This window comes from Pinus tabuliformis, chromosome 5_2 (assembly GCF_031772625.1).
Source record: "Pinus tabuliformis cultivar Carrire ecotype Pingquan chromosome 5_2, CPIR1, whole genome shotgun sequence".
Classification (NCBI taxonomy): Eukaryota; Viridiplantae; Streptophyta; class Pinopsida; order Pinales; family Pinaceae; genus Pinus; species Pinus tabuliformis.
In genome coordinates, this window is record NC_142306.1 from 677275532 (window position 1) to 677347620 (window position 72089).

The following is a 72089-nucleotide window of genomic DNA, read 5'->3' on the forward strand; positions in this document are numbered from 1 at the left end:
TTTAGTTGAGGCATATGAAGATTGCGCATTGTATACCTCATTGATGGCAGTGCTCTTGAGCTCATGGCGAGCTGGTAAAATGATTTTTTTCTGCTGGAAAATCTCCAAATATCAGCAAGATTTCCATCGAAAATTTCTCCAAGAAAAACAAGTGCGTGGATTGCACTAATATGGCGGCATTGATTGATGGTTCCCCAGCCAGGCCTGACAGCACCTGGATTATTGTTTTGTATCGAGTTAATTCTTGGGGAAGCACTTCCTATTGGGTCATTAGCAGATCCGTTGTTGACAGTAGTAGTGTCGGATCTGGTTGAGTACACAGTGGAGGTATTTCATGGTTGCCAGATCCGACTCCTTTAATTTACCATGTTGGCCAACGACCGATTCGATCTCTTCCTGCAATTTCTTCATTGCATGGGGATGCCTGAGCAGATCACTCATTGCCCACTCTGTTGCGTTTGCCGATGTCTCCATGGCGGCGGAGAACAACTCAAATAAAAGGGCCTTGATCGTTTCCCTTGTGATTTGTGTATCTGTGGCACTGCTCTCAGCTACATCAAGGAGTACATCGACTATGTCTTTAACATGAGGCTCTGTGTCTTCCTCTGCTGTGTCAAATGTCCCGAGCCATACACAGGTTTTCTTCATTGGATCTCTGATTCCTGCAGCAAACCTTCCCCATGGCCTCTTTCTGACACCCCTGAAATGGACTTCTTTGTATGCAGATCCAACATCTTTCGGCGCCACCTTTGGCTGTGTCAACATTCTTAAAGAATGTTGACACAGCCAAAAATGTGATATTTGTATGACATTTTAGTTGCGGAAATGAAGGGGAATGGTAATGACATGGAAAATGACAATAAGCTTGTAAGGAATGGATGTAAGGAAATGCATGGTGTATGAATAAGAACTCTTGCTGTGAAAAATGGATATGGAAATATGGTTTGACAATTGGTGGAATTCAAAATCTTTTGCAAAAAGGGAGTTGCAAAGGAGTGGTTGTAGAGTTGGATTTGTCTTTAGAATTTTTCATGAATTTAGCCTTTGGAAGACCAATTGTCGTCACAATGTAATCTCCTTATGATCACTTGATTATCCTGTAACCTATAAAAAACTTGGCACAAAGAAAACATAAGTGTGCTCATGAAGAAATGGCCAGTTTCTTCATGATTCTTACGCAAAAATTTCATACCAAATAAAACAAATTAAAGACAGAAAAAGTGTTAAAATTGACTTAATCATGATATTAATATCAATCCATTTTTTAAAATAACCATGAAAAGTAATACTCCCTGTTTGTGTCAGATGACTTTTGTGCATGGCGAAAAGTTTGGCATTTGTTGTGTCCTGCAGATTAGTACGTTATAAAAGCATACAACAATATCAAATTGCCAACTCTAAGCAAGTTAATCAGCATTTAAATAATCCACCAAATGTTCTTTTAAATTATTCTTCCAAATGTTCCATTATTTATTTTCAAACCTGCATGAATTTTGTGGAAATTTTTTAAATTTTTTAAATTTTTGTACTTGTACCAACTCTTGCAGTTTCATCCAATTTTTGTAATTCTCATGATTCTCTCAATTTACATGCCACCAAAGTTTTGTTTTATGCCAAAAACAATCACAAAACACTTAACAATTCTTTTAATTTTTTTTAACAATGTATTAAGACAATCATATATTATAACAACATAATAAAAAAATCAATAACCAACATAACAATAATCAAATGACAAGAAATTATAACTATATTAATTAATGCAATTATAAAACATATTAATATATTAATATAATTAATATATTAATACAATTTTTATATTAAACATTAATTAATAATTAAATAAAATAATTAACAAATATATACAACTTATAAAAAATATAACAAATTACAATTAACAAATATTAATATATACAATGAATTTAAAAATATAAATAACAACAAAATACAATTATAATAATATATTAATATATTAATACAATTAATATATCAATATATTAATTATAATAACAAACATTAATAAATTACAACAAACATGAAGAAATTATGTATAACGAAATCAAAACAAATAAATACAATAACAAAATTAAGCTAAAAATACAAAACGCACAATAAAAAGTGGGATTTGGTGGACTCTTACATTTCAACTCAGGGAAGAATATGTTCCAGAAATAAATTTGGATGTTCTCAAATCCAAAATCTGCGAGCTCTTCAAATTAAACCCTAACGTAGACATTTCCATCACATACACAGATGAAGACGGTGACGTGGTCACCATGGCAGACGATGGGGATTTCTTAGGCACTGCCCGTCAGGGTTCTTTACTGTTGCAAGCACAGATGAATGTTCATAGTGTGAATGTGGAGTAGGCCCATTTGGTTCATGGATGACTGTTCCTTTTTCAATCCAAGGAGATATCAAAAAGGTTAGCACGCGAACTCCGAGCCGATCGAAGGTAAAGTAGTAAGGCTCAGGACCAATTATACCATCCGGATTGGGCACATGGGTAACTGGAGTCGGTACATGATCAAAGAATCCTCCATGCTCATCATAAGTGATGAGAAACATCATTTCATTCCATTGAGGACTGGCTCTTAGCGTTTCATACACTTCTTTCACAAATTTCTGTCCCTCGGCCACATCATGAGAAGGGTGATCGTCATTGGCAGGTAAAAGGTGGACATCAAAGTATCTTTGCTCAATCACAACATAGTTGGGCAGAATGCCCAGCTTGGCATGCAATTTGAATGAGGCCATATAATCATGAAACTTTAACACATGTTTCAGCCTTCTAAGGGACTTGAAAAACAGAGTTGCAGGGATGTTCTGATAATAAATACCAAACGATAGTCCTGCTTCTTTAAGAGAATCAAAAATGGTATCCTGTGGGAATCCTTTCATCAAAGCCTTCTTGACATTGCTGCACGCACCATGAGAAGTTGCAGAATGGACATAAAATCTATTGGGCTGTGTTGAAGTGGGCACAGAAGCAAACCACCTATCAAATAACGCAAATTCGGTGGCAAGGGTGGAATAGACAGGCAGATCCTCCGGCCTAAACCCCCTCATCACATGCGTTGACATGCCCTCACTCATGTTTTCCGCTTGTTGGGAAAATCCATTCATGGGGGCTGGCCTTGTTGAGGTATCCTCTGACCCAAAAATCTGCTCCCTTATGGCCTGAAAGCTGTGGCCTGGATCACAATGAATGTAAAAAAAACCATTTTTATTCACGTAGTTATCAAAATAGGGTCTCGAAGAACCATGATTTACTCTTAGACGGTTAGGAATTTAAGCAAACGATTTCTAAGTTATATAATTCACTCTATTATGGAAAAAACCCATGCCTTCGTTTGTCCAGATTTGCCCTGGTTGGATCACAAACTGCCTTTCAAAACTGACATTTTTAAGGGGTTGCGTTTTGAAGATGATCTTTTTCTCATTCACAAAATTCTTTATTGTCGCATTGCAGATTAGTTCTCCAGCGAGAGTATTTTTATTTGGAATAAATCAATAGATTTTCTGATCTTCCCGATCACACGAAGTCCAAGAAGAGAGCATACTAATCGTTTGATTTGTTTTTATTTATGCAGGGGGGTTTTAAAAAAACTGAATTTAAAACTAGCTAAATACTAAAACATCAGAAAACTCAAACTTGAACTCCTTTATGAAGATCCTGTTGTCACCAGGTTTCACAAGTTAGTTTTTCTAAAGAAAAATACTAGTACTGAATTAAATTCCTAATGCCTAATCCCTTAGCACCATCCCCGGCAACGACGCCAAAATGTTGGGCAATTTAATTGCTTAAATTGCTTTCATTAAATTATCAACCAGGGAAACTCGTAAGCTTGTGATGGTGCCAGCAAAATATATGCAGGAGTAGGCAACTAACTCTATGTCTAACTAAATTATTTACGATTCAATATAATATGCAAGGGAAGAGGCTCCTAATTAAGGAGGTCCTAGTTGTCCTTCCCTACAGTATCATAGAGAAATCATTGATTACATAAAACAAGAAACTTGAAATAAAGACAAGAGAATGAACTTTAATTATTGTTCAGATTCAAATAGAGAGAAAGACTAACTTAGTCCCTTGATTGTCCCCTCATATACTAATCCAAACTAAACTAAGATTCATTCATAAGCATAAGAAATGAAATACTTGAAACATAAAAGCAAAAGAATGAATTTCAATTATCATGCAAATCAAATGGAGAGAGAGCCTAACTTAGACCCTTGGTTATCCCCTCATATGTTGATAAGATTTAAAACTCATTCATCAATCACAAACAAATCCTCAAACATCTAAGCAATTAAATGAAATAAGATCTATTATGAAATAAAATGTTTCTTTCATCCTTTTAGAGTGAGCTCAATTCTCTTAAGAACAAAGTGACAAATTATTCCATTTACTACACTAAGACAACTTATATCTAAAACTATATAATGGAAATTTATGTAAAATGAAGCTTTATTATATTCCATCATAAGTTGGATACATGCTCCAAGAGTCCTCTCTTTGGAATGGAGGAAGTACTCCTATTTATACAATGGGATGAGATAACAAACTCATAATGATAATCCACTAATCTCTCTTTAGTTCCATACATTTCTCAACCATCTAGACACATAACCCCCTTTTGTCCTTGATCTTCTCTATGAGATCATGATCTTTTCCATGAGGCTTATTTTATCAAATTCGAATTTGATTATTCAAGGCCACATAAAGATGTCTTGGAAGCTTCCTTGGAACCTACACATGTCACAAAAACAACCCACTTTCCATATATAAAGTAAAATATATTATTTTCTAATATTTAATCAAGAATTTCTCTCAAAAATGCTTAAAAATAAACAATATTTGGAAAATATAAATGAGACCCATTAATGGTGAATAGTAGGGAAAATGGAGTGACAAGGTGGTGAATAGTGAGTGATATAATGGAAGCATAGGTGAAAAATGTATGGTAATGAGTGATATTTGTATGACATTTTTGGATCCCCGGCAACGGCGCCAAAATGTTGGGCAATTTAATTGCTTAAATTGCTTTCATTAAATTATCGACCAGGGAAACTCGTAAGCTTGTGATGGTGCCAGCAAAATATATGCAGGAGTAGGCAACTAACTTTATGTCTAACTAAATTATTTACGATTCAATATAATATGCAAGGGAAGAGGCTCCTAATTAAGGACGTCCTAGTTGTCCTTCCCTACAGTATCATAGAGAAATCATTGATTAGATAAAACCATAAACTTGAAATAAAGACAAGAGAATGAACTTTAATTATTGTTCAGATTCAAATAGAGAGAAAGACTAACTTAGTCCCTTGATTGTCCCCTCATATACTAAGAAATAATTGTAGGTACGAATAAATTTTTCGTATTCGAGTCACCTACAAGATCCAACGAACAAGGGATATTAATGTACTCCCATTGTTCATTGGCAAGAGTACTTGCCATTAAGGCATGCAAGCCTCTAGGTATTTTTACAAAGTTAATTGGACTCTAGGACTTTGACTCAATGATATCCATAGAAGCAGGGTTTTATTTGCAGAAATGAAGGGGAATGGTAATGACATGGAAAATGACAATAAGCTTGTAAAGAATGGATGTAAGGAAATGCATGGTGTATGAATAAGAACTCTTGCTGTGAAAAATGGATATGGAAAGGTCATGCTTTATGATTTTACAATTGGTGGAATTTATTAATATATTAAGGCATTAGTTCTCCAGCAAGAGTATTTTTATTTGAAATATATCAATAATTTTTTTTATGTTGGGCTCCAAAAATGTCATACAAATATCACTCATTACCATACATTTTTGATCTATACTTCAATTATATTGATATATTATATTGATATAATATATCAATATATTAATTATAATAACAAACATTAATAAATTACAACAAACATGAAGAAATTATGTATAATGAAATCAAAACAAATAAATACAATAACAAAATTAAGCTAAAAATACCAAACACACAATAAAAAGGTCAGGTTAGTTCTCCAGCAAGAGTATTTTTATTTGAAATAAATCAATAATTTTTTTTATGTTGGGCTCCAAAAATGTCATACAAATATCACTCATTACCATACGTTTTTGATCTATGCTTCCATTATATCACTCACTATTCACCACCTTGTCACTCCATTTTCCCTACTATATTAATAATATATTAATATATTAATACAATTTATATATCAATATGTTAATTATAATAACAAACATAAATAAATTACAACAAACATGAAGAAATTATGTATAACGAAAACAAAACAAATAAATACAATAAGAAAATTAAGCTAAAAATACCAAACGCACAATAAAAAGGTCAATTTAATTGCTTAAATTGCTTTCATTAAATTATCAACCAAGGAAACTCGTAAGCTTGTGATGGTGCCAGCAAAATATATGCAGGAGTAGGCAACTAACTTTATGTCTAACTAAATTATTTACGATTAGTTGTCCTTCCCTACAGTATTATAGAGAAATCATTGATTACATAAAACCAGAAACTTGAAATAAAGACAAGAGAATGAACTTTAATTATTGTTCAGATTCAAATAGAGAGAAAGACTAACTTAGTCCCTTGATTGTCCCCTCATATACTAATCCAAACTAAACTAAGATTCATTCATAAGCATAAGAAATGAAATACTTGAAACATAAAAGCAAAAGAATGAATTTCAATTATCATGCAAATCAAATGGAGAGAGAGCCTAACTTAGACCCTTGGTTATCCCCTCATATGATACTTGAAACATAAAAGCAAAAGAATGAATTTCAATTATCATGCAAATCAAATGGAGAGAGAGCCTAACTTAGACCCTTGGTTATCCCCTCATATGCTGATAAGATTTAAAACTCATTCATCAATCACAAACAAATCCTCAAACATCTAAGCAATTAAATGAAATAAGATCTATTATGAAATAAAATGTTTCTTTCATCCTTTTAGAGTGAGCTCAATTCTCTTAAGAACAAAGTGACAAATTATTCCATTTACTACACTAAGACAACTTATATCTAAAACTATATAATGGAAATTTATGTAAAATGAAGCTTTATTCTATTCCATCATAAGTTGGATACATTCTCCAAGAGTCCTCTCTTTGGAATGGAGGAGGTACTCCTATTTATACAATGGGATGAGATAACAAACTCATAATGATGATACACTAATCTCTCTTTAGTTCCATACATTTCTCAACCATCTAGACACATAACACCCTTTTGTCCTTGATCTTCTCCATGAGATCATGATCTTCTCCATGAGGTTTATCTTCTCAAATTCGAATTTGATCCTTCAACGCCACATAAAGGTGTCTTGGAAGCTTCCTTGGAACCTACACATGTCACAAAAACAACCCACTTTCCATATATAAAGTAAAATATATTATGTTCTAATATTTAATCAAGAATTTCTCTCAAAAATGCTTAAAAATAAACAATATTTGGAAAATGTAAATGAGACCCATTAATGGTGAATAGTAGGGAAAATGGAGTGACAAGGTGGTGAATAGTGAGTGATATAACGGAAGCATAGGTCAAAAATGTATGGTAATGAGTGATATTTGTATGACATTTTTGGAGCCCAACACACCCCATATGCCACATTGTCTCTTCCAGGATTGACAATCGGCTTGCTCGTATGGCTCTTCTCAATTTCTGTCGTTCAGAATACCGTGATTCCTGAACAGTCAAGTCAGCAACTAAACGATATTGGAGTTACCCCCCAACCCTCTACTTCGTCCAATTCTTCCTCTACTCCTTCCTCTTCGCTTGATGAAGCTGGTAAAGCCCAAAATCAAGTAACTGAGAAGAAGAAAGAGAAGAAGAAGAAGGAGCCAAAGGTGAAAAGGGGCAACCAAGCATCGTCTAGCAAAAATCCACACACTGCACCGACCAGGCCTAAATCATCATGTGTCATTTGTAAAGGAGACCATTATCATTGAGATTGTCCTTGCATCCCTCGGATCTTAAGGGACTGGTCTCCTCATTTGCACAATCCGGTGTCATCAACCTCTGACGATCATGTTGAGCATACATCGTCAACTAGTGAAAGTGAAGCCCCTAGACAAAAAGGAAAATATAAATTTCCTTGTAAATTGTGTGAAGGCGATCACGCCATCCACCGTTGTCCCTTCTTAGACAAAGCTAAAAGATTTTTGGACAACCGTCCAGTTTCACCGTTACGTCTTCCTCCTGGATACAAGAAACTCTTGCCGAGTCCGTCATTAGTTGAAAATCGGCTGACACACCCTTGTGGTCGGCCGAAGCGTCTATCATTGAAGATAAGCCATCTGAATCCATACCAAACGAAATTCAAAAGGTCGAGGCGGTGGTTGACCCGGTCGTGCCTTCAGAGGATCAATCTTCAGATGATACAGTCACCGAAGAGAACAAGAACGACACCATTCAAATTCTCTTCGTAAACACAGACTCCGATGAACATGGGGGAAGTCTACCCGTTCCTTTACCACAGGAATGAAGTTCGTCAGAGTCGTACCTGGCCGTCTATTCGGTCCCACCTCCAAGCAACCTAGTTGTTTCCTTTGACTAGAATCTACTAGGCAGACCCTGTTTACCGGCTAGTGTACCATTCTGAATCATTGCTCAAGTATATGGAATGGTTATGGCCGATACCATCATAGATGAAGGGGCTTCTCTGAGTATCCTTTCCTCAACTGCTTGGAAAGCGCTTGGTTCGCCATTGCTTTTGCCTGAGATGAGAAATCTAACAGGCTTTGACAAAGGAACCAGTCGACTTTTACGGATCCTTCCCGATGTGCCGATAACATTGAGAAGGAAAACCGTTCACATGAACGTAATGGTAGTCCAAGGACCCCTGGATTATAATCTACTCCTTGGACGAGACTATATTTATTGCATGGGAGCCATTGTCTCCTCACTCTTTAGAGTAATGTGTTTTCTGCACGAAGGAAGAGCGGTCAAGCTCGTAGACCAGCTTCCATTTCTTGGTTCACACATAGCAAATAGTCATATACCAACCCTGAATGGTATTTTCACGCAAGGAATGTCTCATCAATCCCAATCCGTCCTCCTGATGAGCGCGAGTGATTCGGAGGATATGACTGAAACCCAGGGGGCATGCACCCTGGCCTGTTTCGACAGGAAAACCTTGGGTATAGGGTAGGTTTCAGCGGAGAGTATATGACTGGCCTGACACACCCATCCATTTTGGAAAATGGGATTAGACCGGAATAAGATACCTCTGTTGAGGTAGGCCTTTCCCGATAAAACAAATGTTTTGTCTGCAAATTGAGGGGTAACTTGAAAAGGTAGGCCTTTCCCGATAAAACGAATGTTTTGTCTACAAATTGAGGGGTAACCTGGAAACTCTACTTCGCTATACCTGGGGGGCATGAAAACCTTTTGGTGTGCAAGTGAAGAGCGTTTATTTTTTAAATTTATAGGTCCTCTAACCCTTTAAACTCGTAGGATTGGTCATTTCCTAACTTGCATAAAGAAAGGATGCAGGGCAAAGCTTTGAAATAATGTCGTTTTTATATATGAGACATCCTTATTATGTGACTGGATTAATTGAGCAGTTTTAACGCAGAATTCAAGCTCGTTAAAAAATAAACATAAGCAATGAGCAAGTGTTTCCACCAACGTTTAAGCTCATTAAAAAATGAACCAATTTCCGGTAAATAACCATCGTGAATGTATTACTTCAGCCTTTGAAGCCTTGGTCATGTTCTCATCATCACCTCCACTTTGTATTGGCTGATCATTCACCTCCACTTGATTGTTTACCCCTTTTGAGGAACAGCTGCGAAGAGTGATCTTGTTAGCCATCCTTGTGACACTGCTGTGATTTGAAAATCCCAAACCTTACCTGGAATCAGCTGCTACCCGAATCTATCACTCGTTCCTCAAAAAACGAGTCTCCTTTAAGCTCTTTTCAACTGACTCGTAAAATATGAAAAGATTGCCGAGCCATTGGCCTCTCCAGCTCGTTAAAGTGACCGAAAGCGCTATCCCTCCTTTAGATTTTAATCTTTTTGGACCTGAGTGATTATTACACAAAAAGATCGAGCGCTTGTTTTGTTCGGCTCGTTAAAATTACCGAAAATTCATCCCTTTTGTATTATTTTATACTTTTTCGGACTTAACGGATTAGATGACGAAAAAGGATTTTTGGAGTTTCCTTTACGTCCCTTTTCAGACTCTCTAAAATTGAAAAGGACCGAGTTATCTTTGTCGTTAAACTCGTTAAAACCTAATAGCGACAAACTTGTCCATAACAGACAAGAACGAGTTTCACTATCGCTAAGGCTCGTTAAAACATAGCGATGGGTTTGTCCGAAGGGCAAATTATAGAACAAGCATATGTTATCCTCCTCAAGCTTGACAAAAATAAAGAGGTACTGGTCAGCAATGACTGGGGAAAAATTGGGAAGAAAACTTGAAGAAACTTTGTTGGTAGCAAGTCGCTCTTGAACATGACACTTTCACTCCGCATCCGAGTTGGGTTGGGTTGTTCCATTCACTAGTCACATCACCATGGTTCCATCACAGCATCCACATTTGGGGTTAATGCTACCAATCCATCATGTCAATGTTGCCAATATGTTCAAGAGAAGTCGGTCAGAGAATTCACCTGTGTCTCACCCACTATAATACATTTTCGCTCCATTCTTTCATGACCGCCACCCTGAACTGTATATCACCAGATCATTTTCACCTCCATTAAAATCATTTGCTCCGTTCCGTGTCATTGATGTGGGATTCACTAAGGCCCTCCTATGACAGATCGCTTCTTGTCGACATCAACTCATTATCCAAGAAGTCAATCTAGGAACAACCCTTTCAGTACTTTGAAGCTTGCATGCCTCAATGGCAAGTTTCTCACTTCCGGCGACAGGTTTACATCAATGGCCTTCGACAGAAAGATTTTTCATGGTGTTCGACGCCAAGTCCCTTATTCACACCACGTGAATTGTATTGCAGTACCTTGAGGGTCATTATCATTATCGGTGATTCCTCTCGCGCCTGTTAACAGCTTACATCATTGGCTAGTAATCAGGCGATGTCTTTCCATGTTCGACTCCAGAACATCTCTCACATGGATCGACTTGTACTTTGAGTGAAGATCAAACAAGATTGAAGGCCCAGGATCTAGTTTCATCCATCCGGGCCACGATATATATTCAGGAAATAAAGACATCAAATGTACATCATTGATGCACAGATAATCATCCAATCTAAGGGATGATGGCTCTACCAGAATCATTAGTCTACACTCAGATGATTGTCTGTCATATGTACATGAAAATGAATTTATAAAGCTGAGCATGGGAATTCCCACCTCAGCTAGATCATGAAAATAATATGAAGATAATATATTGTATTGTATCTTATTACAGGTCGCCTTCCAGCTCGAAAAAACTTCGAATCCTCATGATAAAGCATTTCACCCGACATCAAAAGATTAACGACCTCATGCTTTAGGGGGCAATTGTTATAGACATTTTTGGGCACTGCAACCCCAAGCATAAATGTCCATAAACCAAGGGCTCCTAAGTCCCTAAAGGTGTTGTTCCAACCCCTAAAAGAACAAGGTCAACTGATTACAGCATCTCCCAGAAGTTCTCCATGAAAAACTACTCAGAACTGGTCAAAACTAGACCATTTCACCTGCTCCATAGGCAAAGTGCGTTCCATCCCACCTGAATACACACAGTAGGTGCGATGCATGTCAAAAAACCCTTCTATGGGGTGTGATGGGCGAGAGTGGACAAATGGCAGGGTCAATCCGCAAGGTGGAGGAGCATGGAATCTTCCAGAAACTTCTCTTGTGACACTTGCCTCTCTGAATTCGACCAGGGATGAGTAAGAGATCATCAATCTCCAAGTGGAATCAAGAACTATAAGAGAGAAGAGACTAATCAAATCTCAAAATCTGACTCATCTCCCTTGCAGACATTTATATATGGATCCCTCATCCGAGAGATCCAGGGGCTGGAATTTTGTAGCTTGTAAGGAAGTGTTGTTGGTTTCTGGGTTCAATATCATAGTATTGGGTGATCTAAGCTTTTCATGAGGTGAAGAAGGGCTTTCTTGCTGAGAGGATGATGTTGGGTCAAAACAATTGGTTGTAATCCTCTTTGCTCTTTCTTGATTATCAATAAATCTATTCAAGTTTTTCTCCACATTTTTGTATGATTGATGATTTATGCATTTGTGTGGTCAATATACATCTGATCCTATATTGTTTATGATAATAGATCTATGTTCTTGGATAGTGTTATGCTGCTTTGATTCTACAGGTACTCTTTGAAGCTGGGTAGACAAGGAAGCGAGTGGCAAGGACCTACCAGAAGAGAGAGGAATCAAGCAAGGAACCAAGTGCAAGACAGAGGTTGGTCTCCTTATTCTTCTCTTATCTATTTCTCATAAAGGAAAATGAAAGTAGTTTTTAGTGTGTTTGTTTCTAAGGTAGCTACCAGCCTTAGTGGGACTAGCAGCTCTGTATAGACACTAGTTTTCCCGATAACAACGGTGAACATATTACTCACGAATTCCCTCATATGGATGAAGTTCATAGGTTCCTTACACCACCAAAATCTACCCAAAAACCTGTTGTTTTAACTCATGCATTTCCTTCACAAACTCAATGAAAAATGGTTGCACAACCTCCTCCACCTCCACAAGGGGGAAACAAGGGGCCATTATTCAACCCCACCAATAGTTCATATGTCATCATGTGCAAAGAAGACGTTAATGTGACCATAGGATCCAAGTCATATGATGTTCCTGAGTTGAGTTATTCTCCTAAGGACTCCCTCACTCCACCTACTTCCACTAGACCTCTCACATTAGATAGGTCTGTGGAACGTGTTTATCGACCCCTCAAGGGTGTCTTCCATAAGGAAACACACAATCCCTCTGTTTGGACCGCTCAACATTATAGTATTGTTGAATATCTTTCCCATTATCCTTATGACATGTCTTCCCTAGAGGTTTTGCAAAATTGTCCCCAACAACGCAAGATATTTTTGTCTATGATTGGTGGAGTAGATCCTTCTAACTCGAACCTCATCATATTCAATGTTGACAAGGCTTTGTTTCGGCTTTCCCACCAGATCACCTTTCAAATTATTGTGAATATCTTACATAAGAATATTAATCTCACTTTGTTGGATGAAGTTTTTTCTACTTGTGTCATGTCAACATCATGCTGGAAGGCTCTCAGCTCTTCAATGCTTGCTAATTCTAACACCACTCTTCAAACCTTTGATGGATATAGTTTTCTACCTAAGGGGGTTCTTCCCAAGTGTTCCATTGATCTAGGAGGTAAAACTATTTATGTCAATGTTGAATTCATTGATGCCACTTTGGATTATAACCTACTCCTTGGTCGTGGGTGGTTCTATGCCATGAACACAATTGTCTCATATGTCTTTTGTATACTTTTCTTCCCTCGTGAAGGTAAGATTGTCACTATTGACCATCTTGACTATTACGTTCCATCGGCCCAAATCTCCACTATGAGGAATCCAGTACCACTTGTGGGAGATAACCCTAGTCAGTTTGAAAGCGTTGGTGTGGGGTTGTTCAAAAGTTCATCCCTTATGGGTGTTTTTCCTCAATTACCCTCACCTGACATTCCTTCATCTTCCTCTAAATATTATATTCATGCGATCTCTTCTAACACCTGTGGACCCCAAATACCTCCTAATCCTTGGGTGGTTTCACCTTCTCTTATGGAAGTTGATCAAGGTAGTGAGCATTCTCAGCCACCTTTTGTGGAAGAAATTGCCCCTCCGACAGCCCCATCAGTACCTCTTAACGCTGGTAGGAAACTCCATCCTAATATGGAATATCACCAGGTTCCTTACCCCACATGGGCCATCACTCCACATGTTCAACATGACTCCCTCAATGATAAACACCCACAGCTAGTCATCTTGGAGTTCATGGATCTATCCATTGATAATCCTAGGGAGGTCACGACTCTTTTTTCCTCTAGTATCCTCGATTCGGAACAAGTAGAGCTTGGAAACATAAATCTTGGAATGATTCAGGGGGAATCTCCTCGACCCTCCTTGTAAGTGCCAACCTTGGACTGAGTCAAGTCTTGGGCTTCTACTACCGAACTTGCCAATGAATTGTCCAACTCCTTACTACTTGTTAATGAGCATCTTGTACCCCCTTTATGTCTTGATCCTCCCTTATGTCCTTAGGTTAATGTTGAGAGTGTGACTATGTCAGAATGTCCCTCGCATGGTCAACCTTTCCGGATTGGGCAGTTTGATTTTCTTTGGCATGTTCTGACATTAGTGAGCCATATGGTCCCCTTACCCTCCATGAGTTTGTGTATAGAAACCCTTGTCATGTGCCTAGTTGTGGGCACCCTTTAGCATGACCTATTGGATTGTGATGTGATTGTATATATTGTACATAGGAGTGTGATGATTTATCTCTTTTTTGGTTTGGTGTGTGATGAGTGTTTGTCATGCCTTATTTACAAAAAAAATCCATTTTTTTTTATAGAACTCAAAATATATATATATATATATATCATCTTGTTTTTACCTCATCCATTTTTTGTTTCTTTCCTTATGTGATTTAACCATAGGTCTAGTCTTTCTGGATGGTTTTTAAAGAATAGGATGACATTTTTATTGTGGTATCCATTGGGTCTAATGTATGTTTCCTTTCTTGGCATATAAGGGTACGTAATTTTTTCCATCTCTATTTCTTTTTTACTGTCAGTGCCATTTTTATGCCTTAGGTCTGACCCCACCAAGTTGAAAATTTAGCCACTCCTTTTTATGCATGTCGTCACTTGATGGTAGAGCTTACCTGGTCATGGATACCCTAGCTAGCATCTTTCTCATATTGGTGTCCATGTAATCATTTTTATTCCTTTTTGGAATCCCTCCTTCTGACTAGCCATGACCTAGAATTTGAGCCTCATGTCCTCTTCTCCATCATATTTTTGGTCATACCCCTAGAGGATTCCACACTTTATCCCTTATGATTGTCCTTTTTTATCATCCTATTTTTATGTCATGAGCATTGGTTTCTTCATTCCATTGCCATTATCTGCTTGGCCTATCATCTGCTTTCACTTGTTTTTTTAACCCTTTCTTGGAGGAACCACTGTGATGAGTGGTCTTATTAGCCAACCTCTTGTCATCATTATCTCATGAGTAGTTCCATCATTACTGGAACTATTTTCTATCCTCTATACCACTCATTCCTCCAAGAGGAGTTTTTTTTAAGCTCTTTTTAGACTCCTTAATTTAGAAAATATTGCTAAGTGAACTTGTCTCCTTCATGCTCATAAAAGTACCTGAAGGGTCATCTACCCAATATCAGTTTAGGGCCTTTTCTGGACTAGGATAGATTAGTTACGAAAAATGAATACTCTAGTCTACTATGGCTAGAAGGTTCTCCCTTGTATCCTTTTATCTCATTTTTAGGCTTGGGAGACAAAGTTACAAAAAACGAACTTTTAAAAAGAAAAAGGGACAGGAACATTCATCACCATTAGTCATCAAAATGGAAGCATCAATCGTGTTTCCCTTGAATATGAAACTTGTCTGTTTCATTATCTCATAGTTGGGTTTTAGCTTTCCTAGGAGTCATAACATACATATTAGTCTTTCTACTCCTCCGGTTGATTACTCTTCTAGTCATATGGAGCATGCCTCTATTCCTCCTTCATCATTGCATAATATCACATGGTGCTCATTAGTCATACTTCCAATTCTCTCTTATGTCATACCGTTATGTGATCAAGGGAAGTCTCAACCTGTCATGGCCATCTACAGTAGCCTGTTGACCTTTTTGAGTTGGCCATCCCTGTGTCAGTTGTCCTTCATTGCTTCATGACTTCATCCATACATTACATCATCCTGGTTTGTTTCGTGTCAATTGATGGGGGATACATCAAAGCCCTCCTTTGACGAATCTTATCCTATCAACCTCATATCATTATCCAAGAGCTTGATCTAGGAACCAATAGTACCTTGGAGCTTGTAGATCTCAGTGACGGGCTTCCTCGCGATCGACAATGGGTTTACATCATTGGCTTATAATTATTCAAGTTCACTAGTGTTTGACATCATCTCATCTATTCACCTTCGTGGACTATACTAGGTACCTTGGGGTCCATATTCCTCATTGGTGGATTCCCTCGCATCTTACTGGTTTACCCTATTGACTGGTAATCATGTAGTTTCTACCATGTTTGACTTCAACTCATTTATTCGCATGATTTAGATTGTACCATCAAGATTACGTTGAAGACCCTGGCTTAGGAACATCTCACCCTTATATGGCATCCTTCCGAGGTTGCGTTGGAGTTATGTATCATATATGTACTTTGAGGGGTATCTGAGACACTTCTCTCTCTGTCATGTGTCCATAGTCCTACTAATGTATACTATGACATATATCCACATTATGTCTACCGGTGGTTATGCTCTATCTATTAAGTCACATGGATCCACTATGTATGTGTTCATGGCCATGATCTAGCATTTCATGTCATGAATCTGCAGTGTATTTTTTGGTAGCCATGTTTAGTATCTTCTTGTGACCGAGCATGGGTATGCTTGCCTTGGGGATGTTATCAGCACATATAAGACTTCAGCTCCAATTTCTTCTGATACGAGTCTTTGTCTTTGTCTCCTCACTCCTTTTTTGACCTTTGAGCTCTATCATAATGTATTTTGGTCATCAAGTTATATTTTGTTATTAGCCTACTTTTCTCCCTAGGGTTAGTGCCTCTAAGACATAATGTTGATTGACCTTTTTCTGGGCCTCAAACCTTCTTTTTTCCAGTCATGACACCCAGGTGCATGGATGATGGCTTATCAGAGTGTCTGGAACCTTTCAGTCCCTTGTATATTGACTTATCAGTGCGACTGCAGTATTTTTATTCATGTTTTGTGCCTGCGACTGGGAAATCTTTCTAGAGTCTTGTGGTTCCTAGGAGATTAGTTCAATTCATCACATATTCAAGCTAGCCAAGGCTTATCATTGAGAATCTTCCATAACTTCTTGTCATCTTGAGTATATACATTCATCATCTTAGGAGCTCTCTTTATCGTATTTATACTGGACCACTTGAGAGTGTGAGGCTAGCTACAGATTTTGGGATCTAGAGTTTATGCTTTAGCATCATATTTCTGTCGTTAGAGATAGATTTTGTTAGTTTTATGCTACTAGAGCCCTTGTTTTCCATGTATCTTTTCTCATTATAGTGGGAAGACTCTACCAGATCTTGGAGAGGAGACCTAGAGTGAAGGTATATTTGTATCTTGATTTTCAATTAATATAAATACATGTTCCTTCCCTTTATTTACATGTTTGCAACATTTACATGTATTGTTTCTATGGTGTTTTGAGTTGACGATCTTTTGAGGAAGATCACTTTTCATCCTTGAGTGTTGATGGTTGTTTGTAGGTGTTGAGATCGACTATGGATGAAACACACCTTTCCAAGTGAGCGTTGGGATTCTACAAAGAACTCAAAACCCTTCACTGAACTGTGAGGAGGCTAGGTGCATGCTATTTTATTTATAACATCTAGAACTTATAGTATGATACATGTGCGAGCATTATATTGGAGATGTATCTATCTATCTATTAGCCATTTTTCCTTTTATTGTATGGTGATCCTTTTCAGATAGAGGATCGTGGAGCAATATCTCCTTGCATGTAAAATTCATAGCTCCTTTTCCTCTCCTTGGAAGCATCACTTCTATTGAAATGAATTTTACATGCAAGGATCTATTGCTCTGCCATCCTCAGTCTGAAAAGGATCACCAGACAAAAAAAGGAAAAATGGCTAATATATAGACAAATCAATCTCCAACCCAATGCTCACACATGAAACATAAAAGTAGTTCTAGATGTTATAATTAAAAGAGGTTTCACCATGCCTCCTCGTAGGTCGGTGAAGGGTTTTGATTTCATTACAGAGTCCCAATGCTCCACTCGAACGATATTATTCACTCACACTCAATCTCAATGTCTGCACATAACCATAAACACTCAAGGATGACAAGTGATCTTCCTTAGAAGATCGTCAACTCAAAATACCATAGAAACAATATATGTAAATGTTGCAAACATGTAAATACAAGGAAGGAACATGTATTTCTATTAATCGAAAATTAAGATACAAATATACCTTCACTCCAGGTAACCTCTCCAAGATCTGACAAACTCTCCCCACTATAATGAAATATCCATGGAAAACAAAGGCTCTAGTAACATAAACCTCACAAACTCTATCTCTCACAACAAAAATCTAATGCTAAACCATAAAATTTGGATCCCAAAATCTCCAGCTAGCCTCACCGTCTCAAGTGGTCTAGTATAAACATGATGAAGATAGCTTCTAAGAGGATGAATGTAGACACTCAGAAGGACAAGAAGTTATGGACGATTCTCAATTATAAGCCCTGGCCAGCTTGAATAGGTGATGAATCGAATTGAACTCCTAGGAACCACGTGACTCTAGAAAGATTCCACAGTCACAGGCACAAAACCAGAATAAAAAGACTGCAGATGCACTAATAATGTTTGCCTCATACTCACATAAACAATCAATAAGTCCAAGTATTCACAAAATAATGAAATTATGAAATTATTAATCATAAAAGTAGACTTACTCTAGAAGTCTACATATGACCACAAATAAGGATAATGAGAGAAGTTAGGGATGGAGATCAGACAAAATTAGCTAAGATATTTGTGGAGATATTCATGGAGATATTGTGGAGAAATTTATGGAGAAGATTCAACCAATTGGCCAAAGGGAACCTCATTTCTATATTACTAGGCCTCATGTATTGGGTGAATAATGTATCATTATTATTTCTGAATATATAATTAGGCTTAAATTTTTTAATCCAAATTAGTATCAAAGCATTGATTATTCTATGGGCCTGATTTTTTGTGCATAATTTCTTATGAAAGCATTGTGCCCTAGAGTGTTGATGTTCATAGAACATTGTAACAAGAGATTGAGAGTGTGGTTTGAATTGGTTGGAATATACCAAATTAATGCCTTCGATCTAAAGAAAGAGTTGCATGTGGATGATGTTGTTAGGCCCCTATACTACTAGTGTAACCCCTTATTATTATTAGTGCAACCCCATTATTATATTGTTGTGCCCATGTAGTCCCCATATTGTTATTACTGTGCCCCATAGAAGCCCACTATTGTTATTATTGTGCCCTTACATTATTATTGTTATGTCAACTCTATAGAAAGGAGGTCTTGTCATTTGTATCATCAAAGAATTGTTCATTTGTGTAATGTAAACGAGGTTGCCCCATCGAAGAGGCTAAATTCTAAGGCATTGATCTTTCTTTTCTATCTTTTTGTGAGTTGGTTTCATAACATTTGGTATTAGAGCTTTGGATTCTAGGGTTTCGTTGCTCCAAATAGGCCATCGTGGAATTTTGCTATAACTGTTGTTATGCGATGTTGGAGAAGCTAAAAAAGAAAACCATTTGAGCTATGATATTAATGAACCTTGGGTCCAAATTTCAGATCTTGTTTCACCATAGTTTCAAAGACATGATCTGAGGAAGTTATGGTTTTTGCAAGATCCATAATTCCATCTCAAACAGGTCATCGTGCCATTTTTTCTATAATTTTTTTTATACAAAGTTTTAGATTCTGAAATTAAAACCCCTTTGCTCCACAATATTGGTGAATCTAAGGCCCGAATTTCAAATTTTTCTTCTCTATATTTTTGGCGATATGGTCCAAGATAGTTAGGGTTTTTGCAGCCCCCCAAATTACATTCCAAACAGGTGACCTTGGGAAAATCGTTACAATTTTCCTTCTGAGCATTAGATTGAAGTTTTGTAAGAAGTTATAGATAGAGGACGGCCTGTATATTTCTGTGTATCAGTTTTAGGTCCTAAGGTTGAAACAATTGTTGGCATTATGATACAGGTGTTGTCCTTGATAGCAACTCACTTAGATGAAAGATCACAGTGTGGCATGTCAACGACAAAGAATTATAGATCAGACTACAAAGGATGAAGAAAGAGAGGTATACGCAGGTTCACCTTGACCAAGTTGCATATACACGCAGGTTTACTGAACAAAAGGAGTGTATACGTACACACGCACTTTCACAGAAGGAAAAGTGTGTATATCTTGGGAAAACAAAGTTTTTGGTCCAAGGTAGTTGGTCCGAGGCATTGGATCCAAGTTATTGGTCCTAATTAGTTTTTGGTCCATGGTATTGAGAAAGGCCTAAAACTATATAAGGAGGAGAAGATCAGTAGGCCAAGGTGTGCAAGGATGTGAATATCTTATGAAGTGTTAAATCATATATGCAGGTTAATGAGCTTCTGATGATTTGCTTGATCTGATCTAAGGATGCACCTATAAGGTTGATGAAGATTGATGGACCGAGATCATAAAGGCTTAAGAGTATTATCATTATGTGGTTTGATCTTGAACAGTCTAGATCTGAATACTGACACATGTTTTATTCTGTAAATGTGATGATCTGGGTATGACTGAAGTCTGGAATAGTTGTGATGTTTAAGTTATCATTTACAGATCTGTACGCAGGTTCACTTTAGTAAAAGAGTGTATACACACTGGTTCTACATATCAAAGTAGCGTATACATCATAAATTTGAATTTGCAGATCTGTACGCTAGTTCCCTTTGGCAAAAGATCGTATACATGCTGGTTCGACACATGGAAGTAGCGTATACCTTATGAAGTATGATGTTTAAAGTTTCAGTTGTTTCTGTTCGTTGTTGCAGAGCTCTGGGTTCTAATTTGTGTTCTGGTGACTATATCCTGGTGATAGTGTTCTGAATGATCAGATTGATTGATTGTGATTTGCTTCAGTGATGATGGGTTGTCAAGTGATTGATTGATTCAGTTATGGTTGATTCAGAAAGTGATGATTGGGTTTCAGTGATTGGTTGATGCAGATGTATTTGATGATTGTATTGCAGATATGATTTTCTGAGTTTCAATGTTGTTGATGGGTCCAGTATGAAAATTGAATGAAACATGGCCTTCAGATTGTGGTGTTGTGTTTCAGAAGTATCCAGTCTGAAAAATTCATGAAACGTGGTCCCTGGAGGAAGAAAGAAGGTCGTAGCCTTCTGTAGGTGCCTACATACTAGTAAACATATCGGCTAGTATAAGAGCTAGGGGGTTTTAGCTCCCTTCCAGTAAAAGCTGGAGAACGAGAGAAGGTTGTAACCTTCTGCAGGTAGAAGCATGCGTACTGGTATGAGTCTACACCAGTACAAGAATGTAAACAGATTTTCTTATTATTAAAAAGAAGACAGAGACGACAACAGCAAGTGGTTTTTACCCACATTGGGTTTCCACCTTATATCTTGATGTTCATGTGTGTTTCTTATGTGTGATGCTTTATTCTGCTTTTACTGCATTGTCTAATAAATCTCTGATACACTGCTTTAAGCTCAATACATGATAAATTGTGTAAATCAAAAGTTCTCTGCATATACGCTGGTTGCTTTAAGTACAGTTGCGTGTACACGCTACTTCACTTCACTGAAGTAGCGTATATAAATCTGTTTGGGAAATAAAATTATAGATCTGATAATACTGATTCACCCCCCTCTAAGTATTATTTCAACAATTGGTATCAGAGCAGGTCCTTAAGAAGAAGCTTAATCGCTTGAAGGGATATCCATCATCATGAGTAATCAAGAAAGCATGGGATCCATGAGACTGCTAATCTTTGATGGGAGAAATTTTGTTTATTGGAAAATAAGAACCACAATCTATCTACAATCACTTGGAATGGATGTCTAGGAAATTGTGGAAGGAGGATATACATTTCCAATAGCAATTCCTACAGATACGGCAGGTAAAAAGCAATATGAAACCAATGCCAGAGCAGTCAATACTTTATTGGGAAGTCTGTCACAATCAAATTTGTCAAAGTCATGCAGCTCAAATTAGCCAAAGAAATATGGGACAAAATCGTTTTGAGCTACGAAGGAGACTCTTAGGTAAAACATGCTAAGCTTCAAACTCTCAGAATTTAGTACGAAACTCTTAAGATGCACAGTGATGAAAGTATAGCTAGTTACTTCTTACATATAGATGAGGTTATTAATTGTATGAAGAATCTAGGTGAAGAAATAAAGGAAGTTACCTTAGTTGAGAAAGTTTTGAGATCCTTGTTTGCTAAATTTGAATCAGAAGTGTCTGCCATAGAAGAAAAATAGGATCTGCAGACTATCACTATGACACAGCTTCACGGAATCTTAACTGCCTTTAAGATGAGAAAAGAAGGACCATCAGATATGAGAGAAGTTGCATTTAAAGCTTCATCAAAAGGAAGGGAATAACATAATGAATCAGGACATATTTCAGAAGAAGAAGATGAGGTAAACTTTGTCAAGAAGCTTCAACAGGGTTCTGGAAGATTTAGAGGTAAGCTACCCTTCAAATGCTTTGCTTGTGGCAGAGTCAGTCATTATGCTGCCAAATGTCCTCATAAAGATAAATATGAAAAAGGGAAGGAATATGCAAAATGGAATAGAAAACAAGTTGTAAATAAAAGGAGTTACTATACTCATGAAGATAGCGATGGTTTATCAAATAGTGATGAAGATGAAAACAGTAATGATTATAGACTTCTAATGGCTTATGACGATGATAATTTTTGGCATGATTTAGAAGAGGATGACCTTCATGAAGAAATCTCCAAAATCAAAATCTATTTAGAAGAAAAGAATATGATTGTAGATACCTTGACATACCAACTTGCTGAAAAAGAAAAACACAATGAAAAACTAGAATGTGAAATTGTGGGTCTAAGAAAGGATCTTGAGAAAACGAAATCTCTCAATCTTAGATTTGCTAAAGGATCAGAAACTTTAAATGAAATTATCAAAGCACATTGTTCTCCTCTGATAAAGACAGGTCTTGGATATACTGAAGAAGTATCTCAATCACAGAAGCTGTCAACCTCCACTAAAAGCTATCTTGATGCAGCAAAGAACAGTGAACAGTATGAAAATCATCAGCAAAGGCATAAAGCAAATCACTAGGTAAATTAGACTCAATTTACTCCAAGGATGAATAGAAGCCACAACCAACCTTAGGTAAATCATACTCATTTTTCTCCAAAGATGAATATCAATAGAAACTACAATCACCAGGTCAATAGATTCGATAACCACATGAACTTCTTTAATGAGCAATGTTTTTCATGTCATAATTTTGGACACAAAGCTACTCAATGTGTTTCTTACAAAACCATCATGACTAGAGAAGCATGAAATCAAAGGAATGTGACAGGGATTAAGAAAAGTTCCTATAATAACTTTTCTCTTCTTGAAAATGAAATAGAATGCTCAATCTGTAACAACTTTGGTCATGAAGAATCTGAATGCAGGAGAAAATTTCGGCAAACATCTCAAAAAGAGCAAAGTCCTTTAAATACTAAGATATGGAGAAGGAAAGAATCTCAAACGGAAAGATGTGGTATAGCCTTGTATGCATAAGGACACGAAAATCAGTGGTACATCGATAGTGGATGCTCAAAACACATGACAGATGACAAAGAAAAACTTCACTCATATGATGCCTTAGAAAAGGAAAAGAATGTCTCATTTGGAAACGACACTCCTGTTGTCATAAAATGTAAAGGCTCTTTCTTCTTAAAAGAAAAGGTTAAAGTTGGAAATGTTATGTATGTAGACGGTTTAAAGCATAACCTGTTGAGTGTCAGTCAAATGTGTGATCAAGGAAATGAAGTGGTGTTTCGATCAAATGGATGTGTTGTTCATGAGCTTGATACAGGAGAGACCGTGATCAAAGGTACAAGAACTCCAAACAACGTATACATACTCAAGGGAGGACAACAACAGTGCTATCTAAGAAAAATGATGAAAACTGGCTGTGGCATAGAATATTGGGACATCTAAGCTTTTCTCGAATAAGAAAAGCATGCATATTCAAGGTTGTTCGTGATCTTCCAGATATCAACATCCCAGAAAATACAATATGCAAACCATGTCAAATTGTTAAGCAAACTAGAGCTCACTTCATTGAAAAAGAAGGGTCAGCTAGTAAGCCTCTTGAACTTGTCCATACTGATTTATGTGGACCATCAAGGAAAAAGTCACCTTGTGGAGAAGAATACTTTATTTTGTTCATTGATGATTTTTCTAGAATGTGTTGGATAGGTCTTCTAAAGCATAAAGATGAAGCATTTGAAAAGTTCCAAGCCTTCAAAGCTTTGGTTGAAAATGAATCAGATCGAAAAATCAAATGCCTCAGATCTGATCGAGGGGAATTTACTTTAGATGAATTCTTTGACTTTTGTGAACAACATGGAATAAAAAGGCAATTCTCCACTGCAAGGACTCCTCAGCAAAATGGAGCGGTAGAAAGAATGAACAGAACTGTTCAACAAATAACTCAAGCTATGCTAGATGAATTTGGAACTCCTGCAACCTTCTGGGGTGAAGTTGCATTCGCCGCCGTAACTATGCTCAACCAAGCAAATGTTTGGGTAAATAGCACTCAAACTCCACATGAACTTTGGTATGGTAAGACTCCTATTATAAAATACTTCAAAAGTTTTCGAAAGCAAATGTTATATCAAAAGGACTAATGATAAACTTGGTAAGTTTGAGCCCAGAGCAGATGAAGGTATTCTTCTTGGTTACTCTTCCCAAAGTAAATGATATAAACGTTATAATAAAAGACTTGGGAAAATTGTTTAAAGTATTGATGTTGTAGTTGATGAAGCATGCAAAAATCCAAAAGAGATAAAAATAGAAGATTATGAAAATGAAGAAGATGGAGATTATTTTCCCACATCAAATCACAATGATATTGAAGAAGAAACCAATGAAGCACCAAAAGAAGAGATAATGGTAGAAGAAAAGACTTCGTCCAGGTATGTTCAAAAAAATCATCCAAAAACTCAAATTTTAGGGGAAAAAGAGGTAGGTGTACAAACAAGAAGAACTATTACAGAAACCTCAAGCTATTGAGCATTACTATCCTCCACTGAACCTCAAAATGTAAATGAATCATGCAAAGATGAATGTTGGGTCAAGGCCATGAATGAAGAACTTGAGCAAATTGAAAAGAATAATACTTGGGAATTAGTTCCTAGACCTCATGATAAAAATATTATAGGAACTAAATGGATATTCAAAAACAAGTTGAATGAAAATGGAGAAGTCATTAGAAACAAGGCCAGACTTGTTTGTAAAGGGTATGCTCAACAAGAAGGTATAGATTTTGAAGAAACCTTTGTTCTTGTTGCTAGACTTGAAGCCATAGGGATGTTTCTTGCTCTTTCTAGCTTTCATAAATTCAAAGTATACCAAATGGATGTCAAATCTGCTTTCCTTAATGGAGATTTAGAAGAAAAAGTCTATATTGAACAACCAGAAGGATTCATTCTTGGAAATGATGAAAAACTTGTATGCTAACTCAAAAAGGCTCTCTATAGTCTGAAACGGGCTCCAAGGGCCTGGTATTACCTCCTTGACAAATATCTACACCAACAAGGTTTTACAAAAGGTTTAGCAGATAGCAACCTATATACAAATATTGAAACTGATAAATTGCTAATTATTGTTGTTTATGTTGATGATATCATTTTTGGTAGCAATAAATAATTCATGAATTAGAATTTTGCTTCAGTAATGTAGCAAGAATTTGAAATGTCCTTGCTTGGTGAACTTACCCATTTTCTTGGTCTACAAGTTCAACAAAATAAAGATGGTATTTTTCTTTCACAAACCAAATATCTCAAACAGATCTTGAAAAGGTATAGCATGGAAGATTCTAAACCTGTATGTACCCCAATGGTAATAGGGTGCAGTCTCAGCTCAAATGATGAATCAACAACAGTACATCAACCAACTTACAGATCCATGATTAGCAGTCTGCTTTATCTAACAGGTACCCGACCTAACATCATGCATGCAGTAGGAATAGTTGGAAGATTCTAGGGAAATTCAAAGGAATCACACCTTTAGGCAGTCAAAATAATTTTCAAATATCTTCAAGGAACTCAAAATTTTGGTTTATGGTATCCTAGAGATACAGATCTTACTCTTCATGCATATACAGATGCAAATTGGGCAGGAAGTGTTGATGATAGAAAAAGCACTAGTGGTGGTGCATTCTATATGGGTTCCAGGTTAGTGTCTTGGTTCAGCAAGAAACAAAGTTCAATTGCTTTATCTACAACTGAAGCAGAAGATGTGGCAGCTGCATCTTGTTGCACACAACTACTTTGGATGATGCAAAACTTGCAAGACATTCAGATCACATGTACTCCACCCATCTCCATTCTATGTGATAATACAAGTGCCATCGGTGTTTCAAAAAATCCAGTCATGCACTCCCAGACCAAGCACATACCCATCAAATACCATTTTCTACATGAACAAGTGCTTGAACAAAAAGTCAAATTGGAGTATGTTCCCTCCAAAGAACAGGTCGCTGATATATTCACTAAACCACTGCCCAGAGAGACATTTGAATATCTTAGACAAAAGCTGGGAGTAGTTGTTGCATCATTCTACTGTTAAATTCAATTTTTCAGAGAAAGGTTATTATACGCGTGTTTCATGGAGAATAGTCGCGTACACACTCGGTTTTTTGTGGGTCAAGGAGCGTATATGTTTCTTCAGACAAGAAAAATAGTGGGGCAACCTCTGATATGGGTGCTCTGACTGATATTGATGATTTATGTCTATCGATATGCTTCATTCATTAATTTTTATCTCACTGACTAAGATGCCTTGATCATTGACCTGTTAACAAAGCACAGGTAGCATATGTTCAAGGGGAGCGTTAGCCTTCACGTACATTCAACATTGTTGGCATTATGGTTGTTGAGTCCAGCTATGGCTTCAGATATCTATACCATTTGTTGCTTAAATCATGTAAAAGTCTAGGGTGTGATATGTCTTCTCATACATTTGAATGAGTCCTCTTGGACAAATGATGTAATTTGTATCCCCATTTGGTTGGGCGATGGATGTATGTATGAGTCATTGGTGATAGGAAGGTCATTTTCACATAGTTGAGTTATAGAGTTATTCTTTTAAAAAATATTTTTTTGCAGACGCTGCTTGTGCTCAGGGAGAGCATGGATGGTTTCAGTGCATCTCAGCATGTACAAAAGGGGAGCTTAATCAAAGAATTCAGCATGTACTCAGGGGGAGCATGAACAGCATAATGTATGTCAAAGGGAGAAAATATCTTGGTCCACCCTTTTCCCTTGATGTGATAGGGGGAGAGTGACTTTGTGTTGTTGTTGCCATCAAGTCCAAAGGGGGAGATTATTGGCATTATGATACAGGTGTTGTCCTTGATGGAAACTCACTGAGATGAAAGATTACAGTGCGGCATGTCAACAACAAAGAATTACAGATCAAACTACAAAGAATGAAGAAAGAGAGGTATACGCAAGTTCACCTTGACCAAGTTGTGTATACACACAGGTTTACTGAACAAAAGGAGCATATACATACACACGCACTTTCACATAAGGAAAAGCGCATATATCTTGGGAAAACAAAGTTTTTGGTCCAAGGTATTTCTTGGTCCAAGGTATTTGACCCAAGGTAATTGGTCTGAGGTATTTGATCCAAGGTATTGGTCCTAATTAGTTTTTGGTCCATGGTATTGAGAAAGGCCTAAAACTATATAAGGAGGAGAAGATCATTAGGCCAAGGTGTGCAAGGATGTGAATATCTTATGAAGTGTTAAATCATATATGCAGGTTAATGAGCTTCTGATGGTTTGCTTGATCTAATCTAAGGATGAACCTATAAGGTTGATGAAGGTTGATGGACCGGGATCATAAAGGTTTAAGAGTATTATCATTATGTGGTTTGATCTTGAATAGTCTAGATCTGAATATTGACGCATGTTTTATTCTGTAAATGTGATGATCTGGGTATGACTGAAGCCTAGAATAGTTGTGATGTTTAAGTTATCATTTACAGATCTGTACGTAGGTTCGCTTTAGTAAAAGAGCGTATACACGCTAGTTCTACATATCAAAGTAGTGTATACATCATAAATTTGAATTTGCAGATCTGTACGCTGGTTCGCTTTGGCAAAAGAGCGTATACACGTTGGTTCGACACATGGAAGTAGCGTATACCTTATGAAGTATGATGTTTAAAGTTTTTGTTGTTTCTATTTGCTGTTGCAGAGCTCTGGGTTCTGCTTTGTGTTCTGGTGACTGTATTCTGGTGACAGTGTTCTGAATGATCAAATTGATTGATTTTGATTTGCTTCAATGATGATGGGTTGTCAAGTGATTGATTGATTCAGTTGTGGTTGATTCAGAAAGTGATGATTGGGTTTCAGTGATTAGTTGATGCAGATGTATTTGATGATTGTATTGTAGTTATGATTTTCTCAGTTTCAATGTTGTTGATGGGTCTAATATGAAAATTGAATGAAATGTTGCCTTCAGATTGTGGTGTTGTGTTTTAGGAGTATTCAGTCTGAAAAAGTCATGAAACGTGGTCCTTGGAGGAAGAAAGAAGGTCGTAGCCTTCCGTAGGTCGGCGCCTACGTACTAGTGAACATATCGGCTAGTACAAGAGCTAGGGGGTTGTAGCTCCCTTCCAGTAGAAGCTGGAGAATGAGAGAAGGTTGTAACCTTCTACAGGTAGAAGCCTGCGCACTGGTATGAGTCTGCACCAGTACAGCAATGTAAACAGATTTTCTTATTATTAAAAAGAAGACAGAGACGACAACAGCAGGTGGTTTTTACCCACATTAGGTTTCCACCTTATATCTTTGTGTTCATGTGTGTTGCTTATGTGTGATGCTTTATTCTGCTCTTACTGCACTGTCTAATAAATCTCTAATATACTGGTTTAATCTCAATACATGATAAATTGTCTAAATCAAAAGTTCTCTGCATATACACTGGTTACTTTAAGTACAGTTGCATGTACATGCTAGTTCACTTCACTGAAGTAGCGTATATAAATCTATTTGGGAAATAAAATTATAGATCTTATAATACTGATTCACCCCCCTCTCAGTATTATTTATAACAACAATGACATGTGGCACTTCATACAAGTTCGCTCTTCTAAAAAGTTATATAATCAGGTCATCTTGGGAGATTGTGCATAAATCTTTATTGGAGAATCCAATTTCGATCAGACTGGTGACATTGGAAAGCGCACGTAAAAGACTACCATAGGTAGTAATTTGAGAACTTGAAGATCTGAAATTACAGAGTTACAGTCATTTCAAGATCGAGATCCTAAAATCGGGAAAAAGCGATATGAGGAAGTTTGATGGCAAAGATCCGGTAAATTGGATACTACAGATGGAGCAATATTTTGATCTACATGAGGTGCGACTATTACAAAAGGTATGTATTGCATCTTTATATTTTGAACCGAATCAATTTTTATGGTATTAAGGGCTTTGTTCTCGTAAACCACTTCTCACGTGGTCAATTTTCACGGAGGAAATGATAGCACATTATGAGGATACAAAGAGAAACACCCTCTTCATCCAATTGATAAATCTCAAACAAAAGGGTTCAATGGCAGAGCACATTGAGAACTTTCAAAAATTGAATATAAGGATGAATGATATTCCAAAGAAGCAAAGGATTGATGTCTTCGTAGGGAATTTAAAGGATAACATTCAACATGAGGTTAGTCTTTGGGAACTTGATTCATTGGAGAAGGCATTTGGGTTGGCAAGAAAAATTGAAAGTGAAATTATGGAAACAAGGAAGTCTACAAAGATGGAAGTGTTGTTTTTCCTAGCCTTCCACAACCTACAAGGTTGACACCACAACAATTGGAAGAAAAAATAGAAAAAGGGCTCTGTTACAATTGTGATAGAAAATACATTAAAGGTCATAAGTGTGTTGAGAAGAAATTATTTTACATAGATTGTGAAGAGGGGGAAGAAAATGATAAAAAAAACGTCAAAAGAAGAGGATATACACTGGGAAGCTACCCTAGAGAAAGAAGAAATGAATCTGACCATATCTTGTAATGCATTGGCAAGAATTACCATTCCTCAAACTCTCAAGATAGAAGGGCATATCAAGAAGAAAAAGGTAACAGTGTTGATTGATTCGGGTAGTACCCATAATTTTATTCATTGTAATATAGCCAAGGAATTGAATTGCTTCCTATATCTATCACCAGAGTGTCAAGTAATGGTTGCAAATGGAGGAACCATAAAATTGCTATGGAAAGTACCATAATATCAAGCTATCCATGGGAGAATATGTCTTCAATAGTCCAATGCTTTCCATTCCAATGGGTGGTGCAAATGTTGTACTAGGAGTCCAATGGTTACAATCTTTGGGTACAATAACTTTTAATTTTCAAGAACTTTTCTTGAAATATTTTTGGGGAGTAAAGGAAGTTGAATTGAGGGGTATCAAAGGGAAATCAAGAAAGATAATCAACTCTAACAACATGACAAAACTTCTAAATAAATAACATCAAGACGTAATTGCATAATTATGTTCACTAGAGATTCCCACATCGAAATCATCTATTTCTCCAAATCTCCAAAACTTTTTCGATAATCATTCCAAGGTACTTGAGACTCACAAAGGCCTCCCACCTATTTGTGATCATGATCATGCTATTCATTTGATTCCAGGAAGTGTTCCTCCAAACATCAGGCCTTACAGATATCCCTATGCCCAAAAGAGTGAAATTGAACGTATGGTTGCAGAAATGCTAGAGGCTGGTATAATTCAACCTAGTCAAAGTTCTTTCTCTACTCCAGTGTATTGGTGCACAAGAAGGAAGGGTCATGCTGCATGTGTCCAGATTGTAGGGAGCTCAACAAGCTCACTATTAAAGATAACTTTCCCATTCTTGTCATTGATGAATTATTGGATGAATTGCATGGATTAATTTACTTCACCAAGTTGGATCTTCATTTAGGATATCATCAAATTAGAATGAAGACTGAAGGCACTTTGAAAACAACATTATTTAAGAAAGATGCATTTCCATGGACTCGAGAAGAAATGAAGGCCTTTGAAGGCACATTGACCCTTTAAGATGTTCAAACCTTACCTAATTAGAAGATCCCAGTTCAAACAATATTCCTAGAACTTGAATAGGAAGGAAAAATCATATTGGAACCTGAAGCAGTCATAGAAGAAAGAACCTGACAGCTATGAAATCAATCAATTTCAGAGTATCTCATTAAGTGGAATAACTTACCCGCTGAAGATTCCACATGAGAGGACAAGAATTTTATATAGAAGCATCCAAAACTACTCAAGCGTTGAGAACAACACTTTTCGAAGGAGAGGGGCATGTTAGGCCCCTATACTACTAGTGTAACCCCTTATTGTTATTAGTGCAACCCCATTATTATATTGTTGTGCCCATGTAGTCCCCATATTGTTATTATTGTGCCCTTACATTATTATTGTTATGTCGGCTTTGATTATATTATGACCCCTTAGACTCCTATATACAGAAATGAGATCTTGTCATTTGTATCAACGAAGAATTGTTCATTTCGTAATGTAAAGGAGGTTGCCCCCTCGAAGAGGCTGAATTCTAAGGCATTGATATTTCTTTTCTCTCTTTTTGTGAGCTGGTTTCATAACAGATGCAATGTGGGGCTCTATGTGTGCATAAGAATAATCAATATGATGTTGGATTGAATCTTCATAAAGCATTAAAATCGAATCTGCAGTATTTGTTCTAAATCTGTAGCATTGGACCGTGTGAATCCGCATTGGAGAAAAATCGTCCTACATGAAGCCAAATATGCAAGGAGTTGAGTCTATCTAAGAAGAAATATGTGAGATTTGTGTGAAATTGAATTAGAAAACTGCGTAGAGAAGTTAGCCAGCTAAAGAAGAATTGAGACCTGTGCATTGAAGAGATATGGCTTGGTGGATCGTAGTGTGGTCATTGTGTTGAAGCATGGTGTCATTATTGGTCGATGAGTATTGGAACCATCTAGTGCATAAAGACATTTGATTTCGGCTCTATGACAACACCAGAAGCTCAGCAAAGAGCGTGTACCTGCAATGAGTGAGCTCAGTGAACGAATCCATTTCTGACACAGATAAATCATTGAACGAAGCTTAGCAGAATCATGGTGGATCTAGTATTCATGAAACTCTTATATGATAAGAATCAAGAAGCCCTTTTTTTGCATAAAGAAAAATTATGTTGTGATCTAGCACTATTCTAAGGAATTCAATCAATCCCACAATCTATGAGTCAATGGATCTAGTGGGTAGGGAATTTCCACCTTCAATCCTATAGAATTCAACGAATTTCTCTTATTTTTCATTGAAAATGTTATTTTTCTCTTGTAAATGAAGGTGAGACCCAATTTTATCCATACACAGTAAGTATTGCCTGCAATAATAACATTATAATAATTCCATTGGGATTCTTGCTTCTCCAAGAAAGGCATTAGAGGATTGCTAATAGGATCTGATGTTGTTTTTTTTCATTGAGTCTAGTATTTGATGATGCAACAAGAGTCAGCTAGGAATAAAGATGTTGATTTGCATAATTGAAGGTTTATGACTCCTCGAAAGATATTTAAAGAGCATCATCAACAAATCCCACAAATATCAATCATCATTCTGCGTGAAGTTCTCTATAGTCTGAGAATCATATGAGGAGTGGCCAAGGTGTGAAAGCATGAAGCCAAGTCCCTGAAACCGAGTGAAGTTGAGTTCCTGAAGCTGAGTGGAACTAGATAGCGTAAAGCATGTCTACGTGGAGTTCAAATCTCAATCGAATCCATTACTCTCACGCTCAACATAATCATTGATTACTTCAATGATGGCGCTGAGAGGTCGTGGATGTTTACGTACTCTATCACTTTTTCTCTCCAATGAATAACATGCATAAATCGAATGGTGCATGGCGCTTTTACATGCATAAAATATAAAAGGCAACATATCACTTTTAAGTGACTTCATAAAGTTAATTAAATTATTTTAATAATTTAATGGGATGTATGTAAAAGAATTTTAAAAGGGTATCATAAAGTAAAGCTTTTGGAGGGATAAGGTGGATTATAAAATTATTTTTAAATATTTGTAATAATGGATTAATAAGGGTACATTTTGTTTGAATGTTTGGATCGTAATTTTGTGTGGGAGAGTTTTCGTATGAAGAGGCTTGGAAATAGTCAATAGTAAAAGTTGTAAGAGAGTGAGTGTGTCGCACCTGGAAGGTATGCTTTTGACAAGCAATCTAGTGGTTTTTCAATAACAATTGTAACCTTTTCTGCATTAGGAATTCAAAGAAGATAAAGGATTTTGATAAAATGTGCAAAAATAGACGAAGGAAGCTCAAGTGCTAATAATTGACGTTTTCTATGCAGAAAGACATGCGAGTAAGGAGTTCCCGCCCAAAAGCGAGAAGCAGAGGAAAAATAACTGCTGTTCCTCCAGTAGGGAACCGGATGCGGACACGATCAAGCAAAATCGGAATTGAATAGTCCAGGAAAAGAATGCGGGATACCGGCTCAGCGAACGCAAGAAGGGTTGAACGATTAGCGAATCCCTCAGGATCTTCGATCCTGAGGGATCGCTGCTTTACTTATCTCTGATTATCTAGATATCTCCGTCATTTCTTTTATATAATGGCACAGCATCATTAAGCAAAGGACGACTATTTTTGTAATTTTACAGTTCCAGAACAAACTTTAATCATTGCGTCTCACTGAGACTTGATTTTGTTATACTCTTGTGAATGCGATTAATATAAAAGACTTGGTGTTTATTCCGTCTCTGCGTCTGGAGTAATCTAAGGCAGTGTACCATTGGCAGCTAAGGGCCCGGCTCCGAAGGACACTTGCTTTTGTATCATTATACGGTGATTTGTGTGTGGTTTGTTTATCTTTATTACTTAGCAGTCTGATGAATTCTTTATATGATGCGCTATGCTCTGTTACGTTTAATGAATGAATGATTTCTCTATATAAAGACTCTGCACTGTATAATTGGATTTACACAGGGTCGAATTGTATCTTTATTCAGCCATTTCTGTAACAGAGTACTGGTAGGAATGTTACTGTCATTGGATTTATGTTAAACAATATTTGTGGGATTTGAGAGTAGCGTCATTCTGTTTAGAAACATAGTCGTATCATTCAATACTCTCAGATTGCTATATTAATGTAGAACATGTACATACAGGTGATGGTTGTTGTTTCATAAATCCTTACGGATTGCTGTTCCATTTGATTATTGCTGTTCCATTTTACTGCTGTTCCATTTATTGCTGTCCCATTTCCATTTTGCTGTTCCATTTTACTTTCCGCTGACTTATTTACCTGCCTTTGTTGTTTTGGTGTGAGAGAAGGCTTACGGCTGTAGTGAGCCTCAGCAAGATGCTGCTTAGCTCCCAGACCTATAAGTCCATGCTCTAATTCCTCTTCTTTAATCAGTTTCTAGAGGGAAGGGTTATCGATTCCGTACCCTTGACTGATCAACTGTTTTGTGTGATTCTATCTTTTGGTTTCATTACAGCTTAGCATCTGTTTTCCTTTGATCTTCTCAACCCACTGTACTACTAAGCATTACTCGGACAAATAGCCTCGGATTGAGCTACTTCTTGCAATGACAAAACGTTCCCGGATTGACTTATTAATGTGGAATAATTAGCGGTGTGAGAGACCCTAGTTACAGCTCTACATTTTGGCACCGTTGCCGGGGAAGGAGTATAGCCATTTGCCCTTTACAGAGTAGTGCACAAAAGTTGCTAGGGGGGAGTTGGATTTTAAAAACGGAAGGTAAGAACCTACGTACGGAGCATGTAAAAGCCCTGCTCCACCGTCCGCTCTCTTAGCAGAATTGCTGGTTGAATAGGATTTAGTAGTTTTTAGAGTGCATGACTAAGCAGAAAAAGCTAGAAAAAAATATCAAACCTCCAGTCAAACCTGAAAAAGCCAAAGGACCAGTGACCCTTGGCCGAACAACCTTCATAGACGAAATCTATAAGAAAACTGAATCTCAGCCATCAGTAGGCCTCAAAAAGACTCATTCTAAGCAGCCTACTAGCTCCCTTCAGGCTACAACATCACCATCTGGAGCCCACGCTGAGGTGCACAGTCGGACTGATGAACAGGACTTCCAAGAAATTGAAAATTCTGTGTCAGAACGGCTGCAAGAAGGGAATTTAAGCAATCTTTGTGAAGGAGAAGGGGAAACAGGGGAAATAGAGGAACCAAGGTCTCCTTCTAGGATAATCCAATTGCTAAACAGCCCAGACAGGGGGAGCGCGACCAAAGTTAACCTTGAAGGCACCCCATTCCCTCAGACAGAAATCCTAGATAAGGGAAGTGTCATTAAAACAGTTCCTGCCAAGGCCGTCCCTTCTCAACCTAGGAATACCCTCCTAGAAATTCCGGAAGGATATTGGCACATATTTGATCCAATGGCACAGAATCAGCCAAATGCTCAAACTTCTACATTGCAATATCCTATAGTAGATTCTGCTGCAAATGCACCCATGAAAGCAATACCTCTTCAACACATCCCGACGTTTCATGGACTTACATCAGAAGTCCCTGATGCATTTTTATTTGAATTCGATGTGCTATGTAGAGGGTACGATTACACCACTGACCCCCAGAAATTAAAGTTGTTCCCCTCCACTTTAAAAGGAGCAGCTCTGAGATGGTTCATGGGTTTAGGTGGTGGAGTCATAAACAACTGGGAGCAAATGAAAGAATCCTTTCTTAAAAAATATCAGGATTATTGTAGGTCGAGAGAGCTAAAAGATGAAATTTTCCAAATGACGGCCAGACCAAATGAAACTTTGGAAGAATACGTAGAACGTTTCCAGTATAATTTACAGAGATCCCCCTATGCATCACTACCTCTACCCGATAATGTGTTGAAAACTGCATTGATTAGGGGAATGAAAGAGCAGTGGATTGAAACATTGAATATCATGGGAAAAGGGGATATTTACCAAGAGAATTTTGCTGATATCATTAATTTATGCATCAGGAGTTCAAGAGGCAGCACAAGGATAAAATCAACAGAATATGATAGGTTTGTTAAAGACAACAAAATATCAACAGAAGGGGTAACACATGTAGAACTAGGGAATTTATTAGAAAATTTTAAAACTGATATTCTGGGGACATTAACTACTCAGCTTGATATTGTGCAGGCTAAACAAAAGCAAATGGAGGCGGAGCAAAATCTGGCAATTTTCTACCCCCGATGCAGAAGAAAACACAGCCACAAGGAATGTCCGCTAGATACAGTTCAAACATGTGCTATCTGTACGAAAGACCACCTTACTAAGAGCTGCCCCTCACTTCCTGGATTGAAGGCAGTATACAAGGAAGCAGAAGAAGAATCAGAACCAGCATACTTTGTTAACCAACGTCGCCAATGGCAACCTAGGCAATCTGGTATGTTTTCTGACCCGACCTCTTCTTTTCAGCCTCCGCAGTATAATGCTCAGCAATATGGTATGTGGCAAAACCAATCTACACCCCCAGTCCCGAATTGGTCGTCACAGCCGTTTCCTTCTCCAAACCCATGGATGAATCAGACAAGCCAATTCGGATGGCCAAATTTTCCTTACACCCCACCATATTGGCAGAATAACTCATACCCTCCGCAATGGATTCCCCCTACTTCACAAAGTTCGCCCTGGCAGACAAATTGGCCAAGATCGACATATCAGTCAACAGGAACTATTCCACTCCCTCAACCGACTCTGCCAGCCTTACAACAGAACCCCCAGTCTAATCTAAGGCCGCAACTCCCAGCCCAACCCAATCCCAATCCTAATAATAGACCAGTCCAATCCCTCCAAATTATAGAAACATCAGAAACTGGACTTGACCTAAGGGAGTGCAATGACCTTCAGTTACGATCTGGACGTATCATAGAAACAGAGGGAGACAAAACAGTTCACATTGAAGATCAGTTACCAATAGAACAACCACCACAACAAGAGGGTGTAAATAAAGAACAGACCCATCAACAAACAAATACATCCTCTCCTCCTTTCCCGGAATGATTAGTCATACCACGACCAGTACAACAACCAGACTTTGACATTCTGGGAGAGTTACAAAACCTGTACATAAAAATTCCATTCCTCCAAGCCATTCAAGATATTCCCATATACGCAAAAACTATAAAAGAACTGTGCATAAAAAAATCAAGGAGGAATACAACCACTAACCCAAGAGTCCAAGTAGTCGGCACTTTATCTGATTTATTATCGGGAAAAGAGGCACCTATCAAATACGAAGATCCTGGAAATCCAATTGTGACTGTCCAAATCTATGGCCAAACCCTGACTAACGCTTTAGTTGATCTAGGAGCTGCAATCAATATTTTGACAACCTCTACCTGCCAAAAACTTGGCATCACATCAGTAGAACCTACTTCTACTTTGTTGGAATTGGCAGATCGATCTGTAGTTCGACCAGAAGGCACTCTATACGATGTCATGGTTTCTGTAGACTCCTGGGAATATCCAACTGATTTCCTGATAATTAACCCAAAAACCCGACTGGATGGACATCCGCTAATATTAGGAAGACCTTGGCTTGCTACTGCCGATGCCTACATTGGTTGCCGGCAGGGTAACATGACTATAACTAAAGGACTAGATGTTAAAAATCTAGTTCTATATCCTCCAGCACAGCCAAGCCTGTCAATGATCAAAACCAATCAGTATCCTGTGTCATACCTTACTAACAATATCAGATCCCCATTGACTGTACAGAAGGCTTTAGATTTTAAAGATCAAATAGAAGATGATGCCATCAATAACTTCATTAGTCAAACTGAATCTAGATCTCACACACAGTGTTTTATGATAGAGGCAGCATTTGATAGTGAGCTAGAGGAAGACCCTTTGAAAGACGCACATGACCAAACAATACCAGTGACTGTTGTTGCCAATAGTAAAGTAGTGGAAATTGAACCTGGTAAGGCCCTAAATATCAACGCCAACCTTACACCAGACCAAGAAGCAAAACTTGTAAATCTGTTACGAAAATATCAAGGAGCATTTGCGTGGGATTACCCTGACATGAAAGGGATCGATCCCCAATTATGCACCCACCACATCTACATAGAAAAAGATGCAAAACCTGTTCGTCAGCCGCAAAGAAGACTGAACCCCCATCTAAAAAAGGTAGTAAAAGCCGAACTTCAAAAACTTCTAGATGTTAATTTTATTTATCCCATCTCCGACAGTAAGTGGGTCTCTCCCCTGGTGGTGGTACCCAAGAAAAATGGAAAATGGAGGATTTGCGTAGATTACAGGGAGTTAAATAAGGCCACGCAGAAGGATCACTTCCCTCTCCCATTTATAGATCAAGTATTGGACACTTTGGCAGGAAAGAAATTCTTTTCTTTCCTGGACGGCTTCAGCGGATATAACCAAATCCAAATCGCCCCTGAAGACCAGGATAAAACTACCTTTACTTGCCCTTGGGGAACGTTTGCCTATCGAGTCTTGCCCTTCGGCCTATGTAATGCCCCTGCTACATTCCAACGGGCTGTCCTTAGTATCTTCGCAGATCTTATAAATGACGGACTTGAAGTGTATATGGACGACTTTACACCATATGGAGATGATTTTGACCCAGCTCTAGATACCCTGGAAAAAGTCCTACAACGTTGTATCGCTACCAGACTTTGTCTGAGTCACGAAAAGTGTTACATGATGATGACAGAAGGGCTCATTCTAGGGCACTATATCTCAGCAGCCGGCATCCAGGTAGACCCGGCTAAAATCCAGATTCTTTTGCTTATTCCTACCCCCACTACTCAAACAGAGGTACGCAGTTTTCTTGGCTTTTCTGGGTATTACAGACGATTTATAGAACATTACTCACGTATTGCTGCACCTCTATATGCTTTAACTGGCAATGTTGATTTCTTGTGGACAGAAAAATGTGACCAGGCTTTTAAGGAATTGAAGAAGCTTCTATCAACAACCCCAGTCCTTCGAGGACCCAACTGGAATTTTCCATTTCAAATCTCATCTGATGCCTCGGACACAGCAATTGGTGCAGTCCTAGGGCAAGAAGAGGATAAGAGACCATAAGCTATCTACTATATCAGCAAAAATTTATCCTCTGCCGAACTCAATTATACTGTTACTGAAAAGGAATTCCTGGCTGTAATACATGCTGTTAACAAATTTAGACATTATATCACAGGCTATCCCGTTGTGTTATATACAGATCATTCCGCTATTAAATATTTGGCAAATAAACCTGTTACGAAAGCTAGAATAACGAGATGGTTGATCTTATTGCAGGAGTTCGACATTACAATCAAGGATCGACCTGGCAAGGAGAACCCTGTAGCTGATTTCCTCTCACGAATATCGAAAGCAATTGAAACAGCAACAGTGGAAGATCAATTCCCTGACGAGCACCTGTTTGCTGTTGCTGTTCGAACACCCTGGTATGCTGATGTCGCCAATTACCTTGCAGTCGGTAAGCTACCAAAACACTTAACCCCTCAGGAACGCAAGCAGATTGTTCAGAAGAGCACTCAGTTTTCATGGATTGGAGGTCATTTGTTCCATACAGGGGCAGACATGCAAATCAGAAGGTGTATTCGAGAAGACGAAATCTTCGACATTCTAAAAGCTTGCCACGACGGGCCATGCGGGGGACATTTCGCTGAAAAAAGAACAGCACATAAAGTATTGCAGACGGGATACTATTGGCCTACAATTTTCAAGGATGCGAAAAAATTTGCACAAGCCTGTGACAGCTGCCAACGAGCAGGAAAACCTGGCCAAGCCGATGAAATGCCTCTGAGACCACAATTGGTCATTGAGCCATTTGAACGATGGGCTCTGGACTTCGTTGGGCCCATCAATCCATCATCAAATCAGAGGACATACATTCTGGTGGCGACAGACTATGTTACTAAATGGGTCGAGGCCGAATCATTACCTAGGGCTACAGAAGACTCTGTGATACAATTCTTGTTCCATTTGTTTGTACGTTATGGACTTCCGAGGGAACTAATCACCGATGGTGGACCACAATTTGTTGGAAATAAATTAGCTGCAACACTTAACAATTACCATGTCCAACATAAGATCACTACCCCATACCATCCGCAGGCAAATGGGCAAGTAGAGAGTAGTAATAAGGTAATAGAATCAATTTTAACAAAGACCATTGCATCGCATAGGCGTGATTGGGCCACTCGACTACCTGAGGCACTATGGGCCTACAGAACCACATGGAGAAGTACTACAGGCTATTCACCTTATCAATTAGTGTTTGGAAAGCAGCCAATTTTCCCCATAGAATTCGAAATCCGAACGCTACGAACGGCACAGGAAGTCGGCCTAGATCTGAGTAAGGCACAAATCAATCGATTACAGCAGATTAATGAATTGGATGAAATCAGGCTCTCTGCATTACAGAATACAGCATTAATTCAACAACAGTGAGCTAAATGGCATGATGCACTTATCAAGAATAAAGTCTTTCATGAAGGAGACTGGGCTCTGTTATACGACTCTCGGTTTCAGGACTTCCCGAGGAAACTACAGACTCGATGGTTAGGACCATACGAAATCCAGAAGGTACATGACAATGGGACCCTTACCCTGATCACAATTGACGGTTCTGGATATGCATTCAAAGTAAATGGCCACCGAGTTCGCCTTTATCGAAAGCCACTCACTCGGGAATCCTTCTGTCAGCAGCTACGACAAGATACTGATATGGAAATCTTAGGAGAGGAAGCGAAATCTTCCTCACCTATAATTTAAGAAATTCATTTTTATAACTTGTACATAATATCTTGTATATATGTTTCTTGATTTTTTTGCTTGTATTCCAAGTGTTTTTGCTGTTCCTTTGAAAAGGAACAGCACTTGTGTTTTTGTTGTTCCTTTGCGAAAAGGAACAGCACTTGTGTGTTTTTGCTGTTCCTTTGCGAAAAGGAACAACACTTGCATGTTTTTTGTTGTTCCTTTGCGAAAAGGTACAGCACTTGTGTGTTTTTGCTGTTCCTTTGCGAAAAGGAACAACACTTGCGTGTTTTTTGCTGTTCCTTTGCAAAAAGGAACAGCACTTGTGTGTTTTTGCTGTTCCTTTGCGAAAAGGAACAGCACTTGTGTGTTTTTGCTGTTCCTTTGCGAAAAGGAACAGCACTTGTGTGTTTTTGTTGTTCCTTTGCGAAAAGGAACAGCACTTGCATGTTTTCGCTGTTCCTTTGCGAAAAGGAACAGCACTTGTGTCTTTTGCTGTTCCTTTGCAAAAAGGAACAGCACTTGTGTGATTTTGCTGTTCCTTTTCAGAAGGAACAGCCCTTGTGTGTCTTTGTTGTTCCTTTGCGAAAAGGAACAACACTTGAGTGTGTCTGCTGTTCCTTTTCAAAAGAAACAGCATTTGAGTATCTTCGCTGTTCCTTTCTCAAAAGGGGACAGCATTTGCGATTTTCCGTTGTTCCTCTCAAAGAGATGGTATCCTACGAATGAATTCTTCTCTCAAGAATGCCATCGACATGTTTTTGCCCTTATGGAAGATGCTTTGCCTCCATATTCTCTTCAATCTTGTAGATACAGCAATGAACTTATGCGGTGAACATAAAACCATGATATACCGAAATCAGCACATCATAAATCGCTATCACTATGAAGCCAGTATGTATAACAGGACAAGAGGAGGAACGTGAACTTTTCATCTTCGCTGTCATTGTCATTTACCGGTACCCTGGTTGGTGATCTTTATCATGACGATTCCCCTAAAAATCTTTCTTGATCATTACTTAGGAATAAGAACGAACGATTTATATCTATCTGTTGGGATCGTAAGACTTTTTCCTCCATTCCTCGCTCTTAAGGAGTGCGGAACCACCCTTATGTGAAAATAAACAAGAGAAGGTGCTCTGCAAAAGAAAACAAAAACAAAATATGAAAATTGTCAAATGCAGGATAGGAGGTCTCATTAAGAGCCGGCCTACCATGATCATAAGGACGGAAGCGAAGTGGCATTCCCATAACGGCCACCACACCAGGGATATGGTCCGAAGGTAAATTAACAAGCAAACCTTGGAACAGGGGGTCTCATCGCGAGCCGGCCTGACCACGTTTCGTGCCTACCTTGTGAATGGCATTATGGCTATCTGGTTACCAAGCCAGCATAATGGCCTGCATTTTGACAAAGCACTCTTTAGAATATACACAAAGGATTAAGGTTCCGGAGGGTGAAATAAACAACTCTGCCAAGGTTATGAACACCTGTTGGCAGCAGAGCTCTGTTAATGGCATAGAAGTCGTAATAATTACACCAACAGGTATGATATTAAATTTTTCTGTCTCTTATCCTTTGCAAAGATCATATGTCACACCCAATGTATATATCGCATGAATATTTATTACCACCAATCATGGCAACGGAACTGACGGTGACCACTGAAGACTTCGTACGCTTGACAGACGTCCCATCCCCTAGCTCCTCAATATATCACGCAGGCTCTTATGCAAAACGCGATCTACCTTTTTGCCTCGGTTTCGGCATTTCGTTGTTTTTCTAAAACATGGCATAATTTCATATGTTGTACTCTATGATTGGACCTCCGAACTGGCTGCTGCTCCTCTCTTTGACGGCTGGGGACAGCCTATCAGATCGCGGGGGGGGAAGGTAATCTCATTACTCCATGATTACGTGGCTGCACACCATTCGGGCGAGACAATGTACGAAGGAATGACATGGTTTAACGGTATGATGCTTCCATTCTACGGAAATTGCCATCCACGATTTTTTTTAGTTGCATGCTCGGTGATCACCCTCTCTGCGTCGCAAACACCGCAAGCAGTTGTTGTTCCATTTCTGAGTAGAATCATGGGCGGAAAGACGGTCCGAAGCGAACCTCACAAGCTGACAGTTTCCGCTGTTGCTCGCGAAATCCTGGAAAACGTAGGATGGTTGAATTACTTCAGCCGCCTGCAAGAATCAAATGAAGCCGTGGCGTTGGAATTCCTGCAGAATTTGCAGGAAAATTACTCCATAGTAGGAGGAAAGCGGATAGCGGTTACAGAGGATATCATCGCAGAAGTTTCAGGATTACCAGCTGTTGGACCCATATGGACGCCGAAGAAGGAAAGATTACAAAAAGCTATGGAAATTTTTCAGGACGAAGGCCAAAGCCTGACAGTCAAAGGGAAAGGAGTTCTGCCGGCAACATTAGGGGAACCCTGGACCGAGCTAGCGAAGATAGTACAAAGTTATATCACCTGCGAAGGGAGAAAAGACGTGGTAAGACCTCGTCACCTGAAACTTTTAGCTGTTTTAAAAGGAAAATGTTCTGTAAATCTCCCTGCACTTTTAAATTCGCTACTACATGACGCGGCCCAAAGCCTGAAGAAGGCCCAGCACATAGATGCAGTCGTTAGCCACCATGGGCTGATTCGGTTGATAGTGAGCCACAGTCTCACTCAACAGCAAAGCACTTGGGAGGAACTAATCGCAATAGTCGAAGGAGGATCGGCTGCACCACCCCCAAAACCTGAACAGTCCTCTAGTACGCCGGAACGATTAGAGAAACGCAAGAAGTCAGCAACAGAAAGACATGCCGCTTCAAAACGGAAACAACCTTCCGATACGCCAGAACGACCAGAGGAACCCAGAGAACCTGCTGGCACACCTGACCTACCTGAGAGACCAAGGAAGTCAGCTCGGCTGGCCCGGATACGAGGAAGGTTGGAAAGAATTCAGGAAACAACGGCCCAGCCAATTGAAATTGCGGACGAACCTCCAGAACCAGAAGGAGGACCTTCCGAAGGAAATGTGGAGCAATCAGGGCCCAGGACTGGCCAGCCAGAAGGGGAAGAAATGGGTATCGAACAGAGCAACCAAGAAGATGAGCACTCTGAGGAAGAAAGGGCCACCGAACAGAACAATCAAGAAAATGAGCACTCTGAGGAAGAAGGGGTTACCGAGCAGGGCAATCAAGAAGAAGAAATAGCACAGCCAGGGGGTAGCCCGTTGCAGGACCCTGTAGGTGAGGAGGAATTGGCAGCAGTTCTGGCCAATATGGGGGAATATGGCCAGCCCTCTAGCACAGCAGGCGTCCCTGACAGTCCCGCAAAAGAAGAACTACCCGGGGAAGCACATGCAGAAAAGGCAGGAGAAAAAAACCTGCCTGGTTATGATAATGAAATTGAAGACAACAATCAGGGACAGTCTGTCCCCAGGACGCCGGAAGATATCCCAGATGAAGAAGGAGCGGGCTTAAGGGTCAAACCCTCTGCCGAGGCAAAGGAGATTAAGAAATTAAGAAAGAAACAGCAGAGGTTGTTGGGCACTATAGCCAGGCTCCGTCAGCAAATTCGAATTCTGAAAGCCGATTTGAGAATACAAAGGACCTCAAGGAAAAGGAGGAGGGCCACTACAGCAAAAACCCCAAGGACAAGAACCCGTTTTGTTGGTCGAAACCCCATCAGGAGACCTACTGCCGAGGAACAGTCTGTTGTTTCAAATGTTGATGAGGAACAAGGTGCTGTTCCAAATAACATAGAGGAACAGACTGCTGTTCCATCTGACCCTAGAGAACAAACTGACATTCCAATTAAGGGAGAAGAGCAGCAAGATGTTCCAATGGCAGGGGGACCTCAGCAGCCTTTCATTCGTGTCAAGAAGGAGAAAGAGAATAAGGAGACCCAAACAGAGGCACCACCCTCAGGGGTTATTCGGGTTCTGAACTCTAAACAGCGCAATAAAAAGTTGCAGGCAAAATTCCCGGCCTCTACGGCTCAATGGAACAAGGATCCAAAAACGAGAAACTTGCACAGGATGATGAAGCAAGCCCAACAAGAAGCTGAACAACTCAGAGAGCAAGCAATCCCCCGGGAGAAATATGAAGAATTACAACAGCAACTTCGGAGTATTAGTCAATCCGAAAGCCAAGCCTTTGAGGGGTGGCAGAAGGAACAAGAAAAGGTTGCTAAGGTAACTCGTCGATTAGATAGTGTTGTTAAGCAGATGGACACTGTGTGTTCCTTATATAATGACGTTTTGACTTGTAGGGCCCCTGCTAAAAATTATGCTTTATTTTTGCTTGAAAGATATTTGAGATTGAAAATAAAAGCCGTTAGGGCAGGAGCACCTATCCACATCAACACTGTTAATGACTTTATAGACTGTTGCAAGCATTATGGGGTTAAGGTTCAAAGGTTATTGTGCGAGTTTTACTTGCACAACCTTGTGCTAGACCAGGAAACTGATTTAAATCCTGGCCCTTTTGTTGGCGATATACAATTCCAAGCCTTCATCTCATTTGGGGTTAATCAGATGAAATGGCTCAGAGCTTATAACACCTTTCAGAGACAAGAAAATAGCCTAGACTTGTGGATACGAGCTGAACCTAGAGACCCAGTGACGCTATGGAGAGAGCATAGGAGTCTTATGAGGATCCCAGGTGTCATTGAGATAATAGGACCCATGCACGAAGACTTGATCCGAAATGGTCTGGAATATTTCCTGACTATTAAAGATCTTGCCCTCGATGCTGCAAAATTTCGATACCGGACCTCTAGTCCAAGCATCCAGCTCAGGGAACCATTCAAATATGAGAATTTTGAGCTGGCTGCCAGCCGATTGAACCTTTATGGGGAACGGATTTTGCAAGCAGGGCCATCCTGGTTAGGGTATCGATTTCGCAGTCCAATTATTTGGCACCCTGCACCCGGATATCAGGCCTTGTATGAGATGCCTGCAGATCAAATAGATCAGTTCTTTGATAATCTAGTTGCTCATTACGGTTGTCGGCCTCCTCACGAGATCCCTTCTCCGGCCTATTCTCTCACCGCCTTGCATGTCAACTACAATGTTTTCATGAGGCCATGAAACAAGGTAAGCAGGGGGGTGTGTGGAGCACCTGGAAGGTATGCTTTTGACAAGCAATCTAGTGGTTTTTCAATAACAATTGTAACCTTTTCTGCATTAGGAATTCAAAGAAGATAAAGGATTTTGATAAAATGTGCAAAAATAGATGAAGGAAGCTCAAGTGCTAATAATTGACGTTTTCTATGCAGAAAGACATGCGAGTAAGGAGTTCCCGCCCAAAAGCGAGAAGCAGAGGAAAAATAACTGTTGTTCCTCCAGTAGGGAACCGGATGCGGACACGATCAAGCAAAATCGGAATTGAATAGTCCAGGAAAAGAATGCGGGATACCGGCTCAGCGAACGCATGAAGGGTTGAACGATTAGCGAATCCCTCAGGATCTTCGATCCTGAGGGATCGCTGCTTTACTTATCTCTGATTATCTAGATATCTCCGTCATTTCTTTTATATAATGGCACAGCATCATTAAGCAAAGGACGACTGTTTTTGTAATTTTACAGTTCCAGAACAAACTTTAATCATTGCGTCTCACTGAGACTTGATTTTGTTATACTCTTGTGAATGCGATTAATATAAAAGACTTGGTGTTTATTCCGTCTCTGCGTCTGGAGTAATCTAAGGCAGTGTACCATTGGCAGCTAAGGGCCCGGCTCCGAAGGACACTTGCTTTTGTATCATTATACGGTGATTTGTGTGTGGTTTGTTTATCTTTATTACTTAGCAGTCTGATGAATTCTTTATATGATGCGCACTATGCTCTGTTACGTTTAATGAATGAATGATTTCTCTATATAAAGACTCTGCACTGTATAATTGGATTTACACAGGGTCGAATTGTATCTTTATTCCGCCATTTCTGTAACAGAGTACTGGTAGGAATGTTACTGTCATTGGATTTATGTTAAACAATATTTGTGGGATTTGAGAGTAGCGTCATTCTGTTTAGAAACATAGTCGTATCATTCAATACTCTCAGATTGCTATATTAATGTAGAACATGTACATACAGGTGATGGTTGTTGTTTCATAAATCCTTACGGATTGTTGTTCCATTTGATTATTGCTGTTCCATTTTACTGCTGTTCCATTTATTGCTGTCCCATTTCCATTTTGCTGTTCCATTTTACTTTCCGCTGACTTATTTACCTGCCTTTGTTGTTTTGGTGTGAGAGAAGGCTTACGGCTGTAGTGAGCCTCAGCAAGACGCTGCTTAGCTCCCAAACCTATAAGTCCATGCTCTAATTCCTCTTCTTTAATCAGTTTCTAGAGGGAAGGGTTATCGATTCCGTACCCTTGACTGATCAACTGTTTTGTGTGATTCTATCTTTTGGTTTCGTTACAGCTTAGCATCTGTTTTCCTTTGATCTTCTCAACCCACTGTACTACTAAGCATTACTCGGACAAATAGCCTCGGATTGAGCTACTTCTTGCAATGACAAAACGTTCCCGGATTGACTTATTAATGTGGAATAATTAGCGGTGTGAGAGACCCTAGTTACAGCTCTACAGTGAGGTCAAATCAAAATTGAATTGTATTATATCCTGTAAATCATAATATTCTGTATGGAATTGTATTGGGTACATTCTTGGTTGAACCCGAAACCCAAGCCTTGATTGAGTCATTAATTCATAATTAGTAAGGGGTTGAAGAAGTAATTTGAACTTGTCATCTACTCATTATTGTAAAAATTATTAATTTGGTGCATTTTCGATGACAATCGACACCCTCGTCCTGTTAAAGTGAAAATCAAGCGAGCATGAAATGCAAGCGAGTGAGTTCAAGAGTTTACGTTAGTGAGTTTGAAAGGATAAAAGTATTCAATTATTAGAGTTTCTGAACAATATGATACTATCCACTATTGAGGAAACAATGAAAATCAACAAAGCCACTCTTGCTGATATAAAAATGCATCTACATTATGCACATGAGACCGTTGACTTGAGTCACAACTACAATGAGATGAGCTGCTATAGAAGGGTTGTGTTTCCAAGCCATTCAACAATACAAGTTCAAATGTTGATTCCAAGCCACTTAGTGATACAACTTCAAGTGTAGAAGTTGTGCATGATTAAGCTCAAATTTCCAAGCTAATCATCAAACCATGGGAAGAAATTCAATACAAAAAAAATCAATATGGTTTAGGATATGACAAAGATGACAACAACTTACATGTTCCTAATTATTCAAAACCAATCAAGTTCATCAATGGAATATTTCTTGATCAAGAAACATAAAAAATCAATGAGAAAGTTGAAGGAAAACCAAAATGTCAACATTTTCAAAGAACTTGTCATATGGAAGATCATTGTTTTGATCTCCATCCATGTCACCATTGTGGCAAGAAGAATCACTCATCAAAGTGACGTTGCAAACGAAAAAAACCAGCCAAATTGAAGGTTAATTACACATGGATTGATCTTTGGGAGTAGATGTCAACAATTAAACAATTATATATGTTTTATCAAAGAATTCAATCTGTCATGAATAAAAATATTGCATCCAATAGTGAAAAGAAGATGGTACTCTAATGTGCTTGAAAGGGGGAGTACAGTGGTGAAACTCTCCTACATCTTAAGGGGGGGAGTTCAAAACAAATGCAGATGGTTATGGTCTCTCCTTTCAACTAACAAAGGGGGGAATTGATGAATAAATTGATGATAATGGTTTTCAAACTAAAAGTTTCAACAAAAACACAATTTGTTAGTGGGAAAGCGATTAGGATGTTGATTGAGAGAAATTGTGCGCATTTTTTCTCACTTGGATGGTCATTCAACCTAGAAAAGGATAAATGGATAATTCTGCATTCAACTTGGCATTAGATTTAGTTGTCAATTTTTAACACCCTCTTCCAACATCTACCCAAGCAACCGGCCAGCTAGGGTAAACATGCGATAAGAGGCCACTATGATATGATTCAACCTCCTAAGTCACATTAAGGAAGTGGAACCAATGGAAACACACCATATAGACATCCAACATCATTAAAAAAACCCTCAGAGGACAAGTCATCCACTCAGACATACTGTCCCTGGGCCCCACTATTGTTTTAGGTCTCTTGGGCCATAGTCAATCTCATGCTTTGAGCAAGGGAGTGGCCAACAACCTAAAGTTTATCTCACAGGCTTGCTTGCCAACCACTGTGGACCAGAATCGCCAGTGTTATGCCAGCGACCTTGATATTTAAGCCACTTTTTCAGGCTCAGAGCTGAGATCATTGCCCAGAATTGATCCATCCCTTCAAATTAGTAAGATAACATGGAAATGGCAGTACTAAAGAAAATACTTGTTCAAGATCTTGATTGGAACCATACTAGCCATGACATGCATTTCGTCAAACATATTGCAAATGTGTAATGTACAGGTGTAATTCACAATTATGAGAATAGGGTTCTCATATTTAGCTGAGAATTGCTAAGAACCATTGATGCCTCAATGCATCAACTTCTATTCCATCCATTAGGTCATAGATACATTGATCATTCAATTATAAGTAAAAACATGATGAGAGCCACACATGGTTGCTGTCATAAAACACATACATAACCAACATAATAGCAACAGAAAATATTCATGAAATTACAGTCATATGGACCATGTATAATCCATCAAAATGATCATAGAAATACAAGGATAAATAACCATTCATTAATGATTCAAAATCCAAACCTAGGATGGGACTTCTACATTCCACCTGACCTTAGAATGGTTGATCCAAATCTCTCTTCAGTTATTCACCCCCGTGCCATACTCCAAGCATGAATGTGGGATCTCATAGAACACATCAATCAAAAATCATCCAGGGCTTCTAGAAGCCATCCACCTCAACCCATCAAATAGTGATTCCACCTCACGGTTGAACATCAAAAAACCATTATCAGATTGGTCTCCATCCAAGCCTTCCAAGGCTTCCAGAGAATTTGCTCCAACCAAGGCTTTTAGGACTAGTAACTCAACCCATAACTGTCACCAGGTTTCAAGAGAATATATCCAACCAAGGCTTCAAGGACTAGTAACTCAACCCACCAAGGGTTTCCAGGACTAGTAACTCAACCCAAGCTATTATAGGGCTTCCAGAGCATTTGTCCAATATGATGTTAAATGAAGTTATGAGTCATTTTTATGTTTGTTGGATTATATGTTTTAATTATGATGAAGTTTATTGTTTAGAATATCCACAATGCAACAATAACTCAGAGATATAATTTATGTTTCATTCAATCTACAAGTATTGATATTTTGATTAATTTAGCCATGTAATTTGTTCATAATGTCATGGTTTAAATGTGTTCAAACTTAGAGCTTTTTAATTATATGGTTGAAAAAATTTCAAGGTTTTTTTTTTTTTTAATGCTATGGTTGAAAACAATTAGATTTTTAGCGATCTTTAGTGCCATGTTATTATATGTTTAACAACATGGATGAAAACTTTTGGAATTTTAATGTGTTTCGGATCCCATTATTTTATCTTTATCATCATTACTAAAAAATGTTGAAATTAAACCTCAGAAAGAAAAATGTTATTCTACCAAATACATTAGTGCGTTTTTTCCATTTATTTTGCACAAAAAATTGGTTCTACTGCCATTTTTTAAATATGTTGAAAGTTAACCCTAAAAAAATAAATCATCGTTCCAGAATACACACTTTTTGTTTTTTGCACTATTTTTCATGTTTTTTTGGGGTTTTTAAGCTAGATTACCCATTTTGAGTTTATAGTTCCCATTTCAAAGTTTACATTGTTCTACTTTCCTTTCCTTTATCCTTGCTTGCCTTCCTTTCCCTTTTCTTTCTTTTCCTTTCCTTTGCTCAATTTTCCTTCCTTTCTCCAATCCTAGAATGTTCCAAGAAAACTCTAAGTGATCAAGAGAGAGAGAGAGAGAGAGATCTAAAATTGAACTTGACAAAAGCCATGAACTGATCCTCAGAATCCTTTTTATGCATGAGACCTCTAATTTATTTATTTTCCATTATTTTCCTTAAATTTCCTCCTCCCGTGCAACCTATGACCTTTCACCTTACTTTTCTCCTAATTTTCTTTACTTTCATTAATAAATGTGTCAAACATGCCTTTTTTATTTTTAATGCCTTTGCCAATTTTCCTTAGATGAAACACACATCCAGTAATGCCCACTAGGATATATTTTCCCAACATTCAACTTGGAATAAGTGTCCCTTAACCGTGGTCTTATTTTGCCTCTATTAAATTTTATTACATGAAATTTTCACCAGGGCTGTTACACCCTTGCTACTTTCTAGAGGGTAGTTTTTAGTATTTTTTCTGAACTTGTTCATGACTCTGTTGAAATATACATGGATGATTTCACTCCTTATGGATATGAATTCCATGAAGATCTCTCCAACCTGTGCAAGGACTTGAAGAAATGTATTGAAATTAATCTTTTTCTGAGCAAATTTGAATTCTTAATGAATGAGGGAATTTTCCTTGGACATTCCATATCCAAGGAAGGGATACAGGTGGACCCAAAGAGATGTCAGGAGTTTCTTGGGACTAGCTAAGTATTATAGGAGATTCATCAAAGACTTTAGTAAAGTGGCTTCACATTTGTTTGGATTATTGGCCAAAGATTCAAATTTTTGTTGGATCAACAATTGTCAAGAGGCCCTTGAAGATTTGAAAGAAAAATTGACCACTGCACCCATCCTTAGGGGTCCTAACTAGGAATTGCCTTTCCATATCCATACTTATGCATCAAATAAAGCTATGGGGGGGTCCTTAGGGAAAGTAGAGGATAAGATGCCTTATCTTGTCTATTTCATTAGTAATAATTTATCAAAAATTGTATTTCAATATACCTTGCAAACATCAGTTATATAAATTGTCTTAGACAATTATTCAAAATCACTCATATTTTCTTGCACAAAATCAAAAATCATATCTTCAGATGAATGACTTGATGCAAATGAGGATGTTCCATATTATTCTCTTTCATCAACTAGTGCCCCATCTAAGTGCACATCCATGCCCAACATTTTAGTTTTCAAGATTCTTCTAGATCTACAACTAGGTTCAACATGCACCCATCTCAACACTGTTTCTTCTGGTAACAATCTCTTCAGAATCTCTATCATCCTGAAGTGAAGAGTTCCTCTCTTTGTTAAATTGAAGTCATAAACAAGTATGTCAACATCCTCCAATTTTAAGTGGTCTGTGCGGCAACGATTTATATTTGTACCCTTTCTTTTTCTCTTTCCGCTAATTTTTTTATCAACTACCATCTCTGGCTTGTACGCACCATTGAATGGGTGTGTATTTGTGGCATACCAATGTAATTCAACACCAACAACATCCTCATTTTCTGTAATGACTTTTATAGCCTTAGCAACCCAGAGTGGATAGCCATTGGCATCTCCATCTACTAGCACTACGATCATGCAACCCTCCTTAATATCCTGTATTGAACCCTTGTAAATGTCTTGCAAGGCTTCATGTTGTGCACACAATCTTCCGGAACCAATATACATTTCTCTTTCCTCTACCTATGAAGAATTAATAATACCTTGAGATTGTTGTTGTTCAACAATGTTTCTTTCCTCATGTTCATTTAACACATTTTGTGGCCAAATAAATGGAGTTTTCAAAGGTATATATTCATTTATTGTTCTTAAAATGATATCACTTTGATTATTGAAAAAAGACTCCCACCAAACTGAACTAGAAATGTCAAAGTACTCATATGTATATCTAATACATTTTTTAATTTCTTCCAGGCAATTAGAATAATTTATATCTCTCTTATGCCTGCGTGCATTATGAACTTCAGCAACTAATTGTAATAACAATATATTTGATGCAAATATTGGATGGTCTGGAATGAACTTCAAAAATCCAAACCTGGTGATGACACCCATTCTGCAATAGTTGAATACTTCTTGCCCCACATTAGTGCTTTCCCTTAAAAAAAAATTGATACAAAATTAATGTTGGAAGCTAATGTCATTAAGTTGTTCAATGAATTTTTCCTCACCATGTGATCCCAGAATAAACCTTCACATGTCAACATTTCCTTCCAACACACGAAAAATAGGTTCTGGCATATATAATTTCTTAATGCATTCAATTAATGATGGTAAGCTCCCAACATCCTTCCTCCTCAATGTGACCAAAAAATTACTAAACATATGATCAATATGGTCATGAGTGTGCCCAACAAGAAGAAAACCAACCTTTACCTTCTGAAATTTTCTGAATTCAACAATCATGTTTAGATATCCAAAAACAATCTGATTTTTTTTTTCACGACAAGTATTATCCAATTGTAGATACAAAAATTTAAGAATATTACCAGACCAATGAGAAAGAACATCATGAATTATGGTTATTGTCATATTTGCATCATTATGAATATTTGGAGCTATGAAGTATACCCTTGGCAACATTTTCCCATTTAAGACCATACAACCGACCAAGTGAACTAAATAAAATTTTCCTCCTATACATTTTTGGGTGTGTGAACAAAATGTGGTAGAAGTGTTTTCTTCTAGTCCATACCATCAATTATCAAACCCAAATATTTACTTGGATTATCATAACACTTATTTTGATGCTTGTACAACTTTTTCCTTTCACTTGTTCACTATTCACGATGCTCTTGAAGCGCTTTGACAATGGAATCTATGCAACATAAATTAAAACCATTAATAAATATGTTTTCATAGTTGATGACTATACAATTTTAAAAAATAATGTTATGAATTCTTACCTCTTTCTTCCCCCTCGCATTTATGAAGCACATGTACTACAAACCCCCATTCTTGTCTTCTTAGGAATACATACATTGTTGCATTCTTTCTTCCATATCTTCACAAAATATTGACATGTAATAAATCAACCATTTCCTTCAGCACCTTCTACATATTATTTGTATAAGTTGTAGATTTCTCGTCTTGAGAAATTATCTGGAATGTTTATTGTCTCTCTATTTGGCATACACTCTCCATGCTTTGAAAAGAAGTCTTTCATCCATGACATTGCAGTACTTGATAATGGCCCAAACTATTGTTTATGAGGTACTTCTAAATAAAATATGGGATCCTTTTCCAAATTTTCTTGGATTCTTTACAGACGAAAATTACCAATTGAATGAAACATTTTGAAGTCCTTTCTACAAATAAATAAAGACCCAATATGATAATCATAACCAGGGAATGTAGATTGCATGCACCCCACTAAATATGAATTTTGCATGCTTTTATTCATTGACAAATATCTATTCCTTTTCTCCAATGCAAACTTGAAATCCATATGTTTCAAGTAATCCTTTTAACACCATTCACTTGAAATGAAAGCACTAATAGAACTTATTCTCATGAGATATTCTACTCTACCCCTTGTATAACCAGAACATCTTGGATTGATACGAAAAGGTCTGATCCTACTCCTCGATACAATATTTTTTGGCAACGTCTCCATCATTGAATCATCATATGTATAAGAATTTTCATCATAATTAGGAGGAATATTATCCTCACTATGATCATCTGTGCTTTTGAGATACTGACTTGGACTATATTTTTCATCTTTCCCTTCATTAGTGCTACCTTCATAGTCCTTAGAATTAGGACTAAATGGAAAATTTGACTCTCTGTTTATTGGATATTTTTCATCATGTGCATTGTCAGTGCTGCTCTCATAGTCCTTAGGATTAGGACTATGCAGAAAATGTGACTCTTTACTTACTGGAAATTCTTCATCATGTCCTTCGTCACTATCATATTCCTTGGGATTAGGACTAAGTGGAAAATGTGACTCTCTATTTATTGGAAATTCTTCATCCTGCCCTTCATCACTATTGCTTTCATAGTCCTTAGGATGAGGACTAAATGGAAAATGTGACTCTCTATTTACTAGAAATTCATCATCTTGCCCTTCATCACTACTACTCTCATAGTCGTTAGGATTAGGACTAAGTGGAAAATGTGACTCCCAATTTATTGAAAATTCTTCATCCTGACCTTCATCACTGTTGCTCTCATAATCCTTAGGATTAGGACTAAGTGGAAAATGTGACTCTCGATTTATTGGAAATTATTCATCCTGGCCTTCATTATTGTTGCTCTCATAGTCCTTATGATTAGCAATAAGTGGAAAATGTGACTCTCGATTTATTGGAAATTCTTCATCGAGGGCTTCATCACAGTTGCTCTCATAGTGCATAGGATTAGGACTATGTGGAAATTGTGACTCATGATTTATTGGAAATTATTCATCCTAGCCTTCATCATTATTGCTCTCAAGGTGCATAGGATTAGGACTAAGTGGAAACCATCACTCTCTATTTATTTCAAATTCTTCATCCTTCTCTTCATCACTACTGCTTTCATAGTCCATAGGATTAAGACTAAGTGGAAATCGTGACTCTTTATTTATTTGAAATTATTCATCCTGCACTTCATCATTGCTTCTCTCATAGTCCTTAGGATTAGGACTAAGTGTAATATTTTACTCTCTATTCATAGTGAATGAATTTTCATTATATTCATCAATATGAATAGAGTTGTTACGCGACGAAGATGTTGATGCTTCACAAAGTGAAACTTCACTATCAGAAGAATCCATGGCTTTCAAACAGAAGAGGTTGAATGATACAAATGCACTCTCTCCTAATGATAATATATAGCTTAAAGAATGAAAATTTCCCTCCAAAGTTTCCCTCCAAAAATTTCATTTCATGTATTTCCCTCCAAAATTTTCTTCTACAATTCATTGAAAAATTTTAACTAAAATTTTCTCTTGAAATTAATCTTTTAAACTAAATCTTTAAACTAAAATTTTAAACTAAATCTTTTACCTAAATTAATATTTTACTTAAACTATATAGCATTTATTAGACAATTGAATATTTTTTTTAATTTTTATTATATCTTCTATCCCACATTTAATATAAATTACTATATCGCCATAACATGATTTATATATTAAGTTTTTATAAAAAAAAATTAATACCACATTCATGAAGCGATAAAACAATTCTGTAATTCCCGCTATATAATAAATTTCATTATCACTATTCCTCACATCACATCAAGACTTTTCGAGGTTTCGTTTAAAAGACTACAGCGATTTTGTGGAGTAGCTACATTGTCATTGCCAACACATTCAACAGGAGATTATCACATTTGAAAGGTTAGATTCCCTTTTGTTGAGTGTAGGTCTTAAACTCTCATAGTTTTACTAGTAGTTATGTGTTAGTTGGGTTGTTATGTTCGTGCAGAATACCAGACAAAAAACATATTCCAGTAAAAAAAATTAACATTTTATTAATGAAATTTAGATTCCTTTTACAAATTAAAACATCACATCAGTCGGTCTTACCTGAAAACCCCCTGGCAGGCAGGGGGCCACTATGTCAGCAGTGGGCATGGTGGGCTTGACCGTGGGCTTGCCTGGCCATGGGGGTGCCTACTTGGGGTAGAGCAGACCCCTGGTAATCTGCTCTGACCAAGGGGATCCTCTAACCCAGGCACACGCCACTGTGTCACGGGCAGGTACACCCATGACTGGGCACACATGTCCATAGGTTGTGTGCCTGTGAGCAAGCGCAACCAGCTATGGACATGCTCGCTCATGGCATAGCAGGCATGTTTCGCTTGTGGATGGGCACGCTCAGCCGTGGGCATGCCCGCCCTGGGCAAAATGGTCCCCAGCAAGTCATGGGGGTGATTCTGGGAATCTGACCCCTAGCAGGCTAGGGGGTTGTTTTGCCCCAAGTGGGCATGCCCATGACTAGGTGCACCCACCCACAAACATGGCACTAAGGCACAACGCCCCCCTAGTAGGTGGGGGGCCGATTCTGAGAATCAACCACTTTACATGTAAGGAGTTGATTATGAGAATTTTCCCCTTGACATGTAAGGAGCCGATTCTCAGAATCAATCCCCTGGCAGGCAGGGGGGTTGATTCTCAGAATCGGCCCCTGGCCTACCAAGGGACCGGGGACAAATGTAAAAAAAAATATCTTTTTTTCTAAGGAATGGATTTTTTTTTTGTTCCTTGTATGAACCTAACATCCAACTTGTCATGGGGGTCGATGTGCATGTTTCTGGTCTTTTTTTTTTGTTATGTTTTATTTGTTTACTTAAGCTATTGGTTTTTTTTGTAATTATACTAATATATATATATATATATATATATATATATATATATTGCAGGAAAATGGCATCAAGGAAGATTCTATGAATCTTTCTGGACCAAAGACTACTAAAACTGGAGGCAGATCCTCAAAAAATATTGTTGAACAAACCTGACCTGAGCTAATAACTACAAATCTAGAGAGTGTCTCTAGGGATAACAAGTTGATTTCTTACTGGAAGAAATCACAAGAAGTGAAGCATACATAACTTATATGGTTTATGAAAGATAGAGAAGGCGAACAACATCTGTAGATATATCTATATGTTGATATCCCTAACGATAGTGGAAGTTATGAGTGCTGGGTGTTAGTGTCCAATAGTCACAGTGATCAAATGTACTCTTTTCATATTGTGGATAGGATCTTAGGGTCAAATTATTGTATTTTCAAATAAAATTTGGCATCTCTCCTAGTTGTCAAAAGGTCCCAACATCATTTGTCTAGGTATCATTGCTACTCCCTCCACTTGTTCAAGTCACCATCACCCATCATGGTCATGTCATCATTCCCTGTCTTAGGTCATCAAAAGAGTTAGTGTATCACCATATAGGTCATGATCTAGGATATACATTGGATTATCATCATTATATTAGCCATCAATATCAAACAAGGGAGTCATGTCATCCATCTTGGTAATCATCATGGGAGGTAGAAATTATGGAATAAAGTGAATAAAAGAAACATTTCCTTTTCAAGAAATAATGTTGCAATCAAATCAATCAATAGTCATTTTATCAAAAAGTACACATGATGTAACTCAATCATCAAGCCAAAAATCGATTTTTTGAGTTATAAAGGATCATCATAGCATTTTAAAACTTCATTCTATCCTTCCAAAAGCTCCAAGAGCTCCTCTCTTCCATTGTGAGACTTTCCACAACCATCAGAACTCCGAAATTCATCATCAATTGCTTGCTTCGTCAGCCTGCTACGTTTCTGGCAGAGTTGTTGCACTTTTTATTTGGAGGCCAAAAGGAGGAAAGAACAGGTTCAATATTCATCTAAGTGTTTCAAATCATCTCTAAACAAGTAAGTGGAGCCTTTACAAACCCTTGATGCAGTCAATTTCCTCAGAAAGATGATTAAAATCCTTGCCTAGGGTTTAGTTGTGCTTCTGCTGCGCTTTTCATTTGTATGGGATTTTGTTTCACTTGACAGAGAAATCCTTTTGTTTCTAAGCATTCACATCCTTAATTACCTTCTTCAAGTACTCCCCACCATTCCCCACACTCAAACTCACTCATTTTATCATTTTCCCTCACAACGCTAGCTAGTTACTGCGCTTATGGCCTAGGACCATGTTTTCCATTTTTCACCCCTCTTTCCTCACTCAATTTGAGAAATTCCACTTCCATTGTTTTCCACACACATATCCCTACCCCCCATAATTTCTAAGAAGTTATCCTATCCCCCTTCCCCTTCATTCCCTCTCCTCAAGTTGTTGCACTTTCAACCCTATTTTGCAGTGCAATCCCCTTGCCTATTCTTGTTTGAAACTAGGGGTTTCCGTCAAAAGTAAAGCCAAACATGGTAGATACCAGTGAAAAAAGGAAGTTTAAGGGAGCAGAGATCTCAAAATATGAGCCAACGCGTATGCAAGAGGAAAATTCATCAGATTCATAAGAAGATCATTTGAGCAGGAAACCTACCTAGCGATTTGTCAGAAAGTGCAAGAGGTGGGTTACCATCATGATTTAACAAGCCTCTTCGCTACTAGTTTCAAGAAGGATCAGGTCATTATAACAGGGGTGAAATTTCTATTTTTAGCAGAGATCATAGCTTCAGCAACCACTATCCCTAATGAAGGTGATATTTGGTTCAAGGGGATGGATTTAGACCTAGAGCACTATAAGATGTTTTTGAAACCACAGTATAAGGAGTCTCCTTCTCATATTTTTCCTAGCAGGCAATTGTTGGACAAGTATAGCCCTTTGATTAATATTATCATGAAGTGTTTTACTTGTGAGGGCAGGTTTAGTAGGCTATATCAATATCATATCAGGTTATTGATGAATTTCACTTCCATGAAGCCCCTAAACCTACCTAACTATCTATTTAGAAGTTTGGTGAAAATGACTAAGAAGGTGCAATCTAAAGGAAGAGGTCAGCAAGAAAGCCTCTTTCATCATGCTCTAGTCAAAGTAATAGTCATCCACCAGCTGGCACAAATCAACATGTTATGGGAAATCTTCTTGGAGGCAACTACCCTTCTACCTCCCTCAAGTCAACCAAAGAGTCAATGCACTCCCTTATCATCATCCAGACCACAAGCAGTTAGATCATCAAGCAAGCCATCAGGGAGAAAACTTAGCCTAGAGAAGAGAATTCAAAGACATACAACAGAGGTAAAAGGTTAGTTTTTTCTCCTGAAATTGAAAAAGAAATACCTAGACCTAAACCTAGAACTAGGTCTCAAGTAAAAAGACTACCTAAGGAGGTTGTTAGTGAAAAGGAAAATCAAGTTGGAGAATAATCAAGAGGTAGACATGATGCACCCTTACATAATGGAGGACAAGAACCTATTGATTTTGAGATAGCAGACATAGCAGAAAGACATGGAGATAAGGAGGTATCAAATGACATAATCAGGAATAAAGATGCTTAGATTAAACAGTTGTAGGATGACCTAGCTAAAGCTCACTACATGGTGGATATCTTACAGCAAGAGAACGGAGAATTGAAGCAAACCCTAGTGCAACAAAGCAATGCACAAGAAGGCTCTCCATAAACAAGCAAAGAAACAAAGGATAAAGGTAAGCCCATCATTGATGCAGAGCATCTAGAGGATAAGAACATTAAGGAACAACCTAGGATGCCCGCAACTAGAGTAATGGCCAAAAAAGGACAGCAAGCAAAAAATCCCTCTTCTCCTCAAACACTAAACACCATAGATGACTCCTTAGGTGCTGAAATTGAAGAGGATAAGGAGTATTGGTTTGAGAAAGTGAATGTGCTCCTAGAGAAGCTTTTTAAGAAGGAAAATAGGGTTATTTCCATGTAGAGGAATATGGCAAGGCACTACTACACTAGAAACATGGTTTGCAAAGTTAGGGTTAAGAACATGAAGAAGAATCTCAAGAGAACCCTAAGGAAGCTTAAGAAGAGGGATAACCTTGACCTCTTAGTTGATGCATCACTAGTTGTCTAAAGGAATGATAGAAAACAAGGAAAGGAAACCAAGTTTTGAAAATTTTGACATTTTTTGTGCACACAGGGAAGTTATTCTACACAAACGCAACGAGCAGTTGTTGCGCTTTTTCTCAGGAGGTCGAAATTCATCATTTCAAGCATGTGCAGACATTGTAAGACATAAGGATGTTAGAAAAGTACTTTAGGATGCATACAGAGTAATAAATTTTTAGAAAATCACCAAATAGTGCCTATTTTTCAACTTTCTGCCACTTTTTCAAGGCATGTGCTGCGGTTTTGGATAGTCTGACTTCAAGTCAATTTTAAGGGGTTTGACGCTGTTCTTTTCAGGTATTAGTGACTCCATTCTATAAAGGACATCTTCAGCTTTCCATACATACCTTTTTCAACAAAAACGTCATCCAGGAAGACCTCCAAATCATCCTCCAAAGTTTTGTTGCACTTTTTTTGGAATTGTTGCGCTTCTGCTAATTTGTTGGGCTTCTGTGAATTTGATTTTTTTATTTCTTGTAATGGTGAAAGGTCAAGCTAGAATAATGTAAATGATTACCTTATGGTTTCATCTTATGTAAATGAGTTTTTTAGGTATTAAATAGTAAAGAATCTTGTAATTAAAGGCTTTGAGAAACAAACTCAATCAATTAGTTTAAAAGGGGAAGTGATTTCTAACTCCCCTAGGTTTTGGCATTGGTTAGAGAAAATCATGTAATCAGTTCCTAGGAAGAAGGATTTGACCCCTTGGAGGGGAAAACTTGTTTTTCATCTATATGTAGACAAAATGAAGTCAAGGGAAGGGTTGGATATTGGAAGTTGATACTTTTTAAATAGTGTACTTGATATTGGCAGAAATAATATACAGTTGCAGTTATTTTTATGGGATTCATGTGTTGTGCTTAGTGGCATTGTTTTCTCTAGTGTTTCTTATGCATTTTATTTTTAAATGTTTTTGGAAACCATTTATTTTTCTTCTCATGATTATCTCTTAAGTTGTTAAGCAAAATACATTGTCTTGAATGCTCTATTTTGTCTGAGATTTTCCTGTAAGTGTTTTCATCCTCTTAAATAAATGAATTCATACATGTATGATCATTTTTCTCCTCCTTTCCTCATTACCATAATACAATTACAAACCATTTTTGTCACTGATTGCACCTACCTTTCCTCATTCTATGTCTCAACTTTTCTTTTGACCTACTTGGCCTAGTTCCTAGACCATGTGCTTCTTATCCAGCAAACCCTAATCAAAACCCTACTGAGCTAATAACGAGCCTAAAACCCTAGTATTCTCCAATCACTTCCATTGGCTGTGAGGATTGATTTAGAGAGAGCCCTCTCTGATTTGGTAGGGCTAGCTACCAAGTCCAAACTTGGTATGAGGTTACCTCTTTGGTTTCCTTTCTTAGCCTTGGGAAAACTAAGGAGTGCTAACATTTTAGAGTTGTTGTCAAGGAACGAGTGTCAAATCTTCCCTGGGGATATTTCTTATAGTTCGTTGAGGTCTAGACCTGTGGGTGACAGGTGCTAGCATTCAAAGAAGGTTAATTCCATTATTCCAAACCAAAATGTAGATTGAGAAGAACATTGGCTCCCAAAAGGCATACGAGGTCCAATCCTGATCCAAATCCTCCATTAGTAGTTGATATCCCTGAAAAGATGTTGATAAAGCAAAATTCACAGCTTCAAGAAGTCGAAAAAGGTACACCTCTACTGGTAAGATCTGCATCTTTTCCCGTAGAATTGGTTGCTCTTCAAGATTTATCTTTTGATATCAAATTTGAGTTGTCTTTATTCAAATCCAAGTCAGAGTCTTTCCTCTCATAAACATTTTTTTATCCCTCTAAGTTTGAATCATACTTTCCATCTCCTAAGTATCCATCTGCTGAGTTTGATAAGAAACTTTGTTCACAATTCTATAAGATTCATAATTTTGTTAATCAGCTCCAATTAATCTCTTAAAAGGCTAATATCCAGTACCAAAAAGAGATTTTATCTACTGCTATATCTACTTTTACACCTCCTCATACAATTGCTCCATCATCCTCCACTGTCAATCCATTGCTTCCTCCAAAATCATCTCCTTCATCAACACCTCCTGTTGTGACTGCTATACTACCTTCTGCAACAGTTATGGCAAGATTTTCTCCTTTAGTTTTACCTGCACAACTCATTGCTTTGCCTCAAAATTATGGTCAGAGATTTCCTTTGTTTAATGGGACAATAGAAGTCACAGCCAGGAAACATATAGATAAAGTGGTTGATTTTATTGATCTTGAGGAAATTGATAATGAAGATGCCAAAATGCACATTATAGCACAAAGTTTTTCAGGGGAAGTCAAGAAATGGTTTTGTTCCTTAACAGTTGATTCTATAACCACTTCCCAATAGTTAATGGACCTATTCCTAACAAAGTGGGAAGAGAAAAAGAATCCTCTCCAAATTATGGTCGAGTACAATGCCTTGAAAATAAATACTAATGAATTTGTGCAAGATTTCACAGCCAGATTTAATATGATATATAAATCTATCCCAAAAAATATTAAGCCTCCTCCTAGCTTGGAAATTCTTCATTATCCAGATGCTTTTGATCCAGATATGGCCTACCAGTTGAGGGAGATAAATCCTTCCACCCTTGAAGAAATGCAAAGAAACGCAGTAAGTGTTGAGGAAAATCTACTTATTAAGAAGTCAAAGATGAAATCAGAAAAAAGGGTTACCATAAAGGAGGAACCATCCACTTCATGTGAGAGTAAAATTGATACTTTTATTAAGACAATGGACAAGATGATAGACAAGAAGAATATCACAAAGAGACACACAGAACCTCCAGTCAGAAATCCCAACTACAGAGGTCAATAACAGCAACCCCAATTCAGGATTAAGAAAAGGGAGCAGAGGGGTCAAGATCAACAAGGTCAATCGCAGATCCGTACTCCTTTTCAACAAAATTACACAGAGGGCCCGAATGAGGAAGAAGAAATCTTAGAGGATCAAATTCACTTTTTTGAGGAAGATCAGCAACCCATTTTTTTGACTAAGGAGGATGAATTTTCTAAAGAGACTTATGTACCTGATGATCAGCAATATGTTCTTTCTAATGATGATACGTTGGCAATACAAACAGAGGATTATCAAAGAGGTTATCAAAATTCCCTTAGCCAAGTGCAAAGGCAATATAGTCTGAGAAATAGAAATGTGCCCATAACCTTAAATCGGAAAAGGAAAAGTTCCCAAATAGATACTCATAATAAAGAGATGACCTTTATAAATCAGAATAAGGAAAAAGAGTTTGCTACTACTAATCAGGGAAAACATAATGAAGCTTCAACTAGCACTCTGAAGAAAGACAAAGAAACTGAAGCTGGAGGACAAAGAAAGGAGATCCCCATCAAAGAACAGCTCGAGAATAAGGACATGCTATCTAAAGAGGTAGAAAAGCATTCTACTTTATTTAGTCTTGAGAATGAAATTTCAAAACTTAAAGTCTCAATTCCATTGACTGAATTAATTAAGAATGACCAATACAAGTTCCTTATGGCCAAAATGCTTAAGGTTGACCAAATGTATGATAATGTGAATGTTACTGATGAGCACCCCGAGCTTTTGTTTGGACCTGCTGTAAATGGTAACTTAGAAGACAACAAAGTTTTGCCTTTTTACCTTAGTCTCAAAATTCATGACTTCATCCTTCATAATGATATGCTAGACTCTGGGGCCTCCCATAATCTCATGCCCAAAGCCATCATGGATAAATTAGGATTGGATATTACCAGACCATACCATGTCCTTTACTCTTTTGACTTAGGAAGGGTTAGGTGTCTTGGTCTTATCAAAGATTTAGTGGCATCCTTAGATCAAATTCCAGTAAAGAATGTTCTCGTGGATGTTTTTGTAGATGACATTCCACCAAGGTATGGAATTCTTCTCTCCCAATCATGTGGATCCAAAATTAAAGGAACCTTACAGCTAGACTTTTCCTATGCTACTATACCAGTTTTTGGACAACTCGGAAAATTATACACAGAGACCAAGATGAAGTACATGATTAGTAGCAAGACAAAACCCAATAATCACCCAATTCATGTTGTACATACAGATTTAGAGTCTTTTATTTTGTACAATGATGATTGCTGAGTTGAGTTAGAAAATCAAATAGAAGAAAAAGCATAAATTCCAAAAATTTCAAATTGTGTTCAAGAAGTTTCAAGTGCAGAAAAACAAGAACAGGTACTGAGTAGTTTGTAGTCAAGTGAAAAAATTGAGAACACAACTAAAACAGTAAATGAGACAGAACCTATTGGGACAGAAGATCATTCTCTAATAGATAATCAAAACCAGTCATTCAAAATTGAGCTTACCAATGAAGAAAATGGTCTATGGACCATGAATTTTGACGAAGCCTTAGGTAAAGAGGGAGTTGGAATTGGGATTTCGATTCACAGACCTATGAATTAGTTTTCTAATCTTCCTTGTAATGTCTAGTTGTGTTCCCATAAATTATCATTTGATTGTTCCAACAATGAGGCAGAGTATGAGGCTTTGATAGCCGATCTTAAAATACTCAAGAAACTAGGTGCTAAGAAGATTTATGTATATGGCGACTCCGAGTTAGTAATAAAGAAAGTCAAAGGGGAATACCAGGCCAAGCATCCTAGAATGTGAGCATACCGCAATGCAGTATTAGACATTCTTAAGACCTTTCCTGAATATACTTTATCATTGATCCCAAGAAACAACAATCTCATTGTTGATTCCCTTGCCACTTCAGCCAGTATGTTTAAAATTCCAGTATATCCCAACAAGAAGTATGAGATCAATGTCAAACATCGCCCTGTTGTTCTGAACAATCTTCGGTATTGGCAAGTCTTTCAGGATGACAAACAAATTAACAATTTCCTACAGATGGAAGAAGAGTTTGCTAGTTCTCAAATTGATGATCAGTTTTATGAAGATGATCAAGAAATGTATGTAGCAGAAGTATAAGTATTACAATTGAAGGATAACTCAATTCCAAGAGGTCTAGTATCCTTGGAAGAGCTTTTTGATCATGATGATGTTGCACAGAAACCAAAAATGATGCCAACTGAAGCAGGAGTAGAAGACCTTAATATTGGCATGCCTGAGAAGCCAAGAATGGTTAAGTTATCAAAGTCTTTGAGTCCAGAAATGAAAGGTAAATATGCAGCACTCATGACTGAATTTTCTGATGTTTTTGCATGGGATTACATTGATCTAAAGGTTTATGACAAGAGCATAATTCAACATACCATTCCCATAAAGTCCGATCAGAATCCTTTCTGTCAAAAAATCAGAAGGATGAATCCGAAGTTGTTGCCTTCTATTGAAAAGGAAGGAAACAGGTTGTATACTACTGGTATTATTGTCCCTCTTCATTTCTCAAATTGGATGTCAATTTAGTACCAATAAGAAATATGATGGTGAGATCTTCTTGTGTATTGATTTCCACAATTTAAATAAAGTTTCATTGAAGGACAACTATCCAATTCCGAAAATGGATCACATCCTACAAAGGGTGGTTGGTTCTTCCAGAATTTCATTGTTAGATGGATATTCCAGATACAATCAGATCTTGGTTCATCTGGATGACCAAGAAAATACAACTTTCATGACACCTTGGGGTACTTTTATGTACATTAAGATGCCCTTTGGGTTGAAGAATGCAGGAGCAAATTTTCAGTGAGTGATGGATATCACGTTTGCCAATGAGAAGGATATATTTTTGGTCATTTATCTCGATGACATAATATTTTTTTCAAAGACAGATGAATATCACTTGCAGCATTTAAGGACAATCTTCCAAAGGTGCAAAAAATTTGGCATATCACTGAATCCAAAGAAAAGTTTATTTTCTATGGAGGAGGGAAAATTTCTTGGTCATATTATATCTAAAGATGGCATCCGAGTAGATCCTTCAAGGATTGAGGCAATTCATCAATTGTATTTTCCTGGAAATAAGAAGGAAATTCAATCATTTAATGGTAAGATCAACTTTTTGAGTAGGTTTATTCCTAACCTTTCTAAACATTTAAGGGAAATCACTAATATGTTGAAGAAAAGAAGTGAGGTGAAATGGTCCGAGGAGGCAAGAAAATCATTCAATCAAGTCAAGTTTGCATTGTCCCATGATCCTATCCTTATTTTCCTAGATTATACACTAGAATTTATCATCTTTTCCTTGGCCTCTGAATGTACATTGGTTGTTGTCCTCATGTAGAAGAAAGATCAAAAAACAGAGCAGACTATTGCCTTCTTTAGTAGAACAATAAGGGATCGAGCTTTTAAATATAATATCGTTGAAAATAATGAATTGGAACTAGTTAAAGATTTGAAAGACTTCCGAGTTTATATCCTTCATTCCCATATTCTTGCCTATGTTCCAAATGCTACTGTCAAGGATGTGTTAATGCAGAATGATCCTGAAGGTAGGTGTGGTAAGTGGATAGATGTTATGCTGGAGTATGACTTAGAAATCAGACCTATAAAGCTAGTCAAAGGATAGGGCTTAGCTAAGCTTATGGCAGAATCTAACTTACGTGCCTTAGACATCAACTTTATAGCCACGCTTTCTGAGGAGTAGGTGGATGATTCCTTCCCTCAAGTATCTCAAATTGTTATTTTGTCACCATGGTATTCAAATATAGTTCATGTGCTGCAACATTTAAATCCTCCACCGGGTGTGTCCAACAGTAAAGGTAGATCATTAAAATTAAAGGCTCTAAACCATTGTATTCTTGATAATGCTTTATATTGGAAGGATCCGAGAGGGGTTTGATTGAACTATTTGATAGAAAGTGAAGCTAAAGAAGTGATGAATGATTTCCATAAAGGTGATTGTGGTGGTCATCTTTTCTAGAAAACTACAACAAATAAGATGTTGAGGGTTGGTTTCTATTGGTCGAGTTTGTTTTCCGATGCATATAAGATAGTCATGAGCTGTCATTAGTGCCAAATGTTCCAAGAAAAGATAAAATTGCTACCCCTTCCCTTGCAACCAATTTTAGTTCAAGCACGCTTTCAGTAGTGGGGGCTTGACTTCATCAGTGAGATTTTATCCTCATTCCACAACTCAACATAAGTGGATACTTACTGCCCCAGACTATTTCACAAAGTGGATCAAAGACATTCCCATGAGAAAAGTTATAGACATGATGATTTTTCAGTTTATGGAGAATAATATTCTATCTCATTTTGGATGCCCATAGAAAATCATCACTGGCAATGCAACAAATTCAAATCCAAAAAGATGATAGACTTTTGTGATAAATATCACATAATATGCAAGCATTCAACAACATATTACCCACAAGGAAATGGGTTCATGTAATCCTCAAACAAATCATTGGCGAACATAATCAAAAAGTTGTTGGAAGAGAACAAAAGAAATTGGCATAAAAATTTAATTAATGCTCTAGGGGCAAATAGAGTTAGCACAAAGAAATCTATCGGCATGTCACCCTTTCATATAGTCTATGGTGTAGATAAATTGTTTCCAACTTCCCTAGCAGTGTCAGTGACAAAAATCCTACAAGAGTTTGACAATGAGCCAAATGATATTCAATGAAGAATTAATCAAATGATCCACTTGCAGCAGTCTAGGGAAGAAGTTTTCCACAATACTTCAAAGCTCCAGGAGAAGATTAAGAAGATTTATGATAAGAAAACTAAGGCTGATGATTTCAATTTGGGAGATGTTGTTCTCCGATGGGATGCTCGAAATGAGGATAAAGGAAAACATGGTAAGTTCGACAACCTATGGAAAGGACCCTACAAGATTTTAGCATTTAAAGGGAAAAATGCTTACTTGTTAGAAGATCTTGATGGGCAAGCACTTCTAGGAGGACGAGTGAATGGTAGACTCCTCAAACATTATTTCACTTGATCTTGCAGAAAAGTTTTCATTTCCATTGTAAATAACATTTTTATTTATTGTCAAAGAAGTTTGAAGCTTGAGGAGAAGGCCATAAGGCTTCTCTAATTAGTTGTTGTTTTCTTTCTGAAGTTGTAAAGTCAAATCGGTTTTTGAGTCAAGTCAAGTAAGTTTTTCTCAGTTTAGCTAGTCAGTAATTTGAGAGTCAAGTTTTATTATATGACTCCATCACCCAATAGATGATGCTACCTAGTCTATGATGCTCTTGACACCTCCTAAAGGAACTACCATCCCTAGTGGGAGCCAATAATAGTGTCCAATAGTCACAATGATCAAAGGTACTCTTTTCATATTGTGGATAGGGTCTTAGGGTCAAATTATTATATTTTTAAATAAAAGTTGGCATCTATCCTAGTTGTCAAAAGGTACCAAACTCATTTGTCTAGGTATCATTGCTACTCCCTCTACTTGTTCAAGGTCACCATCACCCATCATGGTCATGTCACCATTCCCTATCCTAGGTCATCAAAAGAGTTAGTGGGTCACCATATAGGTCATGGTTTAGGATATACATTGGATTTTCATCATTATATCAGTCATCAATATCAAACAAGGGAGTCATGTCATCCATTTTGGTCATCATCATGGGAGTTAGAAATTAGGGAATAAAGTGAATCAAAGAAATATTTCCTTTTGAAGAAATAATGCTACAGTCAAATCAATCAATAATCATTTTATCAAAAAGTACACACAATGTCATTCAATAATCAAGCCAAAAGTCAAGTTTTTGAGTTATAAAGGAGAATCATAGAATTTTAAGACTTTATTTTGTCCTTGCAAAAGCTCCAATATCTCCTCTTTGCCATTGTGATACTTGCCACAACCATCAGAACTCCAAAATTCATCATCAATTGCTTGTTTCATCAGTTTGTTGCGTTTCCGCTGCGTTTTTGGCAGAGTTGTTGTGCTTTTGATTTGGAGGACAAAAGGAGGAAAGAACAGGTCCAATATTCATCTTAGTGTTTCAGATAATTTCTAAGCAAGTAAGTGGGGCCTTCACAAACCTTTGATGCAGTCAATTTCCTCAGAAAGATGATTAAAATCCTTGCCTAGGGTTTGGAGTGCACTTTTCATTTTTATGGGCTTTTGCTTCACTTGACAGAGAAATCATTTTGTTTCTAAGCATTCACATCCCTAATTACCTTCATAAATGTAACACCTTCTAGGGTAAATGTGCATATAAACAACATAATAGGAACGGAAATACAATAAACATATCAGCCATCAAAATCCATATATACATGAGTACATTTTCACATGAAAATGAAGGGAATGAATTTTTTCATTAATAAATCCAATGAACCAACCGATGATGGGACTACCACATTCCACCTAACCATATATTGGCTGAGCCAAGTCTTTCTTCCACCAATCACCCTTGTGCCATATTCCAAGCATGAATGTGGGATCTTAGAGAACACATCAGTCAAAACTCATCCAGGGCTTCTAGAGGCCACCCACCTCAACCCATCAAACAGTGATTCCACCTCACGATCGGACATCACCAAAAACCATCATCAGATTAGTCTCCATCCAAGCCTTCTAGGGCTTCCAGAGCATTTGTCCAACCAAGGCTTCCAAAACTAATAACTCAACCCGCAACTTATAGAGGGCTTCTAGAGCGTTTGTCCAACCAAGGCTTCCATAACTAGTAACTCAACCCACCAAGGGCTTCTAGAGAATTTGTCCAACCAGGGCTTCCAGGACTAGTAACTCAACCCACCAAGGGCTTCTAAAGCATTTGTCCAACCAAGGCTTTTGAGACTAGTAACTCAACCCACCAAGGGATTCCAGAGCATTTGTCCAACCAGGGCTTCCAGGACTAGTAACTCAACCGAAGCTGTTACAGGGCTTCCAGAGAATTTGTTCAACTAGGGATTCCAAGAGTAATAACTCAACCCAAGCTGTTATAGGTCTTCTAGAGCATTTGTTCAACCAGGGCTTCCAGAGTGTTTGTTCAACCAAGGCTTCCAGGACTAATAACTCAACCCAAGCTAAGGAAACATGAGAACCAACCAAAACAAAGCAATGAAAGTAAACCCACAATCACCATGGCTATCCAGGAAATGGAAAGGCTAGGAAATCCACTGTCAATCCCAACCATCCTCCATGCCAATGACAAATCATAACCAAGAAATCACATGCATGTGCATGCATGCCAAAACTAGTGAAAATATCATCCATGCAAATCGATACCTGCAAGCAATCTTATGTAGCTGCTGATGCCAATGCCCTCTTGTGATTTCCTTCTCTTCCTTTTCCTTCTTTCTCCAAGAATCCAAGTATTCCACACCCTCCAAGAGTGGTCCAAGAAAACTCTAACTATCCAAGAGTATGAGAGAGAGAGAGAGAGAGAGAGAATAATAAGAGAGCTCCCAAAACTGAATTGATAAAAGATTCACACTGAAAGGAAGAAGCTTGAGCCAAGAGCTTTCCAACTGATCCTCAGAATCCTTCTTATTAATGAGGCCTCTATTTTCTTCATTTTCAATTATTTTCCTTCAATTTCCTCCTCACATGCAACATGTGACCTTTCACCTTCATTTTCTCCTAATTTCCATTATTTTCCTTCATTTTCCTCCTCACATGCAACATGTGAGCTTTCACATCCTTTTTCTCCTAATTTCCATTATTTTCATAAATAAATGTTCCAAAATACCATTTTGCCTCTTTAATGCCTTAGCCATTGCCTTTGCCAATTTGCTTAACCATAAACAACCAAATGAACACCCACTAGGATATCTTGCCCACCATTTAGCTTGGAATACAGTCCCATCATCCGTGGTATTTATATATTTTTTACATGGAATTTTCACTAGATTTATTACAATCAAGTAATTCCCACCATTCCCCACACTCAAACTCACTCATTTTATCATTTTCCCTCACAACCCTAGCTAGTTGTTGCGCTTCTGGCCTAGGACTGTGTTTTCCATTTTTCACCCCTCTTTCCTCACTCAATTTGAGAAATTCCACTTCCATTACGTTCCTCACACATATCCCTACCCCCCATAATTTCCTCAGAAATTATCCTATTCCCCTTCCCCTTCATTCCCTCTCCTCAAGTTTCTGCGCTTTCAGCCCTGTTTTACAGCTTAGTCCCCTTGCCCATTCTTGTTTGAAACTAGGGTTTTCTGTCAAAAGTAAAGCCAAACATGGTAGATACCAGTGAAAAAAGGAATCTTAAGGGAGGAGAGATGTCAAGATATGATCCAACTCATATGCAAGAGTTCAATTCATCATATTTCATAAGAATATCATTTGAGTAGGCAGGCTATCTAGAGTTTTGCTAGAAAGTGCAAGAGGTGGGTTACCATGATGATTTAACAAGCCTCTTCACTACTAGTTTCAAGAAGGATCGGCCATTATAGCAGGGTTCAAATTTCCAGTGTCAGCAGAGATCATAGCTTCAACAACCACTATCCCTAATGAAGGTGAGATTTGGTTCAAGAGGATGGATTTAGACCTAGAGCACTATAAGATGTTTTTGAAACCATGGTATAAGGAGTCTCCTTCTCATATTTTTCCTACCAAGCAATTGTTGGACAAGTACAACCCTTTGATGAATATTATCATGAAGTATTTTTGTAAGGGCAGGTTTAGCAAGCTATATCAATATCATATCAGGTTATTGATGCATTTCACTTCCATGAAGCCCCTAAACCTACCTAACTATATGTATAGTAGTTTAGTGAAAATGGATGAGAAGGTGCAATCTAAAGGAAGAGATCATCAAGCAAGCCTCTTTCATCATGCTCTAATCAAAGTAATAGTCCTCCACCAGCTGGCACAAATCAACATGTCATGGGAAAGATTCTTGGAGGCAGCTTCCCTTCTACCTACCTCAAGTTAGCCAAAGAGTCAAAGCACTCCCTTATCATCATCCAAACCACAAGAAATTGGATCATCAAGCAAGCCATCAGTGACAAAAAATCAGCCTAGAGCATAGATTTCAAAG

At 37.8% G+C, this 72089-nt stretch overlaps 1 pseudogene; it reads right to left on the bottom strand.

Moving 5' to 3' along the window:
- Positions 1–2271: 2271 nt before the first annotated feature.
- On the bottom strand, positions 2272–56524 carry LOC149160924 (non-specific phospholipase C1 pseudogene; annotated as a pseudogene).
- Between the last annotated feature and the right edge of the window lie 15565 nt (positions 56525–72089).